This window comes from Microtus pennsylvanicus, chromosome 17 (genome assembly GCF_037038515.1).
Source record: "Microtus pennsylvanicus isolate mMicPen1 chromosome 17, mMicPen1.hap1, whole genome shotgun sequence".
Classification (NCBI taxonomy): domain Eukaryota; kingdom Metazoa; phylum Chordata; class Mammalia; order Rodentia; family Cricetidae; genus Microtus; species Microtus pennsylvanicus.
The window spans coordinates 37,606,000-37,660,981 of NC_134595.1; the positions used below are offsets into that span (position 1 = coordinate 37,606,000).

At 44.1% G+C, this 54,982-nt stretch overlaps 1 protein-coding gene across 3 annotated transcripts; it reads left to right on the forward strand.

Annotated features, from left to right (window-relative positions):
* Positions 1 to 644: 644 nt before the first annotated feature.
* Ttll4 (tubulin tyrosine ligase like 4) lies at positions 645 to 45,747 on the forward strand. Of its 3 annotated transcripts, none has more exons than XM_075952194.1 (20): positions 663 to 794; positions 13,640 to 13,812; positions 18,191 to 19,762; positions 20,797 to 20,900; positions 21,159 to 21,222; positions 25,589 to 25,713; positions 26,103 to 26,213; positions 26,511 to 26,587; positions 27,452 to 27,643; positions 27,727 to 27,809; positions 27,979 to 28,107; positions 28,407 to 28,529; positions 28,794 to 28,892; positions 29,576 to 29,710; positions 30,220 to 30,366; positions 38,305 to 38,407; positions 38,971 to 39,181; positions 39,323 to 39,393; positions 39,915 to 40,000; positions 40,390 to 40,932. In XM_075952194.1, exons 3-20 carry the CDS (start codon positions 18,285 to 18,287, stop codon positions 40,625 to 40,627), a joined length of 3,576 nt encoding a protein of 1,191 aa, XP_075808309.1. In that variant the 5' UTR covers positions 663 to 794; positions 13,640 to 13,812; positions 18,191 to 18,284; the 3' UTR covers positions 40,628 to 40,932. The 3 variants fall into 3 exon arrangements, with proteins under 3 accessions (XP_075808308.1, XP_075808309.1, XP_075808311.1); XM_075952196.1 differs by lacking the exon at positions 13,640 to 13,812 and having other exon boundaries at positions 672 to 794; positions 18,191 to 19,277; positions 19,653 to 19,762; XM_075952193.1 differs by lacking the exon at positions 13,640 to 13,812 and having other exon boundaries at positions 645 to 794; positions 40,390 to 45,747.
* Positions 45,748 to 54,982: the final 9,235 nt, after the last annotated feature.

Genomic DNA, 54,982 nt, shown 5'->3' on the forward strand with positions numbered 1-54,982 from the left:
TTAGGTTAGTCTTATCATTGACTAGTCACTAAATTTCTGTAGCTTGCTGTCTGAGAAAGATCCTTTTACCCTCCAACTGTCTCTGTGGTTCTCAAAATTCAATAGTCCCAACGACGTCTGAAACAGGCAGCAAATCTGTTCTGTGCTGGGAGATAATGAAGGGACTCACACGTTCTTAAAGTTGTCACTCGAAGCCCATAAAGCAGGTCGTTGTAGCTATGTCCGGCTTAGTCTTCTCCCTCTAGGTGGCTGAATTTAGAGAAATGTGAGCTGGAGGGAGTCAATGTGGCTTGAGCTAACTCTTCTTATCTGTCTCAAACTCGTGGAATTTTAGTGGAAATTCTTTAATAGAGTCTGGGCGCGCCAAGACCAAAGAGAGTTCAGAGCGGTTGGTAGAATGAATTGAATTGTGGATTCCCAGAACGGAGCCATTAACCGTAGGACTACAGTTCCCAGAATTCTGCTCGCAGAGTTCCAGCGTGCCACCAAGGCTGCGCGTTTAAAAAAAAAAAAAAAAAAGACCTCCCCCACCCCTCCCCCAATTCTCTAGGCAGCTTATGCGCTGGGATTCGGCGCGCCAGCCTCGGGCCCGCCCCCCGCCCACCCCTTCCTGGCCTTCTGTCTGTCCGCTAGGGGCGGGCGCTGTTCGTGGCAGACGGCCAGCGGCGTCGGCGGCGGGGCGCGTGGCGGAGCGTGGTTGCTAGGGACACCTGAGGTCGCCCGCTCGCCCAGCAGGCGCAGCGAGGAAGCAGCGCGGAGCTGGTGCCAAGCCGCGGTGAAGCAGGGTACCCTAGGTGAGTGTGGCCGCCGAGCTGGGGCCAGACCCTGGTCAGCCGTTCCCGCTTGCCCCGGCCTTTGGCACGGGCCTCTAGCCCCGCTTCCGCTTCGCCTCTTCGCCATTCTCCGGTGAGGCTGGCACAGCGGCCTCCTTCCCCGCCCGCTCTCGAGTCCTCCCCGGCAGCCGCCACGCGGGGAGAACTTAGTTGGCTTCTCCGGCGGCCCGAGCCCCTCAGCCTACTCGGTCCTGGCTCCAGCGTGTCCTCTTTCCCGCTGCGCTGTGGTTTAAAATGTGGTTTGGGTTGGAGCCCAGGTTCTTCTCAAGGCCTGCTTTTCCTCGACCCCACTCTGAGTTTTCCATAGACACTTCCCTAGAGTCCAAGCAGGAGCTGTGAGCCTATGTAATTGAACACATTTATCCATTCATATTTCTCATTTAATCATTTATAAACGGTTTTTATAAACATCAACAAACAGGTAACGAGCGAAGAGTTTACAGAACGGGGAATTAATCAAGTATTTGCCATACTTGGTATGTGCTGTGGTAGAAATGGAACACTTAACAGAGACTTGTTTGGAAAAATACGTCACCCCTCCTCCAGTCTTTACATTACGGTTCTGAATCTTGGAAATATTTGAAACTCATCCTTTATGGAGTCATGTTGATTATTCCAAATCTCTTCCTAAATTTCAGCGCCTTGTTGATTTGACCAATCTGCAGTGATCTGGAGGACCCTTTGAGAAGATGCCATCCGATCCTATGCTTTCATTTGGTGCAATAAATACTGAGTTTGTTTGGTTGTTTTTTTTTCTGCATAAAACTATCCCCTTTGTTGCCAGGAATATTACTGTCTACTTACTGATTGGACGCTAAGCCTGTCTTTAAATGTTATCAAATGTTCAGTGGGAATGAAGAGGTAGGAAGACAATGAAGTTACAAAGTAGCTTTAGAAAAGATAAAGCAAGGCCGGAAAAGAAGCAGCGCTGAGTTGTGTTTGTGTGTGGCTTTTTTCTAGATTAGCGCTGTACCCTCCAGCGGGTGGTTTCGCAGCGAGGGTTATTAGGGCCCAAGATCTCACATATAAGTTTAAATGAATCCATTTTCTGACTTGCAGTTTCTAGGTAACTCTTTTCAAAGAGGGTCCTAAAAGGAAGGGGAGGGTGTATCTTTCACATGTTGATTTATATGAGAAAGTTAAAAAAAATTTCTTAAATGCCAAACTAGGAATTCTTTGGAGCTGTTGATTATAGGGAAACCTGTAGTGATTAAGCTACCTTCTAAACCCTGATAAGTTCCTTCCTGTCTTTCCGTAATACACAGTTTCCTGTGCAGATTGTTGTTGTTTTGTGGCTATTCTGAACAGCAGTTAAATGTGACTAGACCCTTTTTCTTTTTTATTGTTTTATGGTTCATTCATTCATTCATTTTCAGAATGGGGTTTCTCTGTGTAGCCCTGGCTGTCTTAGAACTTTCTCTGTAGACCAGGCTGGCACTGAACTCAGAGATCCATCTGCCTCTGTCTTCAGAGTGCTAGGGTTAAAGGGGTGTGCCACCACTGCCTAGCTGTGATTTTTTTTTCCTTTTTTTGGGGGGGTGTTTTGGTTTTGAGACAGGGTCTCTCTTATGTAGCCCTGGCTATTTTTTGTTTGTTTTTTGGAAACAATGTTTTTCAGTAGCTTTGGAGCCTGTCCTAGAACTAGCTCTTGTAGACCAGGCTGGCCTAGAACTCAAAGAGATCCACCTGCCTCTGCTTTCCGAGTGCTGGGATTAAAGGTGCACAAAAGATGTACGCCATGAATGCCTGGCCCCCTGGTTATTTCTTAAAGACGGGGTTATCTAAGTAGCCCAGGCTGGCCTTGAACTCACTTCACTGTAAGTAGTTCAGGGTTGTAGTTGTGGGTGTGAGTTAACAGGTTTGGCTTGGAAAACACAATTTAAAAAAATCTTATGGAAAGAAAAGAGTAAAATCATAAGTATATTTTTCCATGTAAAGATAAAATAGCAGGAAAATGACATCAGGTGCGTGTCTAAGTACAGAAGGGCTACTGGGTAGATTGACAAAGGATTTCAGACTAGATCCAAGTGATAGAGTCTAGAGATGAAAAAGCTTAGGGATCTTGATTGGCTCATTTCTCTGCCAGTTAAAGAAATAAAAGGCAGGAAAAATCTGAAGCACAACAGGTAGCAGCAGAGGTATTTAAGCACCACAAAAAGACTATCAGTTAAAGGAAGGCGTTTATGGTGTGCGGAACCATGCACAAGCAGACACTCAGAGAAACCAGGGGCGACCCAGAAATCCCGAGAACCCAGTCTCTGATCAGTTTGAAGACAGGATGGTTGGTTGGTCCTCAAATGTATGCGACATGTCCTAATCAGGCCCTGAACGTGTTGAGCCAGTCCGTCAGCAGCAGACATGGCGGTTGTTTTATTTTTTCTCAAGGCTGGAAGCTAAGGAAGAAGCTGGCCATCTTGGAAATTTGCCATCTTTCTGCCTACCAAGCAGTCTTGTCTAACTCTTGGTCTCTCATAAGGAGCCAGTGAATAAATAGCACTCCAGAGATAGTGAAGAGTTTATGGTTGGTACCGTGGGAATGCAGAGCTTAGAAAGATGTTAAATCTGGCAGACTTGAGAATCTGCTGGCAGAATAATGCAGAAAGTTAGACAAGGATTTAAGTGGAATCATGTGGGTTTCCAACTTTAGTGACCACATGGGTCAGAAAATTGGTAAGAGCTACTAAGAACCACACACAGCTGTGAAGGATAAGATTAAAGTTACATTTTGGAGCAGAATTGTTCCAAACACATCTAGGAAGAAGGGTTGTAGGTCTGTAGCTCTTGAGTGTAGGAAGTGGCTGTAGTTAGGGAGACTGGCAGTGAAGACTGCAGTGTCCTTACTGAGTTCACTGTGCCAAGCAAACTGAGACTGAGCTCAGAAGAGCAGCATTGGAAGGATGAGCATGGGAAAGGAAGGCAGGAGCGCGTACCAGGGAAAGAGTGGCCATGTGGATGGAAGGCCATCGCTAGTGGGAAAGTGCATCTGCTGCAAGGTGTGCTCCGTACCTAAGATCTGGAGGGGGGTTCCTTTTCCCACCAGACTCTGTGATCTACAGAGAAACCCTGTCTTGGGGAAATATATGTAAAGAGAATTTGCCCTCAAATGGTTAGAAGGGCCTGAAACACAAGGAGTTTGGGGTATTATACTTTGGTTTTGTATAAAAGAAGGATCAACTTTTGGTTGGTAGGGCTTTGTTATTTGATTGTTCAGAGTTGGGGTTTCACTGGGTAGCTCAGACTTTTCTAAAATTGTAAGATTTTATTGCATCAGTCTCACAAGTGTGGAATAACCACCACACCAGTTTGTATTCTTTTTTTTTTTTTTTTTTGGTTTTTCGAGACAGGGTTTCTCTGTAGCTTTGGAGCCTATCCTGCTACTAGCTCTTGTAGACCAGGCTGGCCTCAAACTCACAGAGATCCGCCTGCCTCTGCCTCCCAAGTGTTGGGATTAAAGGCGTGCGCCAGCACCGCCCGGCTCCAGTTTGTATTGACTCCATGACTTCACGTGGTAGGTGCTGATTGAGTTATATGACTCTTCCAAATGCTGTCATGTTTTCTTACACAGAATTAAAACTATAATTTGAAAGGAGGCATGATGGCACCACTAGGCCTATTAAATCCAGCATTTGGGAGGCTAGGGCAAGAGGACTATAAATTTTTGACCAAACGTGCTACATAGCAAGACCTTGTCTGAAGACACCAAAAATGGGCCATTGAGAGTCTCATCAGCCAAAGGCACTTGCTACTTGCCTGATGACCTGGGTTCAATTCTTGGAACCCTTCTAATGGAAAGAGAGAGTTATGAAAGTTGTCTCCGGCCTCCACATTATACTGTGATACTCAGATCTACACATACTCACAAATACATAAATCCTAAAAGTTTATATAAAGTAAAATAAAAGTCATTTATATCAGCATCACAATTTCCAGAAAAGCAGTCATGCTTCAAGTGGTGGATACAGTTTTGCCAAAATTTTGATTTTTCTCTTGGAAGCTCAATTTTCTCATTGGCACCAACTACTGTCAGCTCTTGTACTTGAAGTGACAGGCTTCACTTTGTTTCAGATCCAGAAGTGTCTGCCAGATACCAAAGTCTGAAGGACTTTGTCGCTTATGTCATTCATTCTTTCCAGTGAACATTGTGTTCCACAGAAAAATCTGGCATTCACACAAGTGCTTTGGGTAGAGACAGTCATCTGTATGCAGCTTAAGTTGTTTTGTTTGAGAAAGGGTCTCATGTAGGCCAGGCTGGCCTGGAAGTCACCATGTGGTTGAGAGTGGCCTTAAACCTCTGCCTCCACCTGGGGAGTGCTAGGATTACAGACTTGTGCCACCACGCCCCACTAAGTGTATCTTAAGTGCTCTTGTTCACCATCTCACCAGGTGCTGGGGTTGGAAAGTAGACCTTCATCTTTCTGGGCAAGTGCTGTCCAGGAGCTGTACCCTCAGATCCTGCCTATTTTGTCACATAGAGTATTTAAAACCTTTAACAAATGTATCGCAGTACTATGAAGTAAAATTGGCAATCTTCCAGTGTGTTGCTGGTTAATACATCCTGTGGGAGAAGCTAAACTGCTGCTGTCTTGAGTTGGGCCAGGGTGGCAGTGACTTTACCCATTGCTGCTTTCCTTGCCCCATTGCAGTGGAAAAGGCAGATACCCTCTTCTTTCTGATCTAAATAGTTCTGACCTAGCAGAACCTCCGAGAGTCTCAGGGCTCCCTCAGGTTCTGTGAACCATGCTCTGAAGACTGCTGTTTACCTGAGGAAGGAGGTGTGTGTGGCAACTGATAAAATCAGAACTTCATCTGGTCATATGAAACTTTGGCTGGTTTCACTTGTCAGTAATCTGTAGCTTTGCCCTCTTGGGTAGCTGTTGGGACCTGTATTTTTTTCTTGGTTTACTCTTTCAGTTTGTAGTCCTGCACTGTGCTCTGGCAAACTACCCGAGACTTCACTTACCTTCACTTGTAGTGATCCTGACCTTACCTTTTTGATTTGTTTTGTTTGTTTTTTTTGTTTTTCGAGACAGGGTTTCTTTGTAGCTTTGGAGCCTGTCCTGGAACTAGCTCTTGTAGACCAGGTTGGCCTCGAACTCACAGAGATCCACCTGCCTCTGCCTCCCGAGTGCTGGGATTAAAGGCACGCGCCACCACTGCCCGGCTCCTGACCTTCCCTTTTATAAAAGCTGGAGTTTGACTTCTGTGTGACTTCTAGAAATCCATTTTGCCTGGGCCTAGAGAGACGACTCAGTGTCTGAGAGCTTATTACTGCAAGTGCAGAGGTCCTACCTTCAGTTCTTGGCACCCATATTGGGTCACTGACAACTGCCTGTAATTCTAGCTCCAGGAGCCTCCGAGGGTACCTGCACTGATGTGCACATATCTGCTAATACCTACACTCCTAATGGGAAATAAAAATAAATTGCTTCTTTAACTTACTTTGGGTAGCTACTAGAGCTTGGGATTATCATGTCAGAGGAAGTGGGTTTGATTCGGTCACTCAACCCTGTCCATTACTTATAGCAAGGGATCCTGTCAGGGACCTTGTAGATTATATGTAGATGATGAACCATTTCCAGTGTCCCAAATTCCCCCAGGTGACCTACAGAAACACCTAGATGGAGGAAACTACAGATCTCAGTAGTTATCCAAGATAATGATTTAATCAGTGCATAATGAATAATTGCTTTCTGTAGAAATAGGTGCTTGTTCAAGTTTAGCTGGGTCTGGCCCCAAGAGACTTGGTTGTTTTGAGACAGCATAGGTAGGTTCTTTGGCGTCATAGGTTACTAATTGTTCTCACTTGCTTAAGGAAACAAGGCAAAAGTATCCCTGCAGATTGGACAGAACAGAGGAGACTCTGAAACACACACACTCTGTTTCTCTCTCTCTCTCTCTCTCTCTCTCTCTCTCTCTCTCTCTCTCTCTCTCTCTCTCTCTCTCTCTCTGTGTGTGTGTGTGTGTGTGAGAGAGAGAGAGAGAGAGAGAGAGAGAATATGAGAATATGATTTGGGATTGAACCTAGGACCTCGTGCATGCCCAAACAACTAACCGCTCTGTTCTAGGCTATATCCCAACATGTTTTAAGTTTTTTGAGACAAAAGTTTCTCTTTAGCTTTGGAGCCTGTCCTGAACTAGCGCTTGTAGACCAGGCTGGCCTCGAACTCACGGAGATCTGCCTGCCTCTGCTTCCTGAGTGCTGGGATTAAAGGTGTGTGCCACCATTGCCCAGCTTAAAGGTGTTTTTCTTTTTTGAGTTTCTCTGTGTAGCCTAGGCCAACCTGAAACGCATAGAGATCTTCGTTGTCTGAGTGCTAGGATTAAAGGTGTGTGCCACCACCTACCGGCTATATCTTACCTTTTATTTTGAGCAGTCTTTCACTAAGTTGCCCAAGCTGGTCTTGAATTCATTCTGTAGCTCCTAAAAGACTTGAACCCGTGATCATCATGATGATCCTTCAGTAATTAGAATTACAGGTCTACACTGGCAGGCCTGGCAAGCTCAGGAGCATCTGATGGCTTTAGGCTAACACCAAAAAGAAAGGAGGAGATCTAAGGAGGGATAAATGGAGAATTAGAGAATTGAGCTGGTGACAGATGATGGTGGCTTGATTAAGGTGGTGATTGCAGATAGGGAACAGTTAAGTAGCAAACTTACTTTGAGCCTGGTGCATGCCTTTAATTCCAGCACCTGGGAGGCAGAGGCATGCGGATCTCTGGTAGTTGGAGGCCAGCCAAGACTGTTACATAGAGAAAGCCTGTAGGGTTGGGGGCAAACAAAACCCAACAAAAACCATCAAACTTTTTTTGAAGCTGGCAATACTTGTTGATTGAGTGGAAGAGAAGGTCAGCAGAGGTAAGGCTCAAGTCCTCATTACTGCTGACAGGTTGTAATTTTCTGTGTCAAACAGATTTCTGTTCTGGGGCTGGACACCCTCTCTTTCCCTTAGACTTTCTTCTCTCTTTCTTTCTTTCTTTCTTTCTTTCTTTCTTTCTTTCTTTCTTTCTTTCTTTCTTTCTTTCTTTCTTTCTTTCTTTCTTTCTTTCTTTCTTTCTTTCTTTCTTAGAGTGGGTCATTCATGTAGCCCAGGCCTCAAACTTATGCTCCTCCTGCGTTAGACTTAAGAGTGCTGAAATTATGTGTCATTGCCTCCATACCTGGTTTTGATTTTTGGTATATTAAAGTCCTAATTTGGAATATCAGCTTCTTTCCTGCCCCTGATACTAATTAAAGTTTAATTGGGCAGGGAGAAAGATTGATTCATTAGTGTCGTTAGTATTCCTCTCTTGTCCTCTAGTGTCACTTTCCAAAAATTTGGCGTTCCCATCTACTTTCAAAAAGACTAAAAGATAATTTGTTTCCTCTTGAATGACATTGGCTATAGAAACTCTTCAGTTTCTTCCCACAGTGCTTCTCTTGTTTCATTAGCACCAGAGACCTTATCTCAGCCTCCTAGGTTCCTTCTCAGCTGTGTGTAGACAGCATCTGGCATCTCCGTTGAGGACAAGACTTGGGTTTTGTGGGCAGTGAAGTTTCTGTGGAGAATCGGGTTTTAATGGCATTCTTCAGGCAACGGCACCCCCATAGCTTGTTGACTGGCACCATAAAGTGCTTCGTTAAGCTTCATCTGCCAGGCCTTGGTGTTTGCCTCCTCCTCTAAGTTGCCTTGAACCAGAGTTTGCAAGTTTACTGGCAGGCGGATTTAAAACAGCTACATTTAAAAGACTTCTCATTTGGACATGTGACTTTGCTCTGTACTTTAGAGATTGGCAGGTGGATTCCTGTTATTATTGTAGGTAGTGGAGTGTGCAGGAGCATCCTGTTGCATCAGCGTCATTTGTTAAAAAGATGAATCCTTTATGTAATTGCTGAGGTGACTTTTAATTGGTCAGAACATGGTTTATTTCTGGACTCTGTTTTGTCCCATTGGCCTACATCTCTATTCTTAACACTAGACTCATAGCCTTGTTCTAAATTGTGAAATTAAGTAGAGTAAGTCTCCTAGCTGTTATGTCTCCTGTTCTAGATCTGCTATTTGTATATAGATTTTCATATCTACTTGTCAGTTTCTTCAGAAAAGCTTTCTTTGGTAAGAATTACATTTAGTCTTTGTGTCAATCATAAAGATTTGCCAATGTCATAGTGAGCTTTTTTGTTTGTTTGTTTGTTTTGAGACAGGGTATCTCAGTAGCTATGGAGCCAGTCCTGGAACTCACTCTGTAGACCAGACTGGCCTCGAACTCACAAAGATCTGCCTGCTTCTGCCTTCCGAATGCTGGGATTAAAAAGGCGTGCGCCACCACTGTCCGGCTCATAGTGAGACATGCTCTGATTTATGAGCATGTTATCTCTTTGTATGTTTACACCTCTAATTTCTTTTTGCAGTTTCTGTATTTTTCATTGTATAGGTCTATACTTTTTGTTATTGTTAAAATTATTGCTAAGGTTGAGCACAGCAAGAGACACCTATAGTCTTTACTCAGGAGACAGCTGCAGAAGACTAGCTTGAACCTAGCCTGAGCTACATAGCAAGACCCTTTGCCGACCCAAAAGTAACATATCAAACCCAAACAGGAACCTAGGTGATATAATTCTTGATGATACTGTAAATGGAATTGATTTGCTTGTATGATGCTAGAGAGTCCACCCAGGGACTGTGCACTATCTAACTGCTCTACCGTGGACGTATGACCAGTCTTGGTTTCGTTTCATTTTTGCAGACAGGAAATGGTGTACCCAGATTGGTCTCGCACTGAGAATAATTTTTAAAATTTTTTATATTTATTAATTTTCTTTTACGTGTATGATTGTTTCGCCTGCATGTATGTATGTGTACAAGGTGCATGCCTGGTACCAAAAGAGGTCAGAAAAGGGTGTGAGTTTCCTGGGACTGGAGTTAAAGATAGTTATGAACTGCTGTGTGGGTTCTGGGAATGGACCTTAGGTCCTCCAAAACTGCTAGCTAACTCCCCAGCCCTGAGAATAATCTTGAATTCCAGATCCTCCATCTCTGATTATAGGTCTGGGCCACCATGCCGCTTATGTGGTACTGCAGATTGAATTTAGGGCTTCTTGCATGCTAAGCCAGCACTCTGCCAACTGATCACCCCACCGGACCATTTTCTTAGAGTTTGAAAGGAAAACAACAAGATAGGCAAGCTAAATATTGGCAGCTGCCAGGAGGAGAGAGATTGAGAAGAGGAAGAGAGGCAATTAGAGTTCAAGAAAGCAGGCAAGTTTATCAGTGGAGGTCAATGAGAATCTCATGGGGTGAGGCTGGGATTTTTGTGATTCTGTGGGCTGGGGAGATGGCTCAGTGGGTAAAAGCACACCATGCAAGTGTGAGCTTCTGGGTTTGAATCCTCAGAATCCACACATAGGCCAGGAGCAGTAGCTCAGGTTTTTGCAATCCCATGTTCTTACAGGGAGATAGAAAGTAAAGACAGGAGTCTCCCCTGGAGCTTGCAGGTCACTAATGCTGGCATATGTAGCAAAACATAAATAAATAAATAAAAATAAAAAAATCCAGCTCTTGTTTTAAACAAGGTTGAAGCCGACCTACACATGCATACACAAGCGATGAATTAAAAACTTTTAATTGTTTTTGTGTATCGGTCTTGCACCCTATAGCCTTACTAAACTTGTTTTTTCATTCTAGTAGGTTTTCTTTGGTAGACTTCTTGGGACCTTCCTTCCTTCCTTCCTTCCTTCCTTCCTTCCTTCCTTCCTTCCTTCCTTCCTTCCTTCCTTCCTTCCTTCCTTCCTTCCTCTTTCCCCCTCCTTTTTGGTTTCTTGCCAGGGTTTTTCTGGGTAGCCTTGTCTGCTTGGAACTTACTCTGTTGCAGAGAATTTGTTTAACTATGCAAAGATGTGTTGCTTTTGTTTATGTTGTGTAATATTTGTTTAATTCTATAAAGATGTGTTGCTGTTTTACCTTGCCTGCATAAGGCACCTGATTTGCCTAATATTAAAGGCCAATAGTGAAGGAAGAAGAAAGAGAAGTATAGGGTGAACTTCTGGGCAGGGAGACTAAGTAAGAGGAGGAATTTAGGCTGGGGGAAGGGGAAAAAAGATGCCAGGAGCCAGACAGACAGACATGGAGGAAGCAGGAAAGTAGGACACAGAGTGAAAGGAAGGTAAAAAACACCTACGCAAAATGTAGATGACTAGAAACAGGTTAAATTAAGAGAGCTAGTGGACAATCCTAAGGTAAGACCAGGCATTCATAATAATAATTTTCTGTGTCTTTATTTGGGAGCTGGTTGGCAGCCCAAAGAAAATTCCAACTACAGCCCTGTAGACCAGACTGGCCTCAAACTCATAGAGATACCTGCCACTTCCTCCCAAGCACTGGCATTAGGAGTGTGCCACTACCAGCTGGTTCCTTTGATTTCCTTTTGCCTTCCAGTACAGAGTTGACTAACACTGATAAATGGCCATCCTTGCCTCCTTCCTAGTGCTGTTGGGAAGGCACCCATTGTCTCATTGTTATTTTGGAGATCTTTTGATGTCCCTTTTAGCTATAGAACAGTACCATTTTTGGGGTTACCATTTTCTTTCCTTTTTTTTGGTGACACCAAATGTTAAAGGTCTATCTCCTATCCCCAACCCTGGAATCAGCCACTTTAAGATGGCTCTGACTCCTTTTATTAACTTATTAACAGATGGTATTTCGAAACCAGAGTCTAGGAAGTGGTTGAGTAAAAACTTTCTTTTTTAAAGATTTATTTATTATGTATACAGTAATCTCAGTATTCTGTCTGCATGTATGTCTGCAGGCCAGAAGAGGGCACCAGGTCTCATTACAGATGGTTGTGAGCCACCATGTGGTTGCTAGGAATTGAACTCAGGACCTTTGGAAGAGCAGACAATGCTCTTAACTGCTGAGCCATCTCTCCAGCCCAACTTTTTTTTTTTTGTTTTGTTTTTTTGTTTTTCGAGACAGGGTTTCTCTATGGTTTTGGAGCCTGTCCTGGAACTAGCTCTTGTAGACCAGGCTGGTCTCGAACTCACAGAGATCCACCTGCCTCTGCCTCCCGAGTGCTGGGATTAAAGGCGTGCGCCACCAACGCCCGGCTCCAGCCCAACTTTTAAACTCTTCATGCAGTGTCAGAATCATAAGTATCTAATTGTAAGACCCAAAATCAAGAGAAGAGAAAGGGGTTTAGTTTACCACTTATCTCCTGGCATGATTGTCTTTAATTTTAAGTTTATATCTATCTGTCTGTCTATCCATCCATCCATCCATCCATCCATCCATCCATCCATCCATGTCAATGTGTATATGAGAAGATCAGAGGACAACTTGAAATTGTTTCTCTTTTTAAAAAATATTTATTTATTTATTATGTATACAATATTCTGTCTGTGTGTATGTCTGCAGGCCAGAAGAGGGCACCATACCTCATTACAGATGGTTGTGAGCCACCATGTGGTTGCTGGGAATTGAACTCAGGACCTTTGGAAGGCAGGCAATGCTCTTAACCACTGACCCATCTCTCCAGCCCTGAAATTGTTTCTTCATGTGGGTACTGGGGTTGGAACTTAGGTCGTTAGGCTTGGCAGCAAACACCTTTATTTACTGAGCTATATGGCCTTTCTGGTATGTTTTAATGGGAAATCATATTATAGCTGAAGAATTTAAGTACTAGTAGTATAATAAATGTCACAAACGCTCCCAAATACCTGTGAACGTCTTTTTGTTTGTTTTGAAACAGTGTCTCACTTTGTAGCCTAGACTCACCTGGAACTCACTTCATAGCCCAGATTGTCCTAGAACTTGAGGCAGTCCTCCCAAGTGGTAGGATTATGGGCCTGAGCTACCCTGCCTTGCTCCAATGATGTCTATGTAAAAGAATATTGCTTGTCCTAGTTAAAATTGAAATTCCTGGTAGAACAATCATTATCTGTTCCTTCTATTTTTCTTCTTTCATAGCAGATTATAAAAAGAACAAGGGGAAAGATAGGGTCTTTGAGTGCTGCTCCAGTTAGCGTTTGGTTAATGTGATAAAACACCATGATCAAAAGTAACTTAGGGACCATAGAGTTTATTTCGTCTTATAGTTCTAGTCCATCCTGAAGGGAAGTCAGGATAAGAACTCAGGTCAGAAACCTGGAGACAGGAGATGAAGCAGAGACCGTAGAGAAGTGTTACTTTACTGGCTTGTGCTCCATAACTTGCTCAGCCACCTCCTTACACAACCCCCAGGACCACCTGCCCACCATGGGCCGGATCCTCTCACCAATCATTAATCAAGAAAATGCCCCACAGACTTGCCAATAGGCCAGTCTTGTGGGCATTTTCTCAATTTAGGGTCCCTCTTTTTTTTTTAATATTTATTTATTTATTTATTTATTATGTATACAATATTCTGTCTGTATGCCTGAAGGCCAGAAGAGGGCGCCAGACCTCTTTACAGATGGTTGTGAGCCACCATGTGCTTGCTGGGAATTGAACTCAGGACCTTTGGAAGAGCAGGCAATGCTCTTAACCACTGAGCCATCTCTCCAGCCCAGGGTCCCTCTTGATAGATGACTTTAACTTGTGTCAAGCTGACAAAAGACAAAAACAAATAAAAAACAGGACAGGTATAAATAACAATAGTGACTGCCATGTGGTCAGTGTATTGTGGATCAGGTACTGTAGTGGTCTAACATTCACAACCTTCTGCCTATTCTATGGTTATGGGTGTGCTTGCGTGCCCATTGGTATACCATGCTTCTGTGCCTTATGTGAATTTTAAAATTTGGTTTCTTGAAACTCTTAGTAGGATTATGGTTATTTCCTCTCTCCTGCCTTTTCCAGAATACTGCAGCTGTGAGGCCCAGCACTGACAGAGATTAATTGCTGAGTACTGAATGTGATGAGCTGCCGACCAGAGCTCTGCTGGGCAGGAGCTCCTGGGAGGTGGTGTTGCTAATGCAGTGTGGCTGGGAAGAGGAGGAGTACCCTGGAGACTCTTGGAAAACTTCGCACAAGTAATGCGGATTTTGTTTGAAATGTCAAACAATAATGCAGGTGTCTTGAAGTAAACTATCAGATATCCCCCTCACATTCCCCTGCCTAATCCTTCATCCCATCCCTCTGCTCAGGATGACCCTACTAACAGTGGGGTGTGTATTTTTCCAGCCCTTTGTTTTTACACAAATAGATGCCCTGAAAGTTTTCCAGGGAGACTTTCTAAGAATTCCCTTCTCAACTACTACTGTGCTCTTAATTAACTTTTACTTTCCTTTCTGCTGGGCAGTTTCCTGTTTGGGCCTACATGGAGGAACTTAGCCTTGTATTCTTTTAATCTTGAACTCTACAGGCAGTAGCTCAGTTTCTGTACACACTCTTCCTCTTAGATCTCCTTGTTCCTCGGGGGTTATATATAGGGATAGGAATCATAATTTCACTGACTCTATAAGATGTTAGATTATTCAAACTGCTGTTTTCCAGGTGTGTTCAGTTTGTTGGCTCTCTAAGTTCTTTGAAGGTTCAGGAAGTGCTGGGTCATTTTTGTTATTGGCAGAGACAATAACTACAGATGCCTTTGCTTTCTTTAAGGGGTGTGTGTGTGTGTTTTAAGTATATAAATTAAATAATAGAGTTTGTGGAAAATTATCTTTTTAAAATTTTATTTTATGTGTATGGCTGTTTTGCCTACATGTTTGTCCATATGTGCCTGGCACCTGTGGAACCATAAGAAGGCAACAGATCCCCTGCAACTGGAGTTACAGATGGTTGTGAGCTGCTATTTGGATATTGGGAATTGAACCTTCATCCTCTGGAAGAGCAAACCACCACTGAACCACCTCTCCACTCTCAGAAAATTTATTTTAATTTGCTTAATTAATCAATTGCTTTGGTGAAATTTGATTTAAGTTGACTACTTTTAAATATTTTTGTTTTATATATATGAGTTTGTCTACATGTATATGTTTGTATGCACACCGTGTGCGTGCTAAGTTGTGGGTTTTTTTGTTTTGTTTTTGGTTTTGTTTCTTTATCTTGAGACAGGGTCTCACTATGTAGTGCCAGTTGACTTGGAACTCAGTATGTAGTCCAGGCTGGCCTGGAATTTACAGAGCTCCACTTGGCTCTGCCTCCCAAAAGCTGGGATTAAAGACATGTGCCACCACGTCTGGCTAAATTGGGTATTTGTCTTTGTTTGCTCTCAGACAGGATCTTACTGTATAGCTCTAACTGGCTTAGAACTCACTGTGTAGACCAGTCTAGCCTTGAACTCGTAGAGAGCCACCTGCTTCCTGAATGCAGGGATTAAAGGCGTGCGCTAACACACCTGGCCAGTTTGGGTATTCATGAAGAAAGACTTCTACCAATGGTCTGTGCATGGCCTTCCACATATACTAGTTAGTATCTTTTCTTCCTGTTCTCTTTCCCCAGCTGACTCATCCTAACGTTTTGCTTAGGAGAAGGGCAATCGGTTCCCTGGATCCTAAAGGCATACACTTACGAATTTAAGTGGGGGTGGGGGTGGGGCTGGGAAAAAGCTTGTGTGCGGAAATAAAGAGAGTACTTAAGGGGATGGGCTTGACCCAGCAGGAAGCTGCCTTGTGAGGGTATCTGGGTGCCAGGCAGTATTTGCCTCTGTGACTTTGACTTGATAGTGGAGCTCGGCACATTTTCTTGTCCTGTTTTGTTTGGAGACATTTTTCCCTGTCTAGCCCTGGCTGTCCTGGAACTCACTCTATAGACCAGGCTGGCCTCAAGCTCAGAGTTCTGCCTGCCTCTGCCTCCTGCACACCCCCCATTGCTGGGATTAAAGGCATGAGCCACTATGCCTATGAGAACTCACCATTCTTAGTGTTAGCTTATTTCCTCAAATTCTTAGAATTTGAACCCTTTCAAACCTTTTTTAAGCTTCACACATTGCTGTAGGCACTGGGCATCATACAGGTAACTGTGACCTGTGGCAGTGGTGAGGTCACAGGCTGCTTGAATAGTCACTAAATCTCTGCTTCCCATGACACTGAGCTTTGATTTCATTAGGGATTTCCACAAAGAAAAAGAAGTTGCTTTTAGCAAACATCATTTCCTTGTTTGAACCAGAAATTACTTCTGCACTAAAACTGGATTGAGGCACCTCTATGCAGTTCGGTTGTGGAGTGGTACTCTCCACTTTGTGTTCTTGGAGCCACTGTCAACAGGACATGACACAGGTTTGTCTTCGCTTGGCACTTCATGACACCGCCATGCTAGCCAACCCTGGATGTCTGTTATGAGCTGTAGAACTCTTTGTCATAGTTAAAGGAACCATCTCACCTCCCTGGACCTTACATACAGACACTTTTGTTAAAGGCAAAGGCCTTCCTCTAGGTTGTTACCCTACACACCATGGAACTTACAGAGAACAGAGGAGTGGAAATGATTGTCTCAGAGACACGAGTGTCCATCAGTGAGAAAAGAATTCACCTACACTGGAGCTAATTCAGCTTGCCAGCTTGACATCATATGGGAGCAAACTGCCCTTAGCCTTTGAAGAGGATGGGATTTTAATCTTTAGACTCTTTCCTCCTTAGTTGTATTAAAAGGCATGCCAGTCAGTTGTAGTGGCACATGCCTTTAATCCCAGATCTGTGAAACAGAGGCAAGCAAAGATCTGTGAGCTGGAAGTCATTGGTAGGGCATGACTCTTGGTTTTTCGAGACAGGGTTTCTCTGTGGCTTTGGAGCCTGTCCTGGAACTAGCTCTTGTAGACCAGGCTGGCCTCAAACTCACAGAGATCCTCCTGCCTCTGCCTCCCGAGTGCTGGGATTAAAGGTGTGTGCCACCACCGCCTGGCCATGGGCTTGACTCTTTCAGTGTTAGTCTTCTCTGTTATACCTGTACAGAGTAATTGACTCTTAAACATGATTTCTCTTGTTGGACTTGAGTGGAGTTTTGTCTCTTCTTTTTGAGTATACTGACCTCAATACTGTTTATAGCACTTAAACTGTTTTTAGCTCACTTTTGTTATGTTTTTGTATTCTTGAAAAGGATACAAAAACCCTATAGGTCAGCATTTGTAGGAAAGGAGGGCAATGTTGCCTGACTTTGTCAGGGTCTTTGTTGGCACCTTCCCTATGATAGTTGTAGACAGGGATCTCAGACAATACTCTGATCAAAATATAAAAACTCTTCCTATTTTTATATCATAAATGCAACTTGAACAAAATTCTCCCTGCTAATTCCTTCTCTCTAGCTCTCTTAATAGGGATATCAGGATGCCATCTTCTTAGGTGAGTAGGTAGGTGTTATTTCCCTCTGGATGTGGTCATGCAGGCAGATCCACCTTTCCCACAGCTACGAAAACTAGAGAGTGATTTGTGAGTTCTATCTAGACAGTGACCATGCTGAAGAAATTGTGAGACAAGACAGGGCACCTACTGCTTTATAGAAAAATTTGGAAGAACAAGGCAAGTTCTCCACCCCAGAGAGCAGCCAAACTGCAGTCTGGGTCCTGGAATGGAAGTCTCTCCTGCCCCTCCCCCTGCCGCTTTCTCAGTTCTCTGTTCCATTATGGCTGCTGAGGATAAGGTCTCTGAGGATAGTGTTGGTGTTTAGGTCCAGCTTTCTTGTTTTTAATATGTAGGTTGGAATTTTAGCCTGAATGGTTGACAAGATTCTTGAAGAGATGAAATTGCTATCTCTGCTCAGATTTCAGAGTGAGCTGGGAAATTTTCTGTTTCTCAATTTGCCTTGTTTTGGTTTTTGTTTGTTTGTTGCTTTGTTTTGTTTTTTTTTTAAGGACCAAAAAAAGTTGAGGTGGAGCAAGAGCAATAGAGCAAATGCGTTCTTGGACCTCTGAGCTTTCTGAATGAGTTGAGGGGTACAGTCTGACCTGCCACTTTCTGAATGAGTTGAGGGGGTACAGTCTGACCTGCCACTTTCTGAATGAGTTGAGGGGTACAGTCTGACCTGCCACTTTCAGCCCTGCCACATTACGTAGAGAAGGCAGTCATTCAGCCGCAGCCCAGGCTGCACTTTTAATCAGTTATTTATTTATTTATTTAAAAAAAAACATGCTTCAACTTTTTTCTTTGACAGTTCCATATTTATATGTGTGTCTCTCTTGATCATATCTACTCAACAACTACTCTTTGGAGAGAGGCAAGCTTTTTGAGAGTGTGGACACATGAGCAGCCTCGCACTAGTGGACCCTTAAAGTCTTAGTCCTTGAGAAAGCCAGATTTGATCCTACGAAGGCCTCAGAAAGACCTCTGCAAGCTCCCTGGAAATGTGTTCTTCTCTCAGGACCCCAAATGATGACCAAGACTGGTCACTAAAACGGAAGCAAGACCCTATTACTTATATAGCATAGGACCCATACTTACAAGCTGGCAGCATTTCCAATCATTTTTCTCCCCGCAGGCTGACGGATACAAGGATGCAGCTGGTGCTAGAGGTGTGTGGCAACTTACCTGAGCCAGGCCATGAGGCCATGTTGCTATGATGTGGGCCCCTCATGGCCTCAGCAGGAACAGAACACTACAATATTGGCCTGCGCCGAGGAAACAGCTTCAAGCAGAGACGTCCCTCAGGCACAGCGTCTGCTTCACCACCTGAGAAACCCTCAGAGGTCAAAGTCTGGTCTCAGGCCCATCAGCAGGTGAAGCCAATCTGGAAGCTGGAAAGGAAGCACGTAGGCACACTGTCAGCGGGGCTGGGCACCAGTCTCTTGGGAGTCCCACCCCAGCCAGCCTATTTCTTTTGCCCTAGCACTTTATGTAGCTCTGGGACCACAGCTGTCATTGCAGGTCACAGCAGTCCCTGTTACCTGCAGTCTCTCCCTGACTTGTTCAGCAATACTCTGCTGTACCGCCGCACCAACGTGAGGCAAAAACCGTACCAGCAACTGGAATCTTTCTGCGTGCGTTCCAGCCCATCAGAGAAAAGATCGTTTTCTCTCCCTCAGAAGGGTCTCCCTGTCAGTGTCACTGCCAATAAAGCCACCTCTTCTACAGTCTTCCCCATGGCCCAGCCCATGGCGTCTTCACCCACTGAGCCATACCTCTCACTGGCAGCAGCTGGGGAAAATCCTTCAAGGCAGAGTTTGCCCTCAGCCATCTCAGGGAAGATTGCATCTCCTCCACTGTCCTCCTACAAGCCCGTGCTGAACAACAACTCCTTCATGAGGCCAAATAGCACTAAAGTGCCCTTACCACACGCCACAGATGGCCTGAAGCCAGTATCCTCAGCCAAGATCCAGCCTATCTCCTGGCATCATTCAGGGGGTACTGGAGACTGTGTACCCCAGCCTGGTGACCATAAGGGGCCCCAAAGCATTGGAACTCTCTTAGATGATGCCACTGCCCCTACCACCCTATCTACCCCTAGTACCCTCAACATATCCACAGCCAGTATTACCTCTTCCCAGTGCAGTCAAAGTAACTTTAGGATGGAGGCGTATCCCTGTGGCCTGGATGAGAACCCGGATTCCCAGAGCGCTGCTAAAGAGGTACACTTCACTGAGGCTGTGAGGAAGTTGACTGCAAAAGGCCTTGAGAAGATGCCACGGCAAGGCTACCAGTTTGAACAGGCTTGTTTTGTGAACCCCAGCTTCCAGTGGGGTCTTCTCAACAGAAGCAGGCGATGGAAACCTCTGATGGGCCAGCGGTTTCCTCAGGAGGTCGTTGGATTAGACAGTGGGATCCTTCCTGGTGCCTCAGACACCTTGGGGTTGGACAGTACAGTCTTTTGTACCAAAAGGATCAGCATTCACCTCCTTGCCTCCCATGTCCATGGGCTCAACCCCAGCCCTACCTGTGGGTCTGTAAGTGACCCCCAATTACTTGGAGAAGACCGAGCTCCAGTTCCCCCTTCTTCCCTCCAGCCTCTAGGTGTAGCTGAAGTGGCCACTCGCCTTTCTTCTGTCCATCTTGGCCAGCGTGGGAAGGAACCTGAGGAAGCCAAGGAGCTGAGCTCATGTGCTGGAGATAGCCGGTAAGTTGCACCCTGTCTTTGGTTCCTTTAGAACAGAACAGTAGTTACACCATAATTTGGGCACACTGCTGCTTTCTTTCTTTATAGTTTGTTTAACTTTTATGTGCATTGGTATGAAGGTGTCAGATTCCCTGTAACTGGATCTTCAGACAGTTGTGAGCTGCCATGTGGGTGCTGGGAATTGAACCCCAGTCCTCTGGAAGAGCAGTCAGTACTCTTAACCACCGAGCCATCTCCCCAGCCCCCACACTGCTGCTTTCTATCTCTGATAGTTGGCTTTATTTTTTGGCTGTCCTACAAATTTTAGTTTTCACTCTAATGTAGGGATTCATTTTAAGGTGGGGAAGAAAAACTAACCTGTAGACTAAACCTTGCTTTTACAAATAAAGTTTTATTGCATGCAACCTTGTCCATTTTTTTACTGTTTTAAGTGCTTTCTTGCTACAACAGTAGAGTTGGAAAGTTGTGACGGAATGATGTATAAAACTGAACGTATTTACTGATAGTTTCTTTGGAGAATTTGCCCGTCTCTGTTCTAGGTTATCACCAGGGGAGAAGTAAGAATTCCAGATACCACATCTTAAGGTCTATGACTTTTCACCTTACTACAAACCAGATTGTATTCCCATGCATTCCTGGTATGACAGCTATTCAGAGTTAAAGACATAGTTGATTCCTTCTCTTGTGTCTTATTATTGTTCCAGAATCTCGATCCACCAAGGTCTTCTGAGTTTCCAGTGAGCATCCCAAGGACATATAAATTACCAGATACTGATGATTTTTGTATGCAGAATTCTAAACTTATATACTATAAGCAGACTTCAGAGAAAATGATGTACAGATAAGGGATGTAAAGCTGAGGAACTATGGGTGGCCCTAAATTCTGAGGACCTGAGAAATAGTTTATGAGATAACAGGCAAGAGATAACATAGTGATGAGGAGACTGTTACTGGGAAACAGTGAAGGAATGAGACTCCAGTGTGGCTTCTGTTATGGAGCTGGCTTGGGTGGAGGCATGACTCTTTTCTTTCAGTTCAGCTACTGACCTCCGGCCAAACCAGGTGGAGCCTGAAGATACAGAAGATGAACTAGGTTTGGAAGATAGCTGCAGCAATGATGAAAATGAAGAAGAGGAGGGTAAGGAATCATTTTGCCTCTAACTGCGGGGTTTGGTCACCATCCACTAGGGAAGGGGGATGACAGTGTGTTCCAGGCTTGACTCATCCTGCAGCAGTCACTTGCTGTGGGGCCTAACTTAGGAGTTTGTGAGGAATGCAATTCAGAGCAGAGGTGGTGCTCATTGCAGAGCCCAGGATGTTACATAGTTGCCTGGGCCCAGGGAGGGTGCACATGCAGCAACATCTTCTAGTGAAGATTTCTCTGTTCTTCCTCCAGGAGACTCAGAGTGCTCTTCCTTAAGTATCGTCTCCCCCAGTGAGTCAGTGGCAATAATATCTCGGTGAGTGCAGTGAAGATCATTGACAGATGCTCATTCCTTGCACTTGAAGGTTGTAATGACATTATCCTAACTGGCCCTGAGAACCCCAATTCATTCTCATCAAGTTTCTTGTCTGTTTTTATATGTAACTGTAGTTTAAAAGTGTTTTGATTTTTTTTTGAGACAGGGTCTCTACATAGCCCAGGCTATCATGGACCTCACTATATAGATAAGGCTGGTCTCATCTATATACTCAAAGAGATCTGCCGGAGTGCTGTGATTAGTAATGTACACCATTGTGCCTTGCCATTTATTTCAGTCCTTTGTAGAACAAATACTTTGGAATGCGATGTCAAGAGATACTGGAAGCATTTTTTTTTTTTAAAGCATGTTATTCTGTAAAAGGCTTTTGGAACTTATTTAAGGACTCTTATTTAAAACACATTTGGACCAAACAGAATGTAAAGGTGCTTGCTTCGAAGAAGCCTGAACTGGAGTTTATCCCTGGAACCCACATGCTGGGAGAAGAGGACCAATTTCTCCCAAAAGTTGTCTTCTGTTATCTGTGTATGCACTGTAGCATGTGTACACCCCTCAGCGCATTCATGCATGCATGCGCGCGCATACACACAAGTAAATAAGTTATAAAAATTAAAAATAAACAAAAAAGCACTTGTTAGTTAGGTCACTTGGGGAGAAAGGGATTTATGTCATGTCAGTTCACAATTACATATCACAGTCCACCATGAAGGGAAGTCAAAACAGGAACTCAAGGCACAAACTTAAACAGAAGCCTTGGAGGAATATGTCTTACCTGGCTCTTTCCTCCTGACTTGCTCAGTATAAGTCAGTGCAGGTGGCTTTAGAGTCCTGATGAAGGTGTTGTATTCCCTGGAGATCAGGTTATAAGCAGTTATGAGTTGCCTGATAGGGATGGCAGAATTGAACTCAGATCTATTGCAAAGCTGAAACCATTTCTCTAGCCCCAAATAAGACTCTTTTGGTTCTAGGTGCCATGGCATTAGTCTCAGTACTCCAGAATTTGATGCTGGATAAATACTGTAAATTTGAGGCCAGCCTATACAAAATACTAGCTCAAAAAATAAAGGATAAAGCTGGGCGGTGGTGGCGCATGCCTTTAATCCTAGCACTTGGGAGGCAGAGGCAGGTGTATCTTTGTGAGTTCGAGGCCAGCCTGGTTTACAAGAGCTAGTTCAGGCCAGGCTCTAAAACTACAGCAAAACCCTGTCTTGAAAAAAACAAAAACAAACAGAATAAATCTCATCCTCCATCATAATCTTTTGTTTCCCTTCCAACCTTGCCTTAGAATTGGGCTTTGTCTTCATTATTTGTTTAAAAAAATAAAAAAAACTCCTGAATTATTGATATTGAAGGTTTTTCTGTTCTAGAAATGCAAAGGAATGGAAAATTAAGGGTAACAAGGTGGCTCAGCTTGTAAAGCACTTGCTGCTACACCTAATGACTGAGTTAAAGACCCAGAATTCACATGATAAAAGAGAGAAGCAACTCCCTCAAGTGTCCCCTGACTTGAATGACACTGGCAATCATTACACACACACACCATAGTAAATGTAAAAAATTAGAAAAGTAAAATAAACTCAATGAACAAAAAATTGGCATTTTGGTTTTAGTGCAAAAATATCTGTTCTCATTTTTAATTAAAATCTAGCCTTGTCTATCAAGGCTTGCCAGCATGCTTTGACACTGGTTACTTTGTGTGTGTCTGCTCTGCTTTACCGGTAGCTGAGAAGACCTCTGTGTCTGGGTCAGCATGAACAAAGCTGCCATGTCTGTAAATATGATGGTGCGGCAGCATCTTTATTGACTCTAAAGTATCTCTGGCATATGTGTTCCCAATCTGTTGCATAATTTGTCTTTTTAAGCCCACCCTATCTTGGTTTTATAAAAGTGAAGCTGGTTCTGGTTGCAGATACTGGATACCAATTAAGTGCTCTTAGCCACTGAGCAATTTCTCCAGCCCCTGGTTTCATGCTGCCCTGACTGGCCCAGACCTTGTCACTGTAGATGATAGAACGATCTCAGCTTTTGCCTCTGCTGCTGCCATACACTGCTGACAAATTGCCGTTAGCTTCACCATTCACCTATTTGGGTTGTTTCTAACTTTGAACTATTAGTGAAGTTACCCAAAAGATTCATATTCGTATTTTATGCGAGCATGAATGTTAAAAATCTCAGTTGTTCGATCTTACCAATAAAGACCCTAAAGCCAGATGCTGTGGTGAAAGTCTGCAAACTCAGGCAGAGAAGCACCTGGCTGACCTCATTCCTCCTCCTCTGATGTCCCAGAATCCTCCCCCTTCTACACTGTTTCAAAAACTCAGACTGAATGCCCCTCCCCTCTACTTCCTGTGTGTCTCTATCTGTCCTCCTATCTCTTAGTCTCTTTTTTCCTTAATAATCCTGTGTTCAGTTCCTGTCAACTGGTTGCTTGCTCCACTTCTTGACCTGTGATTGACTTTATTTTAAGCCCGTTTACAATATTCAAGCAGAAGGCACTTGGATCAAAGGTATGTGCTAGGGCTGAGCCACACAACATCTAGAAACAGGTTTTTCCAGTAAATAACAGTCCCCAGGTTGATCGAATAGCCTGCAACACACAAGTCTTTATTTCTTGGACACACATGCCCAGAAATGGATTTGCCAGCTGTTGTGTAGATGCTTTCTGTGCCGCCTTATCTTCCGGCCTTGTCTTTGTTTTATGTCGTAGCTCATTCTCTTCAGTTTCACCATGTGTGCCCAATGCCAGTGTAAGACTTTAAGACAATCCTGAAGCCATTTTTGACAATTCTGAATCCTCTCAGCCTCTGTGCCATAGTGCTTCCCCTCCTCCCCTGGAAACCAAGGACCTAACAGCTACACTCGCTCGTACTCAGTTCCTGAACAATTACTCATATATGTATGTTTTGGTTCGGTCCCCTGGGAAATGGGGTCAAAATGACCTCTTACCTCATCTGATCTGGCAACAGCTCTCCAGTCAATTATTGGTAATAGTCCTTTCAAATAAGCCAATCAGAATAGTCAAAGAACAACCCCCCTTGCTTCTGTGGCCCCTTTAAAAGTAGACTGTACCCGCTATTCAAGGTCCCTCAGCTTCCCGAATGCTGGGGGACCCTGTCATGACAGAATTAATAAAATCCTCATGCTTTTGCATCGGTTTTGGTGTGTGCGGTGGTCTCTGGGGGCGACTCCTTCTCGGCTCCTTCTCGGTGTTTGGACTCTAGAGTCCAACATCAGCACTTAAGACGCCGAGGTGGGAAAATTGGGAATTTGAGACCAGCCTTGCCTTTACATAGAAGTTCCTGTCTTAAAAACAAATTTTAAGAAATCTAAGTTAGAGAACACTGAATTATTTTACATATAGAACCTGTTTCTGTTGCACTGGAAATACTTTTTAAGAAGTATTGTCACAGTTTTAGGGATCAAGCGCAGGGCCTTCACAGGCAAGGGCTCTACCACTGAGATATTTGTGTTTTTTTTTTCTTCACAGTCTGAAATTAACCTTACAGTAATATTTGTGGCTCATATCAGTTCAATGTAAAGAGAAAAACCTTTCTTCACCTTTCATGCTAGTTAAAGAAATTGTTTGGGCCAATGGCTTGTACCTGAGTGGCTGGTGCCTACTGAGCTGGCTCAGTTGTACCTAGCCCATTGGCCCAGGGTCCTCCTCCTCCCTCTGTCTATGAGATCCAGACCTGTGTTGCCACCAAAGTCCAGAGTAGAGAAGGACACAGGCCAGCTATGTTTTCACATGAACTGAAGCATAGAGCAGGGCAAAACTTTCACTGTTGTTTTTCTTTCTTTTGCTCTTTTCTCACTTAAAATATTTATGGGCTGGGTGGGTGCGGCGCACACCTTTAATCCCAGCACTTGGGAGGCAGAGGCAGGTGGATCTTTATCAGTTTGAGGCTAGCTTTGTCTACAGAGCAAGTTCCAGGACTGCCAAAGCTACATAGAACAACCCTGTCTCAAAGAAACCAAAACACAAAACAGAAACAAAAAACATTTCTGTATCTTCTTTTTCAGTTCCCCTGCCATCCCTTTTCTCCTCCTCTCTTTGTTGTAGTATAGCAGTCTTCTCCTAGTGTTCTCTTTCTCTTCCAGAACCCTTTGTGGGTCTTCCCCGACCATGATGGGGAAGTTTATCACGGGATATTGGAGATGTGCTATCGGGGTGTTGGGCTCTTTGCCTCTTAATGATGTACAAATCTATAGGTAGATTGGCTCTAGCACTGTATGAGTTCATACTTGCAGAATGACTGTCAAACACTTGTCTTTTCAGAATCATATGCAGTCCTGTTAACACCTCAAAGCTGTCCCTTTCTCATTCTGTTTGTTTTCATCACAGGAGCTGTGTGGATTTAATGTCCAAATCCCTTCCCAATCATGAGAAGGTTGTGCGACCAGCCCTCATCTACAGTCTCTTCCCCAATGTGTCCCCTACCATCTATTTTGGAACTCGGGATGAAAGAGGTAAATGTAACCAAGGGACACAGTCCAAAGGAACTCACAGGAGGGTGCCAGCTAACCTGGATGGAGGGGACAAGATGGGAGAGCTCTTCCAGAATGGCTTTTTTGTGCTCAGTTTCCACAGGATGTAGGTTCTATTGTGAATGTGTCTGTCCTTTGACCTTTCTTAGTCTCATAATCTCTGGCTTAGCACATGGCCTCTATTTGGTTTTTTGTCTGCTTCCAGCCTTTCCTTTGCTGCTCACTCCTGCACAGCCCCCTTTCCATAAAGGGCAGTTCTCTAAACCTGATCTGGAGCAATTTGTAGTGGTTTGTCCTTCTAGGAAAGAATGGGCACCACTGCCATCTTTTTCATCTCCTCACTGTGACCCTCTGCCCTTGCCTTTCCCCAGTGGAGAAACTTCCCTGGGAACAGAGGAAGCTGCTCCGGTGGAAGATGAGCACAGTGACTCCCAACATTGTCAAGCAGACCATTGGACGGTCGCACTTCAAGATCAGTAAGAGTGAGTTACTCTGAACTGCGTGCCCTGCCAGATGGGTTTTGGACAGGAGGAGAGCCTTAGAGACCCCCTGTTGTATATGGGGACCCTGTCTGGAGCTTCCAACCTCATAGAAGGGGATAGCTCTGAAAGTCCTCTGGGCTGAGCCAGGTGCTCAGAATTGGGAAGCAGAAGACTATTGTTTTGGCCTCATGTAGGGCAGCTCCATGTAACTCTGTGAGTTCAGTGGTGAGGCCTTGTTCTGTCCCAGAGTCTGCCTGAGCTGTTAAGTGAGACTGACTTCCTGATTGCCTTCTGCAGGGAATGATGACTGGCTGGGCTGCTGGGGTCACCACATGAAGTCTCCTGGTTTTCGATCCATTAGAGAGCATCAGAAGGTGGGTCCTTCCCAAGGAGCTTGTCCCACTGACCAGGCCAGGATGAGAGTGTTGTTGGGGCAGTGGAGGGAGTGTTGGAAGGGCATTCAGGTGAGGACAGTTACAGAGGCAGAGGCGTATTCTAGAGAGCACAGTGGGGGTCTCAGCAAAGTGTCTCCCACCCCAGTCCTGTTCTGCCAGGTGCTTTTCACTCCATGTCTTGAGAGGCCTTGTCACTGCTAACTGCTTCTTCTCTGCAAGCTACATTTATGGAGAGAGGGTTCTGCGGTTCTGTTTGAACACTTTGTCCTCCTGCCCCAGACTCCCCCATGGCCTGGTGCTTTCCTTTCCTTGTCTCCCATGCTGTCATGAGAAAATAGGTGATAGCTTTCCCGTTGTACTCAAGGTGACTAGCATGACTGTCCTAGTCTGCCTCTCTGTCACTGTGGTGAAGCACTGGCCTAAAGCAGTCTGGGGAGGCAAGGGTTACTTTGGCTTACAGCTTACAGTCCATCACTGAGGGAAGCTGAGGTAGGAACTGAGTAGAGACTCTGGAGAAGCTTTGCTCGTTTTCCATGGTTTGCTCAGCTTGCTTTCTCATATAACGCAGAACCATTTACTCAGGGATAGCCCTGCCCAAGGTGAGCCTCACATCAGTAGTTAGTCAAGAAAATGCCCACACAGGCTAGTCCGGTGCAGGCAATTCTTTAATTAGTTCACTCTTCCAGGTGACTCTAGTTTGTGTCTAGATGGCAGAAGAAAAGCTAGAAAGGAACTTGAGCTTTGTTTTGCAGGGGATGTTGGAATGATGGGGTGGGGCTTATCTTGTTTCTCTTGGTCTCACCTCTGCCCTTTCCCTCTGCTTGCCTCTTGTCCCTTCTGTAGCTTAACCACTTTCCAGGCTCCTTCCAGATTGGGAGGAAGGACCGGCTGTGGCGGAACCTGTCTCGCATGCAGAGTCGTTTTGGCAAGAAAGAGTTCAGTTTTTTCCCCCAGTCCTTTATCCTGCCCCAGGATGCCAAGCTCCTGCGCAAAGCATGGGAGAGCAGCAGCCGCCAGAAGTGGATTGTAAAGCCAGTGAGTGGGGCAAAGGGAGAAATAGATGATGGGATGAAGGTGAAAAAATAGCAGATCTCATTTCCTTCCCCTTTGACTTCTAGCCAGCATCTGCTCGAGGCATTGGCATTCAGGTCATTCACAAATGGAGTCAGCTTCCCAAGCGCAGGCCCCTCCTGGTACAGAGGTGAGCCTGTCTAGCTCACATTCCTCTCTCCATCTTCCTGTCTTCTTGGTTTCTGAATTATCGTCTTATAGTGTTTTACCTCGTGACCTCCCAGCCAACTGCTGAGAGTTCTCGCCACAGCTTGCTCATTCATCTGGCTGGGTGTAAAGTTAGCGTCTCCTCTCTGCAGGTATCTACACAAGCCCTACCTCATTAGTGGCAGCAAATTTGATCTTCGGATCTATGTTTACGTTACTTCTTATGATCCTCTACGGATTTACCTCTTTTCGGATGGACTCGTCCGCTTTGCCAGTTGCAAGTATGTGCTGGTCGTGAGGCATTCCCCTGACACTGGGTGATTTTCTTTGTTTGGTTGGGATGAGGACTCTGAGCAGAAAAGGCACAGATATCTTGGTGGTTTTCATTAGTAAGGAAGGTGGGAGGGTGGGAAATGAGGTACTGAGGTTGCCAAGTAGATTAGCTGTGCTGTTCTAGAACTTGGGATTTTCAGGAGCAGAACAAATCTGTGCACTTGTCCTTTATCTTCTTCCTGGGGAAATGTCTGCCTATTTCCATCTGCTCTTGCCATCTTGCCTCTGCCATTCTTCTCACTTCCAGGTATTCCCCTTCCATGAAGAGTCTTAGCAACAAGTTCATGCACCTGACCAACTACAGTGTCAATAAAAAGAATGCGGAGTACCAGGCCAATGCTGATGAGACAGCCTGCCAGGGCCACAAATGGTACTGAGGGCAGTGTGTCTCTATCAAAACTCTGTCCTGAACCTAGGTAGGGCTTTGCCTTTGGGAGGTTTGGGGCAGTAGTTGAGGAGTATAGTGACTTGTCACTTCAGAATTGGTTTGTTTGCATCCAGATGCATCTCTTTCTTATTTCAAAATATCACTGGGGAGATACAAAGAAGGTATCTTTAGCTTCTTACTCCTTATTTTTTTCTCTTGTCACTCATTTCTAGGACATAACCCCAAATACTTCCTTCTCCCTTTCAGGGCACTAAAAGCTTTGTGGAATTATCTGAGCCAGAAGGGAATTAATAGTGATGCCATCTGGGAGAAGATAAAGGATGTTGTTGTCAAAACCATCATCTCGTGAGTTTCAGTGCTGCTTTGGCTGTTGGGTGTGCCATGAACCCTTGCCTCTCTGCTGTGCTCTAAGATGTGCCCATTTTCTCTTTCAGTTTGGAGGACAGGAGATAGGAAGAAGCAGAGTTAAATTCTGGTGTCTTAGTCTCTCTTCTGTTACTGTGATAAACACCTTGGCCAAGGCAACTTATAGAAGCATTTGGGATTTAGGATTCCAGGGAGCTTAGCGCAAGGCAGAGAGAACTAACTGGGATGACTTGAACTTTCGAAACCTCAAAGCCCACCACAAGTGACACACCTCCTCCAACAAGACTATACCTCTTAATCCTTCCCTAACAGTTAACTAACTGGGAACCAGCTGTTCAAATATATGAGCCTATGGAAACTGTTCTCATTCAAACCACCATACTGCTCATTTTACCAAACTTCATCAAGGTGATGGCCCAGATCAGGCACATCCCTTAAGAGCCACTGTTTCAGGGTGGGGAGGGGTGGTGTTCATGATGATGACCATCGTAAGATGGTCTGAGGTTGCCACGGTTGGCCTTGAACTTGTAATTTCCCTGCTTCTACTTTCCTCTGATTTCTACATGGGGATTGCATGCATGCATTCCCATGCTGACTCTGAGGAGGCACTTTAAAAGAGAAAGTTGCTTCTGCCCTCCTAATTCTAGATATCCCACTGGCAGGTCAGAGCCCTACGTGACCAACCTACTGAAGTTGTATGTGCGGCGCCCCTACAGCTGTCATGAACTCTTTGGTTTTGACATCATGCTTGACGAGAACCTAAAACCCTGGGTCCTCGAAGTCAACATTTCACCAAGGTAAGGTGGTGGTGTTAGTTCCTCAGAGTAGAGCCCATCTTTCATCCTCAGGATCCCTGTCATTGTCTTGTTGACCTGGGAAAGTCCTCCTTCACTTTTTTCTTGTCATGGTCTGTATTTACTGACTCGCGGATTCTTTGCTGTTACTTAGGATCTTTAAGAATAGAGAGAGGTTACCATTTGCTACCATTTTCTAGCAAACCAAGGGCATGGGCAGATTCATCAAGCTGCATGAGGTTATTTGTTGTCTTTGAGGGTATTTGTCTTGTTTGTTTTTTGTTTGAGACAGGTCTCACTAGGTAGATCAGGCTGGCCTTGAACAAACAGAGATCCACCTGCTTCTCCCTCCCCAGTGCTGGGATTAAAAGTGTACTCCACCATCTCCCAGCTGAGCATATTTGTTGAAGATGCTCACACATGTGGGTATTTAAGAAGCCTTCATTTGGATGTAGGACCCAGAATCCTTCTGGAATGCTGCTTTGACCCTGTTGTGCATTCTACCCCTGCAGCCTCCACTCCAATTCTCCCCTGGACATCAGCATCAAGGGCCAGATGATCCGAGATCTCCTGAACCTGGCAGGCTTTGTTCTGCCCAACGTGGAGGATATCCTCTCCAGTTCCAGCAGCCCCAGCAGCTCCAGCGGCTCCAGCACAAGGTCTGCCTCTCAGCTTCCCTACGTTGGGATGGCAGCATGAGCAGCCCATTGTGATTTAGGGAGGGAATGTGTTTGGGAACCTCTCCTGCTTGGTCTTTATGGCTCAAACTTCCTCTGCTGTCCACCCACACACCACTGCCACATCAGTACTCTGAAAGTAAGTCTGAATACTTTACTTCTATTCAGAAATCTCCATGGGGACCAAGGATCAAATCTAACCTCCTTACTCGGACATTGGAGGTTCCAGCTACTTTTCCTGGGTGTTTGTTTCTATTCTGCCTGATTCTGGTGCCTTGGCAGATCCTCAGGGATTAGGTAGTGACCTTTCCTATGCTTATGTGGTTTCTTCATTCTAAAGATGCCCCTCATCCAGATTCCCTGTCCATCAAAGCCTAGTTCTAGACGTCTTTATGAAGTACCTCAATTTGGAGATTTTCCTTCATACCTCCAAAGCTTTGAAACTATTCTTGAGGAGAGGAAACTAATATTTAGTAAGTACCTGGGATAGTTAAGGAAATACAGTGTGTCTACTCAACTCTGTAGGGCTCATATTAGTATTGTAGTTTATAGATAAGGACACTGAAGATCCTATAGCAGAAATCAATCCAGGGCCATTCAGCCCAAGAGAGCGAGGGCGTAGAGTGCTGACTTCAGCAGCTATTTCCCACCTGTGATCCCAGCACTTAGAGGTGCAGGGTAGGGTATCGTATGCAAGTTAGAGATTAGTTTGTATTTTAGTGAAACGTAAAACACAAAAAATAAAAAAAATGGTGATATTCTTGGTGACTGACCTACTTTACCCACTGTGTATGTCTGGAGGCGTACTTGGCCCTGTTCGGCAGTTATCTGAGTTATTCCATGTGCCACAAGGGAGTCAGTTCTCTCTGTTTGACCTATGAGAGGTAGATCCAAGTGGACTTCCTGAAGCTTACAAGAACTTTTTAAGTTTACAAAAAGAAAAGTTTAATGTATGTTAGTGTTATCTACCACTGATCGTAATCTGTATAGAAATCCACATTGGAGAGAAAGCTATAGATAGACTCATGGCTTTGAGTCAAGTAAAAACTTGGGATACAAAAATGATTTTGTGTTATATGCATCTGTGAGTTTATTCCTTTCAGAGTCTAGGATCAGGGTCATCTTTCTTCCTCAGCTGGAAACCTAGTAACTCTAGGAAAGCCAGGCCTGAGACCTGAGTTCTACTTTTGGTCTGCTTTTGGCTTCCATACAAGACAGCATTAAATCTTCAGCTACAGCATAGAGTAGCATCAGCCTTTGCTACCAGATCCAGGTCTGAGAGAACTTGAGGGACTGACGCTACTGTGACTACAGAATAGAACAGTTAACCCAGCAGTGTCCATACTCTGGTGGCATGTGAGGCATGGAGAAGTTGTCCCCAGAGATTAGTGGATTAGTGTTGCCACAGATCAAGTGGAGTCATGCCCTGTCTGTCTTCTTTGGATACCTTAGGGTTCCTACTAGTAGCTGGTGTTTATATCTATCTTGGGAAGTTATTTTATTGAAAATTTAAAATGCCATATTCAGCAGATCTCTGAAGAGTTTGAGGGCCATCATCTATTAAGTATATCTAATTTAAATAAACTTGTTTTAAGTTACTTGCTTTAAACGTATACAGCAGGCCAATGTCACTAAATGAATTATATAATCTTTACAAGTTAGTCTTTTATAGTACACCATTATAGAATGTTACAGTTTCTTGTATGACTCAGTTTATCCAAATATTTGAAGCGTAACAAAGGTAGCAAAGACAAAGAGGTTAAACATATATTACTGTGAACTTGAGCAGACTGTAGGAATTTATAAGCCTTATTTATCAAACATACCTATGTTGTTTCTTATTTAAAAGTTTTTTAGAAGTCTGGGTTTGAACAGAGTTAACAGACATCAGTGGTTAGACATACATTTCTAAGTTATGTTAACCTGAGTATACTTTTATAACTGTAGGAATTTCTAATCATACAAAAATTTATACTAGTCCAAAATATTTTAGAGAGTTGCTATTGCTTCCTTAGTCTAAAAGGAGACACAGTGATAAACCAAAGGCTCAGTAGGACTAAGAGGTTCTATAGGTGCTGCCCTAGTGGTCATCTTAAATGGTGAAGTCATGTGGCATCTATTCTTTAACCTTAGTAAAGATGACTGCCAAACATGCAATTACTATTTAAAATATCGTTTGTTGTTGTTGTTGTTTTGGTTGGTCCATGTTTTTAAACATGAGTTGAATCCAAGTTACATGTGTAGTAAGTTGTAGGAAATTAAGATTACGAAAGTAATATTTTTTTTTTAGCTATAAGCCTTTTGTTATGTTTTAAGCCAAATTTGGATAAAGATTTTTATAGTTTTCTTTTTAACCATGACCAATAAACTTAAAAATCTTGAGAGTTTACAGCAGTCTTAAGAAATTTTTTTGATAGCAGAACATAGAGAAATCATAGAAATAAAGATTGTTAGCTGGGAAGTAGAAAAACCTTAAAGATAAGAGACTTGGAAGTGTAGAGCAGAGTAAGTTTAGATATAAGTGATTTGGAGATCATTTGTTTGTGCAGTAGCAAAAGTTGTTGCCATATGAAAAGCAAGCGTACAATCTTTGGCCATTGATCTGTTATTGAGGCCAAGAATGAGCTGGGGGTGGGTGTAAAATGAAATTCCACAGGAGGGGAGTGTAGCAAGCGTTCTTTGGGCCTCCAGCCTGTAAATAACGACCCAGAGAAAGACTTACTATTAGTTATGAAAGCTTGTCCTTTAGTTTAGGCTTATCTCAACTAGGTCTTGTTTTGTTTTGTTTTGGTTTGGTTTTCGAGACAGGGTTCCTCTGTAGCTTTGGAGCCTGTCTTGCAACTAGCTCTTGTAGACCAGGTTGGCCTTGAACCCACAGAGATTCACCTGCCTCTGCCTCCTGTGTGCTGGAATTAAAGGCGTGCAGCACCACTACCCAGCCTCAACTAGGTCTTATAACTTAAATTAACACATTTTTAAAGTCTTCCATCTTTCACTTCCTGTGTACTCTCCCTGACTCCACCTTTCTTCTTCCCAGAGTTCTTAATGCCCTGGAAGTCCACCTTACCTCTTCCTGCCGAGCTATTGAACATTCATCTCTTTTTTTTGGTTTTTCAAGATAGGGTTTCTGTGTAGCTTTGGGACCTATCCTAGAACTAACTCTTGTAAACCAGGCTGGCCTCAAACTCAAACAGATCTGCCGGTCACTACCTCTCAAGTGTTGGGATTAAAGGTGTATGCCACCACCACCTGGCCATTCAGCTCCTTTTTAAACCTTGGCAAAGACACATCTTCACATTATAAACAAATTTTATAATTTAAATGTTCCACAACATTTTCCCCTTTTTGTCTAAATAAAAAGGAAAGGGTTTACCTCTAACACAGTTAATTATATACAGTAAGAACAGTTATCAAGTCTTGTCTAAATAAAAAGGGAAGGGTTTAACTTTATACAATAAGGATAAGTATCAGGTAAGAATTACATTCACAATGTCCTGTCCATTTGTATTTGGCAAATTCAGAGAAAGTACTGTATTATGTATCCTACCTTAGTGAGTCCAAAGTCTTATACCTAAACCATTTGCTATCATGACTTGTATTACTATCCTAAAATTATCTTTTTAGACCTTAAAACCTTTTCTTAGCCAGTGTGGTCTACAGAGCTAATTCCAGGACAGCTAGGGCTATTACACAGAGAAGCCTAGTCTTCAAAACAAAACAAAATAACAAAACAACAAAATAAACCCTTTTCTTAGCTAAACAAGTTTTTGTTTCTCAACCTTCATATACTTTATGCCTCTTTTGTGAGTTTCTATCTAATCTTTAACTCCATCCAACACTTCAGAAAGATGTATTTATTACCTGAGTAATAGGAAGTACAGAACAAGTAACTACCAGAATATAGAAGTGAAACAGCTGATTGCCTAGACAGTCACCCAAGGTTCCTTTGCACTGTTGGGGCATCCATCTTTGGTCTATAGATCTAGAATATCTGACAGACTTTTTTTTAAAAAAGATTTATTTATTATGTGTACAGTGTTCTTTCTGCTTGTTTGATGCAACTTCTCATCATAGGTAGTTGTGAGCCACCATGTGGTTGCTGGGAATTGAACTCAGGACCTCTGGAAGAGCAGCCAGTGCTCTTAACCTCTGAGCCATCTACTAGCCCTCTGACAGACTTTTTGTGAAACAAGAAAGTTTTGCAGGACCTTGTCTTGGTAAAGTTCAGCAGTTCCCTTCTTTTTTGTCCTGATTGTCCAATTTAGACAGCATACTGTCAGCAGTCAAGGCAAGGGCATTTTCTTGCCCATTGGCCAACTCTGCCACAATAAAAGCAAACTCTATGTGGAGGTTCTTTGATGGCCACCACATTTTTTTTTTTAAATTGATGCTGCCAGGAGCAGATGTGTCATACTATCATGAAAAGCCTTAGGGTTTTAGAACATCTTAAATGCCATATTATGTAAGTCTCTGAAGTGTTTTAAGACTATCTGTCTATATAAAAATAATATGTTTGACCTTGAAACACACACACAATAACCTTAAATGTATATCAATATACAAAATTATCTTAAACAAAAGTAAAAACATGTAGTTTCTTTTTTTTAAAAATAAATATTTATCTATTATGTACACAGTGTTCTGTCTGCATGTATGCTGCAGGCCAGAAGAGGGCTCCAGATCTCATTATAGATGGTTGTGAGCCACCATGTGGTTGCTGGGAACTGAACTCAGGACCTCTGGAAGACCAGTCAGTGCTCTTAACCTCTGAGCCATCTCTCCAGCTCGAAACATGTATTTTCCAACAAAAATAAGTTTGTAACAATATATAAAAATCCATACTAATGTAAAATATTTGAGATTAATAGTTGTTTTTAGTTTAGATTCAATAATCTACTTTATATCCTAGCATTCCTATATCCCACCCCCTTTTTTTCAGAAAGAAGTTCTTGAATCTAACCTCTCTTGCTTAAGTTTCTTCCCTTACCATGATCAGTAATAATTTAAAACTAACTCCCCACCCCCAGATGATGACAAGCATCTATAACTCACCAAACAACCAAAAACCATCCACCCCACCTCTTGGGAATATGGGAGGTCATGTTTTCTAGACTGCTTTTTGTTGTCGGGGGGGAGGGGGCGTCCAGCATCTTTAGGGGACCTGAGAAAATTACAGTAATGGTCAAGTCCTGGGCGAACTAGCTCTATTATTTTTAGTTTATTCTCTGTGTAAGTCTTGTCTGGGTAGTCTGTGAGGCTAGACCATCTCAGCTATCATCTCTGAAATTGTTCTGGATGTAGAATTTTGAGGAAACTGTAACAGGCATTCTGAGAGACTGGATCACCTAGGTACTTGTTTTTATTGTGTCTGGCCCTTTTTTCTGAAAACACAAACTTTTACAGGTACATTCATCTGCATTAATACAAGAGTGGAATATGCAATGTGCACAAGTCAGCTTAAGATGATTTTTTTTCTATGTTTGAGGAGGTAAAAGGCACCTGTCAACTTTATAAGTCCATTTGGACTGCATAACCAAACTGGCATAAGGACTCTGTAGCCAACAAGATTTATTATGTTTCATCCAGTCTCAGAGCTGTTCCCATAGTAGAGGGTTCAGTGTATATGTTGCCTGTCCTATAATTTTTTTTTTTTTGGTTTTGTTTTATTTTTTGTTTTTCGAGACAGGGTTTCTCTGTAGCTTTGGAGCCAGTCCTGGAAATAGCTCTTATAGACCAGGCTGGCCTCAATCTCACAAAGATCTGCCTGCCTCTGCCTGGGATTAAAGGTGTGTGCCACCACCGCCCAGCAGTTCTGTTTTTTTTTTTTTCCATGTCTGTAGCCAAGATTTTTCAGGTCTTTCCCAATCAATCTGATCTTTATTAATTTTGAATAGAACCATAACTTTTTTTGTTTCCTGTGGAAACAAATGTATAACCTCTCCTTCAGTGCAACACATTTCCCAACTTCCATTTTGAAGCCAAGACATTTTCTCTTTCTTTTCTTTGTTTTTGTTTTGTTTTTTGTTTTTTTTAGACAGGATTTCTATGTGTAACAGCCCTGGCTGTCCTGGAATTCACCCTGTGGACCAGCATGGCCTCTGGACCATTTTACTGTACATCTGCAGCCTTCTCTGACTGGGAGACAAACCTTAAATGGCTAGACTGCTACCTGCGGCTCTGGTGGCCTGGCTCTGCCCTCCTTAGTTCTGTGAGGACCTGGCCTTATGTCAGCTTGTGTCAGTGGGAGCCTTGGTTACTGCCCCAGCTCTGGAAATGTGCTGATGTGGGAGCATTTTTCCTTAGTGGGCTGACTGCTCAAGTGCTCTGCTGCACAGCAGGTCTCTTAGAAGAGCCATGCCTCTGTATGCTGAGCCTACCCAAGATACCATGGTCACCAGGAGGCCATGTTTGATTTCATGTTCCCAAACTTTTTTTTTAAAGCTTTTTCAGGTTTTTCTTGGATATACATGGTCATGTTGGGCATCATATGTAGCAAGTATTATTGTTGAACTATCTTTGGACTGCCAGCCTAGCTTTGATAGTCAGCTCCTTTTTAAACCAATCAGGAGGTGCCTTGGCAAAGATACATCGTCACAGTGTAAACAAATATTCTGCAACGGGAATATGTAAGCAGGCTGTGCTGACTGCAGGAGGAGCTCTGCCTGAGGAAGGAACTACCTAGGAGTGCTTAAGGAAGAGATAGAACAGTACAGGCAGTGGGAGCCCAGGCAGAATTGCAGTTCCTAGAGGAAGGTGAGAGAACGCTAGCTGAACTGAGGTGGATAAAGTGTCGTTGTGACAAGAATATCCATCTGGTGTGTCTCCAAGCAGAATGTGAAATTTGTCAAAGAGAAATATTTCAAAACACAGAGGAGAGGTGTCCCTTGTCCTTGTGAGTGAGCCCAAGGCGGGGGGGGGGGGGGGGGCTTCCTGGCACTCTGGTGTGGCTTTTGTAGTAATAGTAAAACAAAGCATGCTGCTCCAGGGTGACACTTAACCCACTAGAGAGACCAAGACAGATTTTGAAATGAGGCCAAATATGGTGGGTGGCAAAAGGCAGTAGAAACAATTGATCTGTACATACCTTAGGAAAGTCAGATCAGTATCTTGGTTCGGGATAGCCAAGTTCCTTTGGAATGGTGCTCATTTATGCCGTTCCTGGGGTTTCAGCACCAGAAAAATGAAAATTGGGCTCAGTAAACAAAACCACTGTAGGTGGAAGGGAAGTTTACTCTGAGCTGCCAAGGTTCTCTCCCAGGGAAAGCCGAGAGAAATGAGGGGGCGGTTTCTAGGGTTACATGGGAATGTGAGAAAGGGAGCTTGTGAGCAGGGACTGAGCGAACCTAGAGGCTGGCACTGACTGCTTTTTTATCACGTAGGAACTTTCTTCAAGCCCCTTTAGGAAAAGGACTATCTGAAAGGTGACCTTGGCCATGTAGTGGCCCATGTCTATAATCCCATAAATAAGGAGGCAGGAGGATCGACATGAATTCAAGGCTAGCTTTGGACTACATGGTGAGTTCCTGGCCATCCTGAGTTCCAGAGTTAGTCTCTGTCTCAAAAAGTTAACAAAGTCATAATGAAACTGAACTACCAGAGATAAAGTGTTTCCCCAGGGTTCCCCAGCCAATAGGGCAGAACTTTATTTGTGGTGAGTGTTAACTAAAGCATCCTGTAGTCAGGCTTACTCCTGGCTTCTTTTTGTCAAATTGGTGTGCCTGCCTCTTTCAGTTATGCCGTGGTACTTGGTTGTGGATGACAAGCTCTTTGAATGGAGTATACTTTAGACTGATCTATTGAAGGGACAAGCATCTCCATGTGTCTGTGCTAATGAAGGAGTCTTGCACTGGATCCTTTCTCTGTGTTTTCTCGCACAAGAGGCTGCTGACCTGCCTGTTACTTTTTGTCCACCTGTCTTAGCCTGCCAAGCTCTCCTAGGGACAAATGTCAAATGACTCCAGAGCATTTTACTGCACAGAAGATGAAGAAAGCATATTACCTGACCCAGAAGATTCCTGACCAAGTAAGAGATTTATCTTCCCTACAGTTACCAACAGCCCTCAGTCAAACATCGAAGGCTCTAGGAACATCAGCTTTCCTGTCTAGATCAGAGTCTCTTGCCAAGAAGCAGGATCTTATGATACACAGAGACTTGTTGGCACCTGTATGTTTCTAGGAACGTGGATGGTTGTCACCAAGCTCTTAGCGCTGTGATATCTTAGCTCACATTTATCGTATGCAAGAGTAAATGTGGAGTCTGGATGTGAGAAAGGCAGGCATAGACTGCCGTATCTGAGTTCTCTGGCACTAGCCTTGACTCAGCAACACACTCTTTCACCTCAGCCCAAATGGTTCCTTGGCCCTAGCCAAGAGTGCCTTCCTCCAGGAGCTCAGTCCATTGGATTTAGGAAGAGATAAGGCAAAGATCTGGCACACCTCAGATCAGGCAGCTGTGGGAGTTCTGTGGGAGTTCTGTGGGAGTCCTGGAGCCCTAGAGCCCTAAAGCTCTGTTCCCAACCCCAGCTGCTTATTTCAGTCTCTGGCTCACCTGTCACATTGCCCTTCTTCCTGTTCCTTGGGCCACAGGACTTCTATGCATCTGTGCTGGATGTCTTGACACCAGATGATGTTCGGGTTCTGGTTGAGATGGAAGATGAGTTTTCTCGTCGTGGTCAGTTTGAAAGAATTTTTCCTTCTAGAATCTCTTCTCGTTATCTTCGTTTTTTTGAGCAGCCACGATATTTCAACATTCTCACCACTCAGTGGGAACAGAAATACCATGGAAACAAGATCAAAGGTAATAAATCTTTCTGACCCATGGGCGGCCATATTTAGTAGGAGATTAAATCTCATTAGGCCAAGAAATAGGTTTCTTTGGAAAGGAGGTAAGCAATTGATTGTTCTCTGTTAGTCCCAACCTCTGCTCATGTTGTCCTAGGAGTAGATCTGCTCCGGACTTGGTGCTACAAAGGCTTCCACACGGGGATCATCTCTGACTCAGCTCCACTGGTAAGTGTACCAGTGTAGGGGCGTAGCTTATTCTCAAGCTCCTAAATGCCTTATGGTTGGCTTGTGGATATGTGGGTACCCACCCCTCCCTTCTTCCCTCTTAGACCCCATCCTTTTAAGGATGTAGTTATTTGCAAAATGCACCGGATGCCTATCTTTGAAGGATCAAAAAAGTCAGCTGTAGCCTTAACTTTCTGTCTCTTTTGGGAGAGAACCAAGAGTTATCCACATGGGCTCATGGTATAGGGTAGGGCAGGTGGAGCCCTGTGTTTACAGAGTGACAGAGCTGAACAAGAACCCTAAGATCTGCCAGGCAGTGGTAGCACATGCCACGTGCCTTTAATCCCAGCACTTGGGAGGCAGAGGCAGAGTTCAAGGCCAGCCTGGTCTGCAGAGCTAGTTCCAGAACAGGCTCCAAAATGCTACAGAAAAACCCTGTCTTTAACAAAACAAAACAACCCTAAGATCTTGAGCATTCCTTCTTGGACTCAACTGACCCTCATTGCTGTCTTTGTTCCTAGTGGTCTCTGCCAAAATCACTCATGACTGCCTCAAAGGGTGATGGGGCATCCAGTGCCAGCAGCAAATCAGAACGCATCAAGTCAAGGTGAGTGCTACTTCAACAAGGGAAGCCTATTGAATTGGGGCGTTAGAGTTTCTTTCCTCTTTCCCCAGACTATGACAGTGAAAGGATCCTCCACCTAGAGGCTGGTAGGGATGTCAGAATATACTGCCATGCTGTTTTCTTCCTGGTGACTATGGGACGCTCAACAGAGACCCAACCGCAGAGGCACACTTTTCAGCTATACCCTTGTAGGAAGTCCTGGCCTCTTACCCTTTCCTCCAATTGGCCCTTGCACTTGAGATCTCACTGCCACAGTAATAAAATGTATTTTATGGCTATTAATATATCCATAACATTGTGGGTGCTTGCCTTGGACTTGAGGGGCATAAATTACATGTTAGACTTATCATCAGCAATGTTTTTTCCTTCAGAAAGCAAAGCTGCTCTGATGGAAACATGTCATCCTCTGAAGATGGAACAACATCTAAGCCCAAGAAGAGTCAAGCTGGCCTTTCCCGCATATCCAGGAAGACTTCATCCTCAAAGAGCAATGAGGGCACCAGCAAACAGCCCAGCCACTCTACCCAGGTGTTACCTATACTCAAGTACTCTGGGCAGAATTCCAGAGTGTCTGCTTCCTCTGCTTCCCAGTCAGCCAGTGACCAGTGACTCCCTCCTGACTGCTGTGAGCCCATGATTGGTCTCCTGAGTGGGAGCACTCAGCTACCTCAAGGGAACCGACCTGCTGACCAGCCTGAGCCTCTCTTCCCCCCTCCACTTTGCCCCTCATCAGAGTATTTTTTGAAGTGGTTCTATTGTAGATATGGGCATCTGGAGGGCTGGAGGGGTAGTGGTGATGGGGAGAAGGTGAAGAAGGTTCACCCTCTGTCACCTCACTTCCTGCCTGGCACCTCATATCTCAGTAGAGATGCCAGTGATGGCCAAGCAGCCTTATAAAGCAGGGTTTGGTTTCTACTCTGAGAGCCATGTGTGATTTATTTGAGGCCCTCGTGTAGGGCTTGAGTGTTGCTCACGAGGAGAAAACGTGCTAAACAGAAGTCTCTTGTTCTGTAATTGAGAGGGATTCCTTGAAGGTCTTGATTTCCTTAGGTATTTTGGTCCCTACACATCTTTGTCTTGAAGAGCCATTTTTAGAAACTCCCAGTCTTCAAAGACAAGCAGGGGAAACCATGACAGGCTGCACCCATTTCCTGGCATTCTGGTCTTGGGGTGACCTCCATAACATATCTCCAGTTAAGGTTCCACCCAGTCAGTAGCCCTCTATCTTCTGCAACCCTCACAGGGCTCCAGAGAAGGAGCCTAGATGATTTCAGTCGTGATTATGTAGAGGAGGGTGGAACGAGCTGTTTTCTTCTCGACACAGCAAGTCTTCTAGTCAGTATTGCTTTGAGCAGGGTTTGGTGCCTTGGCAGGCAGGTTTTAGCACAATCATTTTTTTGGACAGACTTCTCATCTCTGACAGTTAATATTCAGCTAAATCTACCTCCCTTCTGGACTCAGTAAACACTGAGCACAGAATAAACACTGCCTGAGTGAACTGTGCATACAGCTCTCCAAGGACACTGGCCTCTGAACCAGAAGTGTTCTCCCCACTGTGGGCAGGTAGAGCCCAAGGAAGCCCAAGGTGGGAAGAGTTTCACTAAACTATGGTCTTCCTTAGCCTAGCACTCCTCCTCCCTGGGACCTACAGTCTAGTTTTTCTAGCAGTGGAGCACATAAGAAGCCAATTGGCCTCATGTCTGCCCTTTGCACACCAGGTTGGAAGCCCATCAACTCAGTCTCACCCTGATCTATACTCATTCTTTTGAGTTTTGGAAAGAAAGAAACTTCTTTCTTCATGGGTCCTGGAGTCCTGTAGACAATTGGCACGGAACCTGGAAAGATAAGATACCTGACTGGGTTCATGGTTACAGAGTAGGTAAAAGTGTGTTGACAGTTGTGAAGAGAGCTAGATTAGCAAAGTCCTCAACAGTACTTTCTGTTCAATGATAAAGACTGCAAAATCAGTCCACAGTGGGAGGGAGAGTTCTGGAAAGTCTGATATCAATAGCCAACACCCTCTTGTCCTCCTGGTTACAGTATTCTGGTGTACACGTACAAAGAGAAAGCAGGCCTCCACTCAGCAGCACTGTGCCTAATGCACGTCTCTGGGCAGAGGCCTGATTGGACCAGTTTATTCCTTGAAAGTGAACTTTCCTCGGTTCCCATTAACAGTCAGTGTCCAACCCCACAACTGCATAGAAGGACCAGCATTGCAGCAGACTGGGGTCCACCAGGGGGAGGAACTTGGGGACCCCCTGATGAGACAGCAGTACACTGGCAGTTTCTGTTTTGTGTTCTGAGGAATGGCCTCACTTTGTGACCCAGGCTTGCCTCACAAATGCTAGGATAGTCTGTGCATTGTTGTGCCCAGCCACACACTGTATTGAATCTTTCTTACATTTGAAGGTCTATGGGTCTGTTTTGCTAGTGGGAGAAAAAGTAGGGTTTATGTCGCCTTACCTTTCATTCTCAAGAGAGTAAGACCTTGGTAAATTATTTCACTGCATATTTTAGCACTGACTAGTCAACAATAGAATTCAGTTGAATTGAGGGAGTTTAAAAAAGTACTAGTTTTTGAGAGTTTTAAATTTGGAAGTGTAGTTGAAAACATCAGAATTATCAGAATGCATCAGTTGTTTTCCCAAGTTCAGAACTCACCCAGCCTCTTGAAGAACAGAAGCAAATGCTCCTGAGTCAAGGAATGAAATAGTCTTTTTTCATTGTAGTGTGAATGTGAGACCTACCCTGCAGGGCTGTGAAAAATCTAAGCAAACAAAAGGATCTGGAATTATTCTGTACAAGAAATGTAAAAATCTCTCCTTGAAGTGGCATGGTGGCTCATGCCTTTAATCTCAGCACATTGGAAACAAAGGCAGACCAGCAAAGCTCTTCCTTGAAGGAAGGGGCACAGCTACAGAGATATCCTAGAAGAGACCCTCAGTGCTCTCCACCTAGTGCTCATCAGAGCACAGCGTTCATCATCACTAATCTTTACAGCGTGCAAGTGTCCCAGGGAGGGGAACATTAAGCATCCTGAATATGTGTGTGAATTGGTAATTTGGTTATCCCAAGCACCTTGACTGACAAAGAATAATAAGAGTGAGTGAGTACCTAATGTCTAAGACAAAAAGCACAGAAGACTCTGAGTCAAGTAGGACCCAGAGGATTGCTGCGTGGACCTAGCAACGGTGTCGGGATGGTGTCACTTCAGGTTCATTCTCAGGATGAAAGTGACTTCCCATCACCATAGCCAAAGAACATTCAGTGCTTTCTGCGGCAGCTCAGCACTGCTGATTAAAGGTTAATCCACACACAGCGGTTTCCATGTCCTGCAGCAGAATTCGTTACCTGGAATAAGGTGATGAGCGCTGCTAGGGAGCGTCCCCTGTTGGCTTCTTCTTAGTGCTGAAGGCTCCCTCTGATTACTGCTCGTCTTTGGTTTGCTTTGGGCCTGGAAACAGTGACTTTCAGAGAGCTGTATTTTGTCACTTGGGATTTTGATCCAGCCTCTCCAGCAACGCCTAGCCTTGAACATTCCTCTAATACCTGGGGACCTGTGTGGACTCATTGGACCTCCTTCCGTCAGCTTAAGATAGTGGGAGCAGCAAACAGTCTGGAGGTCGGTCTTAGTGGGTTTCTTATGGAGAGATCACAGCAGGGTCGGCAGCAGTGTGGCATTCTAAGACCCATTTTGTGCCTTAACAGATGTGCAGAGATTGGGAATACCACCAAAGTCAACATTTGAAATGTCTATCTTCTGAATTTCAGTTTAGTTACCAGGTATATCAATCTCTTGGATGTAGTTATGGGGATTAAATTGGGTGTAAGACATCTTAAAAAATGCCTCACATTGTAGATTTCAAATGAATCCTAAAATATCAATGATCATCAAGCCATATCCTTCTTGGAGTTGCAGCAACAGTACCAGGGGCTTCAGGGCAGAGCTGTGACAGCATAACAAATGTTCTCAGGCCTGTGGTGGCTGTGTCCCACAGTCGGTGCTTCTAAACAGTACACAACTGTTCAACATTCGCATTATATTGAGTATGAAGTCCACCAGAGATGCGCGCAGGTTAAATGTGGCAAATGGTACTCCATTTTCCTAAGGGATTGAAACATCTGTGTGCTTTGATACTGGGAGGTCCTAGAACCAACCCCCACATGGACTGGAGAACTCGCTTTGACCAAGATAATTAGCTTGAAAGTTTAGAGCCCTATCAGCTGCCAGGTAATAAAAACAAGTAAAACTTACACTAATAGGCTCAAATACTGAAATGCCCCTGCCTGGAAATGCAGTCATCGGTAGAAATGCCTGTATTGTTGGCAAGGATGCACAGGTTCATTGGTTGCCAGCTTGGTTGTTTAGAAAGAACAGCCCATATGGTCAGAAAAGAATAGATGAGCACATCTGTTCAATATATAGAGTTTAGACATAAGAGGAAAAACTGGGATCCGTGAAAGAAGTCAGGAACGTATATGTGCTTCCTGACTCCATTCTAGAAACGGAGGTGGGCATCATAGACAGCAGGGACTGCCTAGTTATGACTGAGGGGTTGGGGGTTGTAGAGCGCTACATTGGGATATTCTTTGTCTTAATTCTGGTTGTCATCACTTTATATAGTTGGCAGACACCAAAATTGTACAGTTGAAATGAGTATATACATAAGTAAATAAAGCTGATATTCTTTCCTTTAAAAATTTTTTTTCTTATTTTTCAGTGCTGCATAGCTAACCCGAGGTCTCAGACAGTGCTAGACAAGTGCTCTACTGCTGAGCCGTACTCCCTGGCCCAAAGCTGTGTACTCAAACACACACACACACTCCCATTTCATGAGGTATAGACATTAAAACCATGGTCACAAGGAAGTAACAGGAGCTAAGACTGAAAGGGAGAGCTGTGACCAGCTGGAATGGGTAAAGCCATTGCAACTTGAATATGTGACATGTGTGAGCATAAGATGTTGATCACAACTAAATCCCTGAAGTAATTTATAAAGACAGTATATCTACCTGTGACCCAAAGCATTGAGGGAAGCCAGACATAGGAAGACATAATCTATACAGTTAACTGAAATTTGGAGGGGAACTCAGCCGTGGGTGCCGAAAGCAGCAGTGGTTACTTTATAACAATGGTAAAGAAGGAAACTTGTGGGTTGATAACAATGCTACCTACAACATGGGTTTTGGTTTTGTGGACGGCTTGCTTGCTAAGACTTACTGAGTTGTGTATGTAAGACGTGTGCATCTGTAAACAGCATTTTATAAAATGGAATTGATGTGTTCAAGTTTAGCATTTTAAGTGTACATTTCAATAGTACTCATAGTATTGGACAACTTTCACTTCCCGTGGTTCTCCAATATTTTTCTACTTGAAACAAACCGTGCTCCTCCTTCACTCCCCTTTCTCCCTGCCCATAGTAATCCCCAATCTTCCTCTTGTTGTAGGGTCACCCATTCTGGATGTTTTACATAAATAGAATTGGGATCTTTTGTATCTGGCTTATCTGACTTAGCATGAGTTCAACGTTCACTTTGTCAAGCAAGGCAACACTTCATTTTACTTCTAGTTTATTTGTGTTAGGAAATGATGGGTTTTGTTATGGCATTTTCATCATATATATTTATCTCCCATGGCCCTCTGTTCCCCGTCTGGTCTCTTTCCTCTTCACTGATAGTTGCTGTATGTTTGTGTGTGTGCTTTGAATAAAGACTACACTGAGTGAGAATGCGGTGTTTGTGGAAAGGGTTTATTTTTTTAAGAAAAAAATACATTTATTTAATTTGTGCGTTTATACATAAAGTACAGATGCCTTCAGAGGCCCAAGAGGTTGGATTCCTTTGGAGCTGGAGTTACAGGCAGTTCTGAGCCACCTGATGTGGGACTCGGGACCAGCTTGGGTTCTCTGCAACAGTTTTTAACCACTGGGCTGGCCTTGAGTTTGAAGCAATCCTCCTGGCTTAATAAGTACTAGAATTACAGGTGTGTGCCACACCCAGCTTTGATTTTGTTTAACATCATGGTCTCCTGGTCCATCCATTTTCCTGCAGATGCCGACACAGGTCCATTTTGTGTGGATGAGTAACATGCCATTGTGTGTCTGCTGATGGGCTGGTCTGGCTGCGGTGACTGGCTCCGCTGTAATTCTCAGGATTCCTGTGGGTGTCTCCCCAGGAGGAGTATAGTTAGGTAGTTCTGCTTTCGCTGAGGAAACGCCATACTTCTTTCCATAGAGACTGCACTTCATACATCCTCCCCACAGCGTGTCATGCTCCCCCTCCCCCACGTTTTCAATGGTACTTGTTGTCTTATGATAGCCAGTCTGAGTGGGTGAGATGCAGTCTCATCATAGTTTTTAAATTTGTATTTCTCTGATGGTTAAGAATGTTGAACAGTGTTTCTATGTATTTATTGGCCATTAGTAGTTTTTTAAATTAAGTGTTAATGCAACTATTTGTAATTATTTTTGAGAACTGTCTGTTCAGTTTATTTGCCTATTGATTGGCTGACTGGGGATGTTGGTATTTGATTTAAAAAGTTCTTTTTGTATTCTAGATATTAATCTCATCACAAGTAAAGTTGGCAGAGACTCCATGCTCCATGTACTTTAGTGTTAGGAATTTTTTCTTCTAAAAAAATTCATTTAAACATACCGGAAAGTATGAAGAAAATAAAATTTACATGATTTATCACCATTCTATGTATCCTTCCAATCGTGAGAGAGTTGCTGAAAGGGCTTTATGACTTGTTTTCGTCTCTTAGTGAAACGTCAACATTTTATTTAATGAAGCTTGCTATTTCCAGTGTCTCTGCATCCATAGGTGCTTGACACTTTGACCTGACTGGTAAGTGCGGGATGAAGGACAAACACACAGTGACATAAAAAGGCTGGGGTCGTGGTGTGAGCTGCGCTGGCACTAAGAGAGCGCCAGGACTTACCACATCTGCAGGACACACCGATGAGTCATTCCTAAACACTGGAGGAAGCTCTGCCTTCCCTCTGAACCTCATCTGTACAGGGACAGCTTTGCCATTCCCGTGTGTCTGAGGCACTGGGTCCTTAATATGGCTGTGCCCTTGTCAACAATACACATCCACTCAGCGCTTCCTCAACTTCCCAGACGGTACCTCTTGTTCTAGCGAATTCTTTTGTTTCAAGATAGGTAGCCTACCTGGGCGTTGTGGTTTACGCTTATAATCCTATCAGAGGTAGAGGCAGGAAGATCACAGCAAGTTCAAGGCCATTTTGGTCTGTGTAGAGAGTTTTAGGCTAACTAGGATTATAGGACCCTGACTCAAAAACAAAATACTCCAAGCCAAAAGATAGAAAACCTCATCCTTAAGTTGTAGAGGGTAGTAACTCCCAGTGTCCCTTCCATCATGGGCTGAGCCATGGAGGATGCAATGGCTGGAGTATGGCATGTCATTTCTTGGCACTTGACCTGACTGTAGCAAGTGAGGGAAAGAAGGACAGACAAGCAGTGACACGTACAGAAAAATTGGGGTCGTGTGGACTACTGGCTCTGCTAGAGACTACACCACAGCCGGGAAACTCAGCTTGTTTATTAAGTACAGCACAGGAGGAGTAAGACTAGATCTCTGCAAGGGAGCAGTCTCAGGTTTTAAACATTGTTTCTCTTCAGAAATGGGATGCCACAGCAGAGAACAATAATAATAGTTCTTTGCTTTGTAAAAATTGAGGTTCAGACATAGAATGGGGTATTTAGAGAGAGGAATAAGCCCCATAAACCACTGAATTATTAACAGCCAGCTTTCCTTGCCCTGAGCAGTGGTTCTCAACCTGTGTGTCGAAACCCCCTTAGAGGTTGCCTATAAGATACCCTAAATATCAAATATTTACATTTCGATTCACAATAGTAGCAAAATTACAGCTATGAAGTAGCAGATTGTTTGGGGTCTCTACAACATGAGGAACTGTATTAAAGAGTCACAGCATTAGGAAGGTTGAGAAGCACTGCACTAAAGAGTGGAAGAATCACCCAGGTAGTAGAGCTGGGGTCTGGAAAGAAAGTGCTTGCTGGGCAGTGGTGGCGCACGACTTTAATCCCAGCACTCAGGAGGCAGAGGCAGGAGGATCTGTGAGTTGGAGGCCAGCCTGGACTACAGAGTATGTTCCAGGGCAGCGAAGGCTACATTGAGAAACCCTGTCTCAAAATAAACAAAACAAAACAAAAAAAAGTGCTCATAATCACAATAACTGTCGTGTGTCTGGCTTGAGTAAATAGTAACAAAAATAGCCTTATACTGACACAAAAATAAACATGTAGCTCAATGGAACTGAATAGAAGACCTAGATGATAACCCATGCACCTACTGAAACCCCATGTAGCTCAATGGAACTGATGCCAGAAAGACAACTGGAAAACAAACAGCCTCTCCAAAGGAAGATCTGTACAATGAAAACTTTAAGACACTGAAAAAAAAAATGAAGACAGTAGAAGATGGAAATGTTAGGATTCAGGAGTTATGCTGGCCCCTGTCACTTGGGAGGATGCACTCAGGCAGTACCCTGGTCAGCCCAGGTCCTAAGGCTGCTACCTCATGTTTCCTAGTCTGTAGGCTGGTGCAAAAGGTCCCTTTAAGAGACAAGCTCTGCCCATTGTCACTCTCTTCCCACTGTTATGAATAAAGAAACAAGCTGCTCTCTGATTCTCTCTCTCTCTCTCTCTCTCTCTCTCTCTCTCTCTCTCTCTCTCTCTCTCTCTCATTCTCTCTCTCTCTCTCTCTCTCTCTCTCTCTCTCTCTCTCTCTCTCTCTCTCTCTCTCTCTCTGCCTCCCTTTATATCAATGAAACTCCCACTATATGACATGTCTGTCCCTCACCTGCCATGGGCTCTCATCTGCCATGATTTAGACCCCACCTGCCAAGGTTCCTCTCTGCAGAATCATATCAGGAAAGACCTTCCTGAAGGAACTCTGGCCAGCTTGATCATGACAAATATGGCTCTGGCAGGTCTTGCCCTTCTCCCCCATTCTCTCTGCCTTCCTAAAAACCATTAGATTACATTCCTAAAGCTAGCCACCAAGGAATATTCCCTTACATGACCACTTCCTCCTCCTGAGGCTGACAACCAAAGTTGTCAAATAATCAGAAGTCCACTTTGTTCACCTAGTTAACATATCCAATTAAAATTAAACACCTCATCCTAACATGGTTCCCCCTTTACCTTTATAAACCGCCATTTGCTTATGTGCCATGTCTGTCTCCTCTATCCAGAGGCAGCCCTTCGTCCCCTTGGAACGATTATCCCTGTCTCCTTTCCCTTATCTCCTCCTTCTTCCTCACCTCTATCTCCTTTACCACAGCACCCTAACCCATTCTAACACAGATCTCCCATTCTTCTCTTAAAAATTATACCTGTTGGGGCTGGAGAGATGGCTCAGTGGTTAAGAACATTGGCTGTTCTTCCAGAGGACCCAGGTTCAATTCCCAGCACCTACATGGCAGCTCACAACTGTCTGTAACTCGAGTTCCAGTATATTCAACTCCCACTAAATTTAAACCTGCAAGGTCATTTGCTCCTGTTTTTCTGCCTGAGTAAGAATTTAACTTCTTCTCCAATTAATAAATGATCTCTGGCTGGACGGTGGTGGCGCAAGAGGAAGATGGGCATCGAAGAAGCTCCTTATGGAGTTTGATAGCAGAAACTGCTCTTGCCTGGACTGTTTCATAAACTGGACACAAAGAACCCGCGGAAAGAGGACTGCTGAACTTGCCTAAAGGTGAGATGGTCTTTCAGGGTTCCTGATTCATGAAAGAGTCTGCAAGACATTCTGTAGGACACAGCAGATAGTGACTGAACTGACTTTGAAATTTCCTGCTTCATGGAAATGTCTGCTGGATACTATGGGCCTGAAGGCCGAAGATGGATGCCCCAGTGGTACAGAGGAACTTTGGGTGACTGTCCAGGCAGCGAGTTGTCTCTGTCATTTCTAGAGTTTTGAAAGTTGCTTATTTCTTGTTTAATTAGGTAATATTATATTCTTCTGGAGTCTTTGATGGAGTTGAAGAATGGATAGTCATAGTTTTAGTTTTCCTTAGTTATGATAAAAGATAAAGTAGGTATAAATATTGTAACTGTAATTATTGCTTGATAACTTTTGTTATATGTAATTTTGCTATGATAAAGTTAAAGCCTTCTTTTTTTGTTTAAACAGAAAAAGGGGAAATGATGTGGGAGTGTCATATATCAATCGGTTGATTTCATTGGTTAATTAATAAAGAAACTGCTTGGCCTGATAGGTTAGAACATAGGTGGGTGGAGTAAACAGAACAGAATGCTGGGAGGAAGAGGAAATGAGGCAGACGCCATGCCTCTGCTCTCCAGGGCAGACGCGATGAAGCAAGCCACCAGGTCAGACATGTTGAATCTTTCCCGGTAAGACTGGTGCTACACAGATTACTAAATATGGGTTAGGCAAGATAAGTCACCACCTTGTGGTGCTACACACATTAATAGAAATGGGCCAAGCAGTGTTTTTATGAATACAGTTTGTGTGTCGTTATTTTGGGGCATAAGCTAGCCAGGTGGCTGGGAGCTGGGTGGCAGGAACAGCAGCCTGCACACAGGAACTAGTTCCAGGACAGGCTCTAAAACCTGTCTCAAAAAACAAAACAAAACAAAGAACCCCAAGTATTTGAGTGTGCCTTATCCAGAGTTCAGGAGGAAGCTCCCCCGCCTACTATTCAGGGGTCCCCTTCACTCCCATGCTTAAAGAACTGGTAGAATTAATATAATGAAAATGACTATGACCTAAAGTGATCCACAAATTCCAATGAAAGCAAAGCAAAAGCTGGGCGGTGGTGGCGCACGCCTTTAATCCCAGCACTCGGGAGGAAGAGGCAGGCAGGCGGATCTCTGTGAGTTCGAGACCAGCCTGGTCTACAAGAGCTAGTTCCAGGACAGGCTCCAAAAACCACAGAGAAACCCTGTCCCGAAAAACAAAAAAAAACAAAAAAAACAACAAAAAAAAAAGCAAAGCAAAAACATGTAAATCAGTGTAATAGACTGTAGATAGAAGTAAAATCATGTGACATCATTTTCAAGAAAGTAGCCAAAGACATGTTTCGGAGAAAGACTCTTCACCCAACAGTCGGGATAACTGGACAGCTGCATGAAACAACGTGCTCTGCTGTACAGAAATGAACAGGCTAGAGCAATGGCCGCGCAGGTTAGAAGACTTGCTGCTCTGCTGCTCTTGCAGGGGACCCAGGTTCAGCTCCCAGCATCCATGTGGCAGTTCACTATAGTCTGCAACGCTAGTTCCCTGGAGAATGAATTTGGAGCTCTGCTTCCTGAGTGCTGGGATTAAAGGCATCTATCTTAGGGTTTTTGGTGCTATGAAGAATACCATGACCAAAAACAACTTGGGGAAGACAGGGTTTATTTCACTCAAAGTTTCATATAACCGCTCATATCAAAAGCAGTGAGGGCAGGAACTCAGTCAGGACAAGAACCTGGAGGCAGGAGCTGATGCAGAGGCCGTGGACGGGTGCTGCCTACTGGTTTGCTCCCACTGACTTGCTCAGCCTGCTTTTTCATAATACCCAGGACTATTAGCTCAGGGGTGGCACTGCCCACAAAAGACCTAGACCCTTCTCCTTCAATCACTAACTAAGAAAATGTCCTACAGGCTTGCCACACCCACTCTTCTGAAGGCCTCTTCTCAGTTGAGGCTCCTTCCACTCAGATGACTTTAGCTTGCGTCAGGTTGACATAAAACTAACCAGCACAACTTCTATGTTAACTGCAGCAGTATTCACCAAGTTATTTACCAGATGGGTAAAGAAAATGTAGAACATATACACAATGAAGCTTTACTCAGATAGTCTAAAGATGGTTGTAATTATGTCAGGATATGAGTGGAGCTAGAGTTATGTTATGTTAAGCCAAATGCTTCAGATACAGAAAAACTTTATATAGTATCTCTCATTTGTTGAATTTAGAGCTAATAGGGACTAGGGAGATGGCTCAGTTAATAAAATGCTTGTTGCATAGCCTAGTGGTAGTGGTGGTGGTGTGTGCCGTGCCTTTAATCCCAACACTTGGGGGTTAGAGGCGGGTAGGCGTATCTCTGTAAGTTCGAGGACAACCTGGTTTAAAGAGTGAGTTCCAGGACAGCCAGGTCTACACAGTGAAATCCTGTCTCAAAAAACCAAAAGAAAATAAATGCTTGTTGCACAACCATGGGGACCTTGAGTTTGATCCCTCTGCACTTAAACAGAAGGCTGGGCATAGTAGTGTGTGCCCTGGGGAGGCAGAGACAGGAAGATCCCCCGTGCTGTGCTCGCTGGCCAGCCTGCCTAGCTTAATTGGTGAGCCCCAGGTCCCAGGAAGATGTTCTGTCTTAAAATCAAGGTGGGTGGCGTTTGAAGATAAAAGACACACCAAGTTGCTGTGGTGGTTTGAATTAGATTGACCCCCACAGGCTCATACGTCTGAATGCCTGGTCTCCAGTTGGTGGAACTGTTTGAGAAGGATTAAGAGGTGTGGCCTTGGTGGGGGAAGTGTGTCACTGAGGGTGGGCTTTGATGTTTCAAAAGACTCTTATCCCAGTGTGCGCTCTGCCTCCTGTTTGTGGCCCTGGATACAATCTCTCACCTGCTGTTGCGGCTGCCTGTCACCCTGTCTTCACGCCACCATCCTGGACTCTAACTCCCTGGAGCTATAAGCCCAACTCAGCTCTTCTATAAGAGTTTATAAAACTTGGCTATGGGTGGGTGGTGATGTCACACACCTTTAATCCTAGCACTTGGGAGGCAGAGGCAGGTGGATCTCTGAGTTTGAGGTCAGCCTGGTCTGCAGAGCAAGTTCCAGGACAGCCAGGTCTACATTGAGAAACCCTGTCTTGAAAAACAAACAAACAAACAAACAACAACAAAAACTTTGTTATGGTGTTTCATCATAGTAATAGAAAAGAACTAATACAGTTCCCTTCTGACCTCTACATACCCATCCATGAATGGGCATGAACACACATGCATACAAAGTGTGTGTATGCACGTGTGTGTGTGCGTCCATGTGCGTGTGTGTGTAATACATAAAAGAAGGGACTATTTGGGAAAAGGCGGACAAGGCAGGGAACAGCAGGTGAGAGAGTGAGGGAAGTGAACTGGGCATGCTCAGGATGTGCCCCCTTCAACATGTAATGAGCCTTTCCTGTATAAAGATGCATAAAATAATAAATAATAATAAAAAGCCCTAGCCGGGCGGTGGTGGCGCACACCTTTAATCCCAGCACTCGGGAGGCAGAGGCAGGCGGATCTCTGTGAGTTCGAGACCAGCCTGGTCTGGTCTACAGAGCTAGTTCCAGGACAGGCTCCAAAGCCACAGAGAAACCCTGTCTCGAAAAAAAAATAATAATAATAAAAAGCCCTTTTATTTCCTTGGAGAGAATACTATCTTGAGGATCATTTCCAGTGTTTTCCTTACTTGCTTTAGGCAATGAACCTCTTTTGTTGTCTAGCTGTGCTTACAGTCTTGGCATTTCCTAAGGGTCAGCCTTCTGCAATGAGCAGAAAGATGGACATTAGAGTAAATAATAACTCTACACCTAGCCAGGTTAGCTGTCAATCCAATTGTCTGAAATCAATATTCTGTTTCCTTCTTCTGGGTGGCTACAAAAAAAAAAAAAGATCCTTCACAAGCTGTTAGGATCTTCTTTACCATCCTTCTGACTTCTACAGTTGCTGGTAAAATCGTCTCTGATCCTGTGTTTACTTTTTATTTGCTTTGGGACAGGGTCTCATCTAGTTTGTGCTGGTCTCGAACTAGCTTTGTAGCTGAGGATGCCAGGGATAAGTGGAGGACTTCATCATAGCAGGCAGGTGTTCTTCCACTGAAGTGTATCCCCAATCCCCATGTTTATTTTGCATTTGCATGTCATGCTTTTCATTAAAAAATGAACTGAGAGCCGGGCGATGGTGGCGCATGCATTTAATCCCAGCACTCGGGAGGCAGAGGCAGGTGGATCTCTGTGAGTTCGAGACCAGCCTGGTCTACAGAGCTAGTTCCAGGACAGGCTCCAAAGCCACAGAGAGAGAAAAAAAAAAAGAACTGAGAACTATTCATTTTATTTTATGTGGGTTTCTTTTGCCTGCACATATGTATGTGTACTATGTATATGTCTGGACCCCTTGCAAGTTGGGAGAGGGCAGCTGATCGCTGGAACTGGAGTTAATTAAGGACGGCTGTGAACCGCCACGTGGGTGATGGGAATCGAATCCGAGTTCTCTACAAAAGCAACAAATGCTCTTAACTGCTGAGCCACAACTACAGCCTTGTGTTTTTAATGTTTTGAAAACTACACTTCTAGCCAGTTGTGGTGGCACACGCTTTTAATCCCACCCCTCAGAGACAGAGGCAGGTGAGTCTCTGAGTTTGAGGTCAGCCTGGTCTACAGAGTGAGTTCCGGAACAGCTGGAGCTACACCGAGAAAATACACAGTACTCAGGAAATACTCCTACTTCTTGTAGCAAGTTTTCTGTCCCATTTTATTCTTTTCACTCTATTAAAATAATGCTGAAACCAGGCCACATGCTGGGCAGTCTTACATTTATTAAATGTGAGTGTTTTTCCCCCCGCAGTGCACGACTTGGATTCCTGGGACCAGCAGAAGGTTTTGGAAGGTTGTGAGCCACCCAAGTCGTCTGAGGAGCAGCCATCTATCCAGCGCCACCTCCTTTTAAAAATTTCATTATTATTATTACTATTAGTTTTGTTTTTTTGAGACAGAGTCTCACTATGTAGTTCTGGCTGACTTGGAACTCACTATGTAGACCAGGTTGGCCTGGAACTCACAGAAATCCACCTGCTTATGCCCTCTGAGTGCTGGGATTAAACGGCTGTTCCACCACACTTGGTTTATAAAAGATCTTTAATCCCAACACTCTGGAGGTTGGGGCAGGAAAGTGGAAATTGAACCCAGCCTGGCCTACACGA

What these genes read in the sequence shown, in the direction of transcription:
- Ttll4 (XM_075952193.1), top strand. Translation starts at nt 18,285, where the DNA reads ATGGCCTCAGCAGGAACAGAACACTACAATATTGGCCTGCGCCGAGGA. An exon ending in GAAGTCAACATTTCACCAAG is followed by an intron (nt 29,711 to 30,219) that starts GTAAGGTGGTGG and finishes CTACCCCTGCAG; the next exon opens with CCTCCACTCCAATTCTCCCC. An exon ending in TCTCTGACTCAGCTCCACTG is followed by an intron (nt 39,394 to 39,914) that starts GTAAGTGTACCA and finishes CTTTGTTCCTAG; the next exon opens with TGGTCTCTGCCAAAATCACT.